At 34.0% G+C, this 72,089-nt stretch overlaps 1 protein-coding gene across 3 annotated transcripts; it reads right to left on the bottom strand.

The window, feature by feature from the left end:
• Window positions 1–1,933: 1,933 nt before the first annotated feature.
• On the bottom strand, window positions 1,934–57,567 carry LOC128994587 (band 7 protein AGAP004871-like). Of its 3 annotated transcripts, none has more exons than XM_054419243.1 (9): window positions 45,297–45,387; window positions 23,912–24,021; window positions 20,724–20,796; window positions 17,213–17,295; window positions 15,405–15,608; window positions 12,863–12,918; window positions 12,075–12,153; window positions 5,721–5,822; window positions 1,934–4,881 (listed from the first exon to the last, which is right to left on the bottom strand). In XM_054419243.1, the coding sequence occupies exons 1-9, from the start codon at window positions 45,322–45,324 to the stop codon at window positions 4,765–4,767; spliced, it is 852 nt and encodes a 283-aa protein (XP_054275218.1). In that variant the 5' UTR covers window positions 45,325–45,387; the 3' UTR covers window positions 1,934–4,764. The 3 variants fall into 3 exon arrangements, with proteins under 3 accessions (XP_054275218.1, XP_054275217.1, XP_054275216.1); XM_054419242.1 differs by lacking the exons at window positions 1,934–4,881; window positions 45,297–45,387 and adding exons at window positions 4,893–5,054; window positions 57,522–57,567; XM_054419241.1 differs by lacking the exon at window positions 1,934–4,881 and adding an exon at window positions 4,893–5,054.
• Between the last annotated feature and the right edge of the window lie 14,522 nt (window positions 57,568–72,089).

Consider the following 72,089-nt stretch of genomic DNA (forward strand, 5'->3'; position numbering starts at 1 on the left):
TATGACAAATTACAACACCTTTTCGCATCAAAAGTGTTCAACTCTCTAGATATGTAATAAATATAATTATATTTTCGATGCTATAAAACATTCTTAAAGTAACTAGTAGTAAATGGTACGTATTTTAAAATAATGTGTGGTACACAAATACAAACTCCACAATTACACGCATTTTAGTCCTATGTAATCCGTAATATACGCATAGAGGATAAAAGAATCATTAAAAGTGTTCTGTATGGATCTAATAACGTCGACACTAAAACAAATGTAAAAATCGATGTAATTAACAATTATTTCGTGGTATAACTGTACGGTTTTGGTGTCATAATCATTTTGTGTAAACTTACCCAAATAAAACGAAACAGACGATGTCCGGAAACTTCTATACTATGACACAGAGTCCGTAATACATTGAAATTATCACTAAACATAACAGTTAACACAGTAAATGATCGACACAGCAGAACAGCTAAGATATAATATAATGAATAAAGCTATTCAACCGCAGCCTTCTACAGACATGATAAGTTTAAACTTATTTTAAAGAAAGGTGAAAGAATTGGGGGACGATAACAACATACAGTTTGGTACACATGTAAAGTTCTCATTGGCTTTTGAACTCGTCGTTCTCAAATCAATTTTATTATTCAGAAAAGTTAAAAGTTATTAGGTACAGTTTACTTTCAGTTATATTAAGAAATTGCGTGTTTAACTATAGTCATTTATTAATTTAATAGTACAGAAATGATTTAAAACACATCTCCGAATATGCGATATATTTTCAAGTACCGGTATACTGTAAACTTCTATAAAACAGTAATAATGTATGTAAAATATGATGGAATGACAATCAATTTTAACCATTGTCTTGAGTGTGAAATGAAAATTAAATGAAAAATTATCCATTTAGACAGGCAAAAGCTAGGGCCACATGGTCCTTTCTTACACCATTGACTATGTATAGTCAATGCTTACACTTAACCAAGTCGGTGTATTTTTGTCTGTGTGTTACCAAAGAACGACTATTTCGTCATATTTCATTTGTTCCCTATTTAACAAAGTAGGACTCTCTGGCTGAGAGTGTCAGATATTTTCCGGTGTTACTTGTCAACATTGATCGCTCTAGGGATATATTTTATATAAATCAACCGCAACTTTACTTACTCGTATAGTATCGAATCTCTATAATATCATCAAGATGGAAAATGCTAATTATTAAAATAATAAATCGTAAAAATAAGATCAAAATTCAATTTTGCTTCAATTGTCGGATCACAAAATCACAATAAAAATTGTTAGTCGGATGATTATAGTTTTGAACCATTGCAAAATGATCATAAAATTTGGATTTTTGTATATGTTGTTTTAAATCATAACAAGACCTATGTTAATTTGTATATACCTTATATTATACAGGGTGAGTTTTAAATGAGTTCCCCCCTACTTTTTTTTACATTTCTTAAGATATCAACTCCGGACTACGTCAGATCATTGTGGAATAGTAAGTACTTCATTTTGACTGGGTATACATTTTTGGCCGCCATCTTGGATCCGCCATATTGGATACAAAATTTTTTTTTCAAATGTAAAGGTAGGTAAAGATTTATGTATATTATGTGGTGTATACATATCTTTATCTAGCACTATTTTGCGATTATGTTCTTAGTTTCTAAATGCACAATGTTAAAATGGGCTAAAAATAATGTTATAAAAAGTTCTCATAACTTTAGAATGGGTCAAGATTTGTTTTAAACGAATTGCAGCATCGCATTCAGCATAAAGAAATAGTTTAAAACGATGGGTCACAACCCTACCTTTACATTTGAAAAAAAAAAAATTATCCAATATGGCGGATCCAAGATGGCGGCCAAAAATTTAAACCCAGTCAAAATGAAGTACTTACTACTCTACAATGATCTGACGTAGTCCGGAGTTGATATCTTAAGAAATGTAGAAAAAAGTAGGGGGGGGAACTCATTTAAAACTCACCCTGTATAGTAATTTGAAAATATATTTGCATCCTTTGTAAAATTAAGATATTTTACATTCCTGTAAAACTTAGATAATTTGGATCCATGTGTATAGCCAACCTAAATGCAAACGTGACAAAGAAACAATTATTGCATAAACATATTTTTTTTTCTTTAGATTGAGTTTAACTTTTACATTTGGTAGCTTTACGTCCCAGCCAGTCCTCCATAAGTATTTTAGTAATACTCCTAGTGCACTTAGACTAAATAATTGAGTCAAATATTCATAAATATGCGTTTCAAACAATTTCGAATGGCCTATATAATTAAAAATGACAGTGCAGTAAATATAAAATAAATGTCATTAGTTTATTTTTCCACTTTTTGATAAAAGTTATTCAAATTTTGGGCCACGAAATAACACAGAAATTTGTGGAATTTTTTAAACAATAAATCAGCCATACACACCTTTTGACATTCTATAGCAAAAGATTAAAAAACTATGAGGACCAAAAGTTATTTTTTTTATTTTTATTTATTTTACATCTTATTTACTATTTTGTCAAATGGTTATTACTATATCGTAGTTAATTCCCTTTACTTGTAGCCACGTGTCCGATTACACATAGAGAACTACAAACTACAGCGCATAGCACAATTTGTATTGTTATGTGTTATGATTGTGATTGGTAATTTTTTTAAAAACAACGATTAACATAGAATAGATCTGTATATTACAGCCATATGCTAACACTACACTAAAGTTATGTTTATATCACAGGCAAGCCCCGCTAGTACATTGTACAAATAATTCAAACTATCTTAGATCAGAACACCATAGAGTATAACCGTAAAATATATTCAGTAGAGTAATAAACCAACAGTACTTTATCTTAGTATTTTTGTACAGAGACTTAAAAAACCATTATTTTCGTCATACTGCAGCAAAAACAGCTGTTTTTAGTGCATGACTTGAAGGACTAAAGTATGATTTTTGCTCTCTAGGGAGTAAAAAGAGTTTTTAAACCCTCGGGAGTACAAATCAGCTGTTGTCAACTGAGTTGTAAATTTCGATTGTAAACAATTGCATGTATCGAAAAAGAGAGCAAATTTATTGATTGTTTAATCGATTGTAGTTAATTGTTGCCCTATCATAAATAGTTCGACATATCAATAGTATAACAGTAAAACACTGACACAATCGAAATAGACGAAATGGTTGAATCACTTACCAAACAGCTGCTTATTTTCATTAGCAAAGTAAATTTAAAACAAGCTAGAATTAGTTTTAAGAGGTTATCAAACGAAAACTGTTTTAGTTTTGTAACATAGTTTGTTTAAATTCTGGTGCAATATGACGAAAAATATAGTTTATCACAAGGGCATAAAGTGTCTTTCCAACTCTCGCTCATTCTGAGACCCCGGCTTCGCCCCAATCGTAAAACTTGAGCTCGGGGCGAAAAAAGTCACTGTAGGCCCTAGTGATGAAATATACTATTACCCACGCATATTCATAGAACTTAGAAAAGGTAACACTTTATCATGTCATGTCGTTTACAATTGTAAACTAAATATTTTTCCTTGCCTAGGTTAGTTATTCAATCTTTGAGCGTAATTTGTTAATTAATTTTCACAATTAATTTGTTTTCATGCAAATATACTTAACGGCTTGATTTTTAAGGTAGATGCAGATTTGAAATTGATAGTTTTAAATTGAATATAGTTATATATACATACAGCTAGCTTTGTAAATTACCAAAGTAATCAACAGCATACACGTATATCCGAATGTGCTCTATAAAAATTACCAACACAGTAAAAGTTGACAAAACAACTGTGAGTGCTTGAGATAAAAACAGTTACTATGGCACACATAGAAATTGTCTGTAATATGTACAAACCCTAATTTATCAATTTGAGATTACACAAAACCATTTTAATTTATCGATGTACTTCCCACTAATACGTCTTTCTGTTGTACAAATGTGTGTAATGTTGTTTAACTTACATTAAAAGATTTAAAACAGTGGAATTAATCATCATAGCAAGTTCAGCTGGTTCGTATTGATGGGATAATCATCCGAGTTATACAAAAATATCTGCGAACTTTAAATTTTTAATTGAAAAACATACGTTTTTATAGTAACAGTGTTACTTACGGGCTGGGCTATTGATTATATAACCCATGATAATTAAAAATATCATACAATATTAATCTATTACTCAGTAAATAAATACTTGTTATTAAATTATTTACCACACTATTTATTTAAGGTGTCTTAGTTTCAACGTTTGCCAAATTATTAGAAACTCATCGAATAACAGAAAACGGAATTCACAACTTGTTTAGTAAAAAAAAAAGCAATTTTATCTTTAATGAGTACTGAAATACTGCATATTTATTTATATCTGCCTTTTTCATAAAAAAAAACATGTATCACACAATAAATTTGAAATTGTGATTAATTGAGTAAATTGGACCCTACATAAATTAGTGGTTACGGCCTGAAAACTATTTGAGTGTTCATATTTCACACACTATATAAATATTGAAATTTGTTAAACAAATATTTCTCTATTTATTCCTCATGTGAACGTCTTTTTACAATATGTAATAAACACGACACAAAGTCCCGCTATTTAATCAATCACTCAATACCGTCGTGAATTACGCTTATTTTAAGATTGAAACTAAGACACTCCTCTTACAGCTAACCTCGCTCACTTGATTGTATTAAAGATGGCTTTGCAATATAATTGATTGTAAAGTAGACAAGAGTTTTAGTAGATGGCCTTAGGCCTGAGAGGCTTTCTCTCTATGTTCCTTGGCCCTCATGAAGTATGTAAGCAAGTCTATGGGCAAAGGGAACACAATAGTCGAGTTCTTCTCGGCGGAGATGGTATTGAGTGTCTGTAACAGAATAGTCTTGTTTAGGAAGAGTGAAGGCGAATTGTGGAAGTGGAAGTGGAGGTTGTGGGGTGATTTGACTCCATTGCCTCCACGGCCTTGCCGAAGTAGGAAACGATATCTAACGGTAGAGGGAAGATAATGGTGGAGTTGTAGGCAGAAATTGACTTCAAGGTCTGCAACAAAAACCACTTCGCTTTACTAGAGTGCGAAAAGGGGTCTACAGGGTCTACTTGGGTCTTCTGAGCTAGATCTAAGAGGTTATGATTACGTTTGTCCTCCTATCATTTTTGACGATCTTTAGTTTTAAATTTGGATACTTTTAATTTGTTTAGAGATAAATTATGGGGCTAAAGTATTTTTGGTTTTATAAACAAGTTTAAGCATACTTTGGCACCGGATGCAATGGAGTTTTTGATGGTTTATAGATTGGATTACCTATTCTTAAATATTAAAAGGTCTCATCTGCGAGTTTTAAGTATGAGTGAGAATTTGAACAGCCTACTAAATACGTGTGAACAGCCTGCGTGAAACACGTGCGTAAATATTTCTCTTTAAAACAAGTTGTTGTACAAGTGCAGCAAAATTTTCTTACGTTAGTGATTACGGTGAAAATATTTAGGTTTTACTGAAAATGTTTACTGTGAAACACATTTATTTAGTTCGCAAGACTTTAAACTTGTGAATCAGAAACAACCGGCAAGCTAGTTGAAATTAAAAACCTAAAATTGTGACATTTTATTTTTATAGTGCAAGAAACGTTAGTGATAGGTTGTCTAATTAAATAGTGCGGTGCAGAAGAGAGTATGTGAGATTTCATGCAAAGACAACGCTCCATGTACCTGGAGATATCTCAGCTGAAGAGCTGCAGGCGAATCTCCTATTACTTCAGACGCTTCTCGGAGCGCTCTGGATGCCTTCTGCTCTCCTTCTGCAGCTATCACCTGCAACGTAAGTGAAATAAAGGATTTTCATTCCTTGCATCCTGTTCATTACCGTAGAACTAGGAGAGTGCCGCTACTGTATTGATCACATGGACAGACTGGGAGTGTAAGTGGCCGGAACCTGAGACGATGGGGATCAATTTATCATCCTAAGATAGCACTTAGCTACAGACTTCAGTGGTATTAGGATTTTGACATTCAAAACCACATTATACCTCATTAATGAAACGGGGTTTCTATTGTAAAACAGTGTTATATGTTAATTAAATTGTAATTCAATAAACGTTAAGATTCTTTATTAAATATTCATTGTAAGCTAACAATAAATTTGTTTATTCTTCTCGTGTGTAATCTCTTTCAAGGTGCAGTTGAGGCAAACAATAACCATGCTGGTTTCATAAAAGCAGCATTTCCTTAATGTAGGCCCTTTTTTAATTCCTTAATTTTTATCTTAAAAATCAATCTAAAAATAATTTAAATATATATTATATATTGAAATTAAAATGTATAACAAATATTAGGAATTTTAAATGAACTGACACTATGGTCACTTAAATAATAACCCTGCCCCAGTAAACCTGCAGACGAAACAAAATTTGAATTCGTCTAATTATACTTTAACCCAAATATTCCCATGAACAAGTCTCACCTAATTCCTATTTAAATAAAATTAGATTTGAGTACTTAAATTTGCTGCTGCGGGGATAGGAAAATGTGTGCTTTGGTCAATTGTTAATAGCATTTGATGAAATCAATAAATTTTGCAAAATTTGATCAAGATATACTGATAAATAGGCAAACTAAAACCGTTTTCTTTTCTTTCATAAGAATAACATTTTAAATGTATACATTTTACAATTTACAATTTAACATTTTACAATTTTAACATTTTAAATAGGAATTTTAAATGTACAATTTTCTTTGAAATTTTCTCCATAATATTTAATAAAATTATTTTTTAGGATCTACATGATGGCTTTAATGGGAATAAGTAAGTTCCATGTTTTAAGGAAAACAATATGAAAAAAAAACTAATTGAGAAAACAAATGAAAAACTTCAATACCCCACAACACCACATTCACATAAACCGATCTTACTGGTTCGCGAACTTATTCAAGTTTATCCAGATCCTTACATCAAATCAATCTCCTCAAATTCATAAAACTGTGACCAATATGACTCTAGTTATCATGTTAACGGACGCATATTATGCACATATATGTAAACATTTAAAAAAAGATTGTGTTTCTGACCTTTGGGAACGCCAACGGTTATAACTTATTCCCTATATGAAATCCGCTTAAGAGTCAGCAGGAGTCAATAATTTTGCATTGTTGTTGACCGTCAGATGCCAGCCTAAACAATGGTTGTCCTAGCGCTGATCAGCAAAAGCATGCGTTCACGTTCAAGCATATTAATCATGCACCGTAAGCTTGATTATCGAGCAGAAAGTCTTATGTGATTCTATATTTTCCGTGTGAATTGTTTTTCGGATTGATAAAACTTTTGTTTTAGAGGTTGAACAAATCATATTTTAAGTCAATATATTTATATAGTTTGACAAAATAATAACAATTAAAATTAAAGTAGATAACAAATCGCATCTGCAGGTTCAATGCTGTATCTTTAAAATTATATATTTTTCTACTATTTATCTTAATAAACAATGCCGTTATATGCTTCAACCATTGCCATTATGGGTAGAAAATCTGTAGCGTCAGCTGATGACGTTGTCATAGCAACGCATTAAGTTAGTCTGATCTTTGTTTTTCTACAGGAATGTACACACAATTTAACTCTTATTAAAATACTTTTCTATTACTTATTTGGTCATAATTTTATTCTATGTACACGAACAACCACGACCAAAATGGTGACCCCGACTACAACCGTTATCTAAAGACTTATTTTCTTTGAAGAGTTTAAATCTTTTGTGTTTCCTCCTTCGAACGATGTCATTAGAAGACCTGCAGACTCAACTCGCCGAACTTAGAACTGCGAATGAAGAACTGCGTCAACGGATTGGACAACCCAGCACTTCTCAAAACATGTCGGTGAACAGAGTAGCCGTCAAACTTCCGCCCTTTTGGCCTGAAAGACCAAGTCTGTGGTTCTGTCAAGTTGACTCGCAATTTCTTATATCTGGAATTACCAACGACGACACCAAGTTTCACTACGTGGTCTCGCAATTGGACACAGGAATTGCTGCTGAAGTCGAAGACATCATAACAAACCCTCCTCAAGGCGACAAATACGGACATCTAAAAAAGAAACTGATTGAACGCCTCTCTGCATCCGAAGAGCAACGTGTGCGGCGGCTGCTGAGTGAAGAGGACCTTGGAGACCGCAAGCCTTCTCAGTTTTTGAGGCATCTTAGGTCTCTTGCGGGCTCGACTCCCCTTCAAGACAACATGCTTCGTCAACTGTGGCTCAGACGACTCCCTCCTCATTCACAAGCCATATTGACTACGCAACTTGAGCTCTCCTTGGACAAACTGGCAGAACTGGCTGATAAGATCATGGAGGTAGCTGACATTCCTTCAACAACTGGTATTTGTGAAGTCTCTTCAGGTAACACTTCTTTATTAAATGCAATAGAATCCCTCTCTAAACAAGTTCAAGCATTATCAGAAACCAGAGTACGAGATACACAGGTGAGACCTAGGGGTCGTTCCCAGTCTCGTGGTGGATCAGGAAACGAACCTAATCCCTCTAAGAACTGGTGCTGGTACCATAGAAAATTCAAAAACAATGCTACCAAATGTCTTTCTCCGTGCTCTTTTCAGGGAAACCTCAGCAACAATCCGTAGAGGCCGCAACGGATTGTTCAAATGCTGGCGGCCGTCTCTTTGTGATGGACAGAAATTCACGAACTAGGTTCCTTATCGACACCGGGTCTGATGTGTCGTGTTTTCCTAAACGCCTTATCAAATATAAACGTTTTCCTACTAGCTATTCACTAAGTGCTGCCAATAACAGTGAAATAAAGACTTATGGTACCATGCCTCTCACCCTTAATTTAGGCCTTAGACGTAATTTCCCTGGAGTCTAGTGGTAGCGGATGTTTCAATACCTATATTAGGTTCAGACTTCCTTTCACACTATCACTTATTACCCGATTGCAAAATGAAATTTTTGGTTGACAAGAAAACGGGATTGAATGCCGAGGGAATAGTTTCTAACAACAATCAAACTAGTATTAAAGTTATATCTTTCTCTTCGCCATTGGCAGAAGTTTTTTCTGAATTCCCTGATATTATTCGTCCTCCAGGCTTACCTCGTGCTGTGAAACATAAAACAGTTCATCATATAAATGTTACACCTGGTCCTCCTGTTCACTGTCGACCACGTCGCTTACATCCTCAAAAATTGAAAGCTGCCCGGAAAGAATTTGAGGAGATGGTTAAGCTTGGTATTGCTCGACCCTCTGAAAGCCCCTGGTCCTCACCTTTGCACATGGTGCCTAAAGGTGAAAATGGATGGCGTCCTTGCGGTGATTACCGCGCTTTAAATGCTCGTACTGTTCCTGACAGATACCCTGTACCACATATTCAGGATTTCTCGTTCAATTTAGCAGGCTGTACGCATTTCTCTGCCATTGATTTGACCAAGGCTTACCACCAAATTCCCGTCCACGAAGATGACATCCAAAAAACAGCAATCACCACTCCATTTGGTTTGTTTGAATTTCCATTCATGACTTTTGGCTTACGCAACGCGGGTCAAACATTTCAAAGATTCATAGATGAAGTTATTCACGGCCTTGATTTTTGTTATGCATATATTGACGACATTTTAGTATTTTCCCAGTCTGAAGAAATACATAAAGAACACCTAAGAATGTTGTTTGAACGACTTTCTGACTATGGAGTAGTTGTAAATCCATCTAAATGTGTAATTGGTGTACCAGAAGTTAAATTTTTAGGTTACTTAGTCTCATCTGCTGGGACACGTCCACCTCAGGAGAGAGTCACTGCTCTACAAGACTACCAGTTACCTCAGACAATGCGTGGTCTTCGCAGATTCTTGGGAATTATGAACTTTTATCGTAGGTTTCTGCCAAAGGCCGCTGAATTTCAAGCACCTCTGCACTCCCTACTTAGTGACGCTGATTCAAAAGGTTCCCTCCCTGTGCCCTGGACTCCAGAGACAGAAGAAGCTTTCCAAGCATGCAAGGCTAGCTTATCATCAGCAACACTATTGTTTCATCCTAAACCTGATGCTCCTCTTGGTCTCTTTACAGACGCCTCTGGAGTAAGTGTAGGTGCTTGCCTCCAACAGTTTGTCGATGACTCTTGGCAACCACTAGGTTTTTTCTCCAAGAAACTATCATCCAAACAGTGCATCTGGCCTGCATACTACAGAGAACTCCTCACTATTTATGAAGCTGTGCAGCATTTCCGTCATCTCTTGGAAACAACTTCTTTCACTATATTCACAGATCATAAACCACTTATTTATGCCTTTCAACAGCGCCGTGACAAGTTGCCTCCAGCTCAGTTACGCCAACTTTCATTTATCTCTGAGTTTTCGACAGACATAAAGCACATCAGTGGTTCACAAAATATAGTTGCTGATGCTTTGTCACGTGTTGAAGCCATTTCAACTGTTTTAGATCATGAATCCTTAGCCAAGTCACAAGAGTCAGACGAAGAACTTCAAAATCTCATTTCAGAAAGTACTACATCTCTTAGATTGGAGAAAGTTCCGATTCCTGGAACCCATTTGAGCCTTATCTGTGACACCTCAACAGGAACTCCTAGACCCTTTGTGCCATCAGAACTGCGACGTAGAGTTTTCGACCAGTTCCACAAGCTGAGTCATCCTGGAATACGTGCCACAACAAAACTTATCTGCGATCGTTTTGTCTGGCCTTCCATTCGTAAGGATTGCCACAAATGGACTCAATCTTGCCTCTCATGCCAAAGATCTAAGATAACTAGACATGTTTCTACTCCCCTTGGTGATTTTCATACACCTACAGAACGTTTTTCTCATGTCCACATTGACCTAATTGGCCCACTTCCCTTATCAAAATCTTCTAGGTACTGTCTAACTATCATAGATAGATTTACTCGTTGGCCTGAAATTTGTCCTATTGATCAAATAACTGCCGAATCTGTTACTGGAGCGTTTGTCTCTACTTGGATAGCTCGATTTGGATGCCCACAAAAGTTGACATGTGATCGCGGATCCCAGTTCACATCGACTTTGTTTAAAGACCTAGCACGACAGTTGGGCATAAAGCTCCAGTTCACTACCAGCTGGCATCCACAAGCCAACGGTATGATTGAAAGACTCCACCGCCAGTTGAAAGCTGCTATAATGGCTCACAGCAAATCAGACTGGACCGAAGTACTGCCGTTTGTCCTTCTCGGAATAAGATCTGCCTTCAAGGAGGACATCACTGCTTCATCAGCTGAACTGGTGTACGGAGAACCACTGCGTCTTCCGGGAGAGTTTTTCGTAATACCTTCCCACGAGAGCAACGAGCCACAAGAATTGGTATCAGGGCTGCGTAAGCATATGAATCGACTAAGACCTACACCCGCATCACGCCACATTAAACCAGGGTCGTTTGTGTTCAAGAAAGTCAATACTTGTGACTTTGTATTCCTCCGACAAGACAGCTTAAGAAAATCTTTACAGGCTCCATATTCTGGTCCTTACAAGGTCATATGCCGTGACGAAAAGACAATTACCATCATTGTAAGAGGCCAAGAAACTAAGGTATCTTTGGACAGGGTCAAGCCAGCCTATATTATTGCAGATGAAAGTCCTATTCCTGAGCTCACGAAACGTTTGGTGCCGACTGGACAAGCAGAGGAATCCTCAAAACTACCACCATCTTGTCAAACTCCATCTACGAATTCTTATACAACTCGTTCTGGAAGACAAATCCGACCACGGGTTACTTTTCAAAATGATGTATAGATTCCTTTTCTCCGTGGGGGGCTGGTGTAGCGTCAGCTGATGACGTTGTCATAGCAACGCATTAAGTTAGTCTGATCTTTGTTTTTCTACAGGAATGTACACACAATTTAACTCTTATTAAAATACTTTTCTATTACTTATTTGGTCATAATTTTATTCTATGTACACGAACAACCACGACCAAAAATCCAAGATGACCGGCGGTCAATTGAATTAAGTTACTTTAATTAAATTAGTACTAAGAGATTTTATAATTCTGAATCTTTATTAGCTAAAATTGACTGGTTTATGTTTTCAGGGGCCAAGATTTACCCTACCTTTGCTCTAGCCTCCCTAGCAGCCTCAGCTTCCGCCGCCATCGCCCTCTGGAGCTGAACTGGTAGCCTCACGTCCTTTCTGAAACATTCAAACAATTTCAGTCCTTGGAGGCTAGCGGCCATTTCGGATGAATTCAAACAGCTACTGAAGTTACTTACCATCTCAAAATATTTGTCCAAACATCAGAGTGATTGTAATTTAAATATCTAGTAGCCTAAACTGTGAAATTAGAAATTTTCTTTGTAGTTTTTTTTAATTATTTTACAAGTAAGAACGTCAAGGCTCCAAGGACTCTTAACTTGACTAATGCTAAAAAATATTATTAATATGGGGAAAATTTTTTCATGTTCATCTACTGGAAAAAAATCTGTTTGATTCATAACTGTTAAATTATGCTTGTTTATTAGAGGAAAAATCAGCAACAGGATTGAAAAAGTGTTGAACTGTATCCAAACAAATCACTGTAACGAATAATTATTGACAGAATTGAGATTATTACATTAGCTTATCGAAATAACTTTCAATATTGAAGTGATCCAAAAAAGTATCAACTTTTCTGTTGCTTACTTTTTACAAATATTTACCAATTCGAATGGCCTAACTTGATTTTATACATTAGAAACTCACTTGCGTTAATACGAGAACTTTGAAAACTACAAAGATACCAACGGGATAGATTTGCTGAATAAAAAAATTGCATAAGGTGAACTAACTTTTAATAAAGAGCTTTTAGTTTCTATAAAAAGTTTCCAATGCATCTTTGACATCATAATTATAACAGACTTACATTTCTACCCGCTCGACTTTGATGCCCCAGGCTTCTGTAGCATCATCCAAAGATGTCTGAAATTAGAATATCAATTTAAAGCGCTATACTAAATCTCATTAATAAATAAATTGTTCCATTATGAATTGCTTGGATTATGCGATATTGTTATTTCCGTTTGTTCTACTAGATAACAAAATCTTAAACAAATAAGAACACAACATTATGTATATTTTAAATCATTGAAATCAAAATTTGTATGATTTGCTTCCCTGGATACTGCACCAGCATCCAAAAATAAATCACTTTTTTAGATTTATTTATTAATCATAGAGTAAGATTTTTTCCGTCATTGTGACTATAATTAAAGTATATATTTTTTATTTCAATATAGCAAAAACATTGATTATTTCCTTGTATACAAAAATATTTGATTTAATGATTTTGGTTTCTGTTGGACATTGTGAATGTATAGTTCACAGTATAACATGAGTTATTTCACAAATAATACTATCACTTTTTAAAGACATAATTTAGTTTTTCATGTATACAAGTTTTGTTTTATAAATCAAGGTTTCTAGATCGAAGTGTTTTTAAAATAATGTTATAAAACAATTCCATTTACCATACACCTATTGTAATAAAGCAGAGTTTTTCAAAGCCAGTAAATCTTCGACTTTCATGAAGTCAAGCTCCAGTTAGCGGCTTGAATCACCTCAGTATTTATTGTTTCGGATGGTTGAAAACTTAAAGGTCTGTGTGCCTCATTTTTCAAGGGATAGTTTTCAAGTTAAGGAATTTTTATTAAAATTTAGTGTTTACCTTTTCAAACCACTCTATCTTGCTTAATTGGCTTAATATAAAACTATATCTATCAATGCTATCATTATTGTAAGAAGGTTTCTGAACTAGAGTTTATTTTAGTCAGAATAGTTATAAAATAAATTATTAAATTGTTATTGTATGTTATGTGTAGTACAGTATGACAAAACCAACTTTAAGCCCCCCTCTACATACAGGCGTGTCAAAGTTTCAAATTAATATAAATCCTTTCATTACGGAATAACATGCATTTTGTTTTACCAACTATCATATAAAATAAAGGAGGACGAAGTTTTCTTTCACAAACGTAGTCGCGTAACTTAATCATTACACCTTTACAACTGCAAACAGAGTTGTCTTTTCACGCAGGAAATAAACAGCTTTGAAAACGTCCCATTTGCAGATGAAGTACATTGTAGAAAGCTTCCTCGCAGTGAAATAGTCACTTTGATCGGTAAACATGGACCACTTGTTTTCAGCATTATATGCTTCGTATCTCACTTTTCATTGGTTGTATGCGTTTTATTATTTGTTTTGCTTTTATAAGCATGAAATGTGTTATAAGTAAAAATGTTTGAAATATCTATCTACAAAAAGTGGTTCAATATTAAAAAGAAATTAATTTTAAAATTTGCATTTAAGGCTCAATTTGAAATGTATATACGAAGCCTTGATTTTGAAACAATGAGAAGCAGTTGAAGTGAACTAGAGCTCAAAATCACTTAGATATATCCAGAGACATTGATTGTGTTATTCCCAGATGATAAATAAAAGTATCAGAACAAAACAGTTAAGATAGAAATAAAAGAAAACTTTACTTAGTAGTTTGAGTTTAATGGTTTTTTTTTCAAGATGCATCCTTTGAATATAAAAATTGTTCAGCGAAAAAAGCGTAGGCTCTTTCAAATAAGCGCACAGGATCAAGATTTGACAGATGACGAGGGTAAGCTATGACGTCAAGAAATTTAGACAGGCGAAAAATGCGTACAACCTTTTTCCACCATGATCTTTAGGGTAAATTCTACATCTTTTTAAAACCATTGAACAACATGAGTGTAACTCTAAACTAAATATAAATTTCACTTAGTTTTTCGTTGTTGGAGATTCTTTAACAGTTTATACATTTAACCTGATTTCCATCACACTTTTCCCAGGGTGTGGACTGTGGCAAAATGATAGAGGTATGCTGCACTATTGTTTAGGCGTGTTTCGCAGCGTGAAGCTTTGGAATTTTTTTGTTTATTTTTAACTTTTAGAATTTTTTTTATATTACCATATATTGCCAAAATGACCATATTTGATTATTAGGTCTAATCTAGGCTAATACATTTTTTGGATGTAGGCAAGAGCCTACAAATGTTATTGTTATGTTAGGGGTGGATGGCTGGGGTGGTGCTCATTTGTACGCATTTTTCGTTTATAATGTTTACCACTTACCCTTTGTTAAATACCACTGTTTCACCTTGACCGCATATTTCGCTGCACGTTTTATTCGTGCGGAATATGGTTAAAATGCGTTAAAACGTGATTATATCACACCACTACTAATGTGTTTACATTTGACATGACATCGGTTCCATCAATTTAGTCACGGGACATTTTAAGACTATCGATGATCAACATCTCTAATCAACAGTCTATTGTAATGAGGACCTTTACATACTGTCATCGCTACCTCAACTTCTTACGTATCAAGGTACGAGTGCTTTGTCCACGAATAGTTGGCAAAGTTTCCACTAACCTGCATGGTGTTGGAAATGGCCTCCCGGTCACTCAGTATCTCATGGAGTGGCCTGGTACCCAGCACATTCCTCAGCGTGGTCTGTGCTAGCAGTCTCGTGGAGTGATGGGCATTGGCCACGTTGGCCACTGAGATAGTAGCATTTGACACTCTGTAGTAGACCACAGCGTCCACTGAGACGGTCACACTGTCTTTGGTCAGCACCTGGGTAACAACAGTGAAAAAATAAGCTACCCTGTTTAGTGGCTGATAACAAGTTCCACCCCTCCTCTTCAGTACCTTACTTGTTTACTGTTTTCAAAATTATTTCACCGTTTTCGGTACCCCTTATGAATGTCAAGGGCCTTTTTTCAAAACAAGAGTTTGCCCGTCCACATGCCTCCAGATCGCTTGAAATGTTTCAAGCAAAGCAATTGTTAACACTGGTATGTAAACCAAGTATATTCCCTGCTTTAGGTGAATTGTTTGTTACTTAACTACTGATTCATCGACTCACCATTATACATTTGGTTCTGACGCTATTGGCAATTGTAGAATTTGGAAACGTACACACCTAAAACCCTGATATCTTCATCATTGAACGGATCTAATGCATGTATTTTGTTAGCATCTCTAGCAATAGTTCGATGAAAAATGAATTGTTGGAATCAAGCAAGCAACCCTTAAATATGGATCCTAGCACCACAAATGAAACTGTGGTCTATCAATTATGGGAGTTCTGATAGCATAATAAACAGAGAAAAGGGTTCAGGTCCTGATTCTTGGTTTTTAAATCACACATCCCATTGATGGTGTTCAACATCTGAAAATAGTGTAATACATTGGTTAAGTAATCTTCCTCAATATTAAAATAAAATTATAGAGCATCTGAAAACTATATCGGAAGGTTAGTAAATAGCCTAAACTGTTTCAAAACAAATTAATATAAAAGTCACAATAAGGAAGCATGGCAGCGTTCTTAGTTACAGCCTAACCAAGCTGGTATAAGGCTATGCATTTTCTGGGGATTAAAGTGCAGCTGAAACTGCATGTTACAACGAAGATTGTAAAATAGAATAAGGCAATTCATGCATTTTAAGCCAAAGAACAGAATTGAAGTATTGAATATTGAAGGTTAAAATCCAAATGGTCATATGTATTTACCATTTGTTAAGATGTATTAATGAAAAAATACAACTAACGATGTTCAACAAAACTAAAATTATTATAGAAGGGTTCATGTGTGAATGCTTTCAATCTGGCTAAAAGAACGATTCGACAATATAACTGTAGTTTGTTCATGAATTTTTCAAGGTTTTCCGAGAAAAAATATTAGCCTATCTTTTACTGAATTCTCTTTACCTGCATAACTTCTTTTTATCAATATCAGAAACAATAGTCCACTACTGACATAACAAAAATTTATAAAATATGAGAAAGGAAAAATTGAAATTAAAAGAAAAGCCATATCACTTTGCAAGAGAGTTAGGCAAGACGACGTCTAGTTATGTGCAAAAGAACGTCTAGTTAGAGAATTAACTCAATGAGTGGTAAGTCAATAGTATTGCTAAATGAGTTAATTGGCACTTCCCAAAGGTTGTCCCTCAAACATGCTGCATGCTCATCACAAAATCATGCACAGGATCGAATATGCATGGGTAATAACTGAATACAAACATAAAAATCTTCATTTCATTCATAATTTGTTTTATTATATTTATATGCATTCATTTTTATCCTTTCTATCTAAATAATTTTGGTTGGCAAATCGAAATTTCAACCGAATGGAGTACTAATGTCTTAACACGTAAATAGTGCAAAATCCTTACCTCCTGCGGTGGCACGTCATAGGTGCGCGTGCGTAAATCGACTCTGGCGTAGTTGTCGATGCACGGCAAGATAAAGAATATCCCTGCACACACAAACAGTGCCTACTTAATCATTTTTATTTAATAGATGGATTATTAAATAAAATATGTGTTACTATGCAGGGTTTCCCCCGGACCCCTTTGGATTTGTCGATTGTCTCCACGAAAACATATTTTACAATATAGCGGTCGAAAACGCGTTGTCGTCTACCTGAGTTTTTAAAGTGGTGTATTCCTAACTGTAAAAAATAATAAGAAGAAACTCACTACGACTGCTAATTATGTTATAGGACCTGACGTATCGAATGACACGTTTTTAGCTTCCACCGTTTCAAAATTCTTGATCTTTTATACTTTCAAACTTAAATATCCAAAAATCGGTCATACAAAATGAAAATAAGTAAAATAACTTACAGGGGTTTCATATTAAATATTAATATAATGGGACATTATTTTCTGTTAATATTTTATTTTGGAATTTTAAAAGATCTCCTATGTTAACACGTGAATGTTTATTAAATCGTGGTTTTCAGCTTTCTTAGTATTCGTCCTAAGTTTTTAGCTCAAAAGGGCCTTAGATTATTAATAATTTTAATTATTAATATTGTGTTGTACCAACACACAGATAGACAACTACAAAATTTCCTAATACCTACCTTACTTAGATTTCACAGTATGTTTATCTCGATATAAGTAACAAACCCACCAAAGGGACTACGTAAGTAGTTCCGGAAAACCCTATACGACATTTAATACATTTTTGTTGGATTTTGATATGTATTAGGGTTTAGTATATTTAAAATATTGTGTTTTATCAGTTTGTATGATTTACTTATATAATTTTATCTTTAACAGTGACGAAATTGATACTCTTTTGTTGTTTTTGTTACATTTCTATGTCTGTATTCAATTATCTAGGTCTACTCCAGGCAGGACTGAGTAAATAGGACGCCCTACTGGCTAGGGGTCTACTACTTGCCTCTTGGGGAGGAATGTCAAACACAGCTGTTCGAATGTCGATCTTGGCGTATTGGTCTACACATGGTAGCACGAACATTATACCTGTAGAAATTGTACGTTCACTCGCTTGAACTTGAGTGAAAACCATGATACCTTTCTGAATTTATTGGACAGTTAATGGTTAAACTTTGCAGACTTTCATTGCCACTCTGCTGAGGTGAATACTCGTTGTCTTAAGAATTAGACCATAAGTTGTAAATCTGTATTTGAATGTCGACGCTTCGGAGTGTCCTTGATGATGGAGGACTGGTTCTTCTCCGAAAGGTCGCCATTCTATTGAATGTTAAACAAAAATGTCCAACCCAGATGACAATGAGTATACATCTAGCATGTGAATTGTTTATAAGGTATCTGGTGGTTGTATATGTGTAATATAATTAGAGTGCAATGTAGTATTTACGACTCTAATTTTAAAAGGTCCACTTCTCATAGTAACTTGTGTATACAAATTATCAGGCATCACTCATTTAATTAATGAAAACGGAAATACAGAGGTCTACAAAAAAATTCTGTGGTCTACAAAATACAATTTTTTGTCCAACACTTTGGTCAACTAAGATGCCTTTCATTTTAGGATGCCAAAAACAAAGACAAACAAAATCTACTTTGTTTAAGATTTAACGACTTATCTTTGAAACTGCGCCAAATGGATCGAAAACTACAAAAGTCTTTTATCAAATTAGGTTTCTTGGAAGCAATTACTGACTGTCTGCCAAAGAGAGACCCATTATTGGATCTTGCACTAGTTTAACTTGTGTTGATTGCTTTTCTAACGCTTGTAAACATGTGTTTGAGACGGCTCCAAAGTTGACAAGATTCCTAATTTGATTTTATCTCTTAACTGCCTAAAGGTAAATTAGTAATCTAACATAACTTAAAGCGACTATGTGCGATTTATGTGGCCACAGTGTGTATCTTACTGTATGTGTATGCACAGTGCTTTTATTCCTACCCTGAAATAAATGCATTCCTCAAACTAAAAACTCGTTTTAACCTATATTATATATCATCGCACCACTTTCTTTCAATTTACTAATTTACTTGGTACTTTCCGATTTCAGCTTTAAAACCCAGTTATTTGATCAATTTCAAAACAAGCAATTTGAAGTATTAATTTAGTCCTTTAACATGACATGTTTCACTTGTTCAATGGAAACTTCTATACATAAAATTATTACTTGGTTATTCAAATATAAACGTAGTAAGAGTGAAATAACTTGTTTGTTTTAATGTAATGAAATATTATTCTTTTGAAACCTGAGTTTCTAGAGCTTAACTACAGGTGGCACACAAAACCAAGTAAACTCTTTGGTGAGGTGGTGACATACACTACACTATGGTGGTCTACACTAATTCATTGTGGTTTGCTCCATTGATGTTCATGATTCCATATTAAAACTATCTACCTTCTCATCTTGTGTCATCAAATGTCTATACTGCACTGCAAAACTAACTCTTAGATAAGTATAAAGACATGCTTGATACCGTAAACATATATATTTGACACAATAATTTTACTTAAACCTTGAGAAGAATGAAGAGTTTGCAAGTTTGAAGAAGATATGACAAACATTTTATGGATAAATATTTACATTATTGTTTTACTGAACTGGCATCATATTAATTAATTTGAATGGTCAATTTCTACATAAATTTTAACTAATAAATTAGGGGAAGAACTGAGTAGAACACGAAATGTCCTGAAACTGTACGTATTATGTGGATAAAACGATAAAAGAGCATTTTGTTTTCGTGTGGAGAACTCGACTAACCAATTGCGAACCACAGATGTTCAATAGACCCATCGGCTTATGCAAAGATTTATGTAATTAGCAAGACAAATAATTAATGGCTTCTTTGCTTGAGATAATTTATGATACGCAACTAGTGTTTTATAGACAAACAAAAAGTATAGTTTTATTTACTTATCAAGACCGTGACGTACCTTGTGCACTTATTTTAAACTCAATTAAAATACACCGTGATTTTCCAACTAAGAAATACTAATGCCAGCCATTTCTTTGGTGGCTAGGGCCAATTATTTTAAGTCCAATTATTAAAGACAACTGGGTTAACTTTTAAACCATTAAAAATCTACTGTATCCCTTTGGGGGTACGAAAAAAGTAAAAAAAATATATGACCTACTGACAGTTACACAAAACCCATAACCAATCAGCCACCAATATACGTATATTTATTGTTGTGACAAAATAATTCTGGTTAAATCTATATTACTCTCTTTAATAAGCGTTACACCAACCATACTAACACGCTTTCGAAGAGTAAAGAAAACGTTAAAATCTTAGCATGACCTAAATCGTTAACTTGTTTCATGATGCCAAGCCCCAATAAAATTTAAAGCAATATTCTTCATTTTTTCCGTACTTTACTATTATATGTATTACAATAAGTATTAAGTATTTAAAGGAAATAAAAATAAAAATGTAATACCTGGGCCTTTGGCACCTCCGGAGACTAGTCTGCCGAGTCTGAATATCACCGCCCTCTCGTACTCTTGCACCACCTAGAAAAGATCCAATACCACTTCATTAATTTTTATAGCTTGAATCGTTGGCAATAAGATTAAATAAGGCTTAAGCTGTAGAGCAGTCTGTAAAAACTAACATTATTAAATTCATCAGAAAATAATTTGAGTTTGATGTTTAGTCTCTACTGAATGGCTTCTTAAAAAATAATCAGCTGGTCCAAACAGATGGAGTGTATCAAAGCTCACTGTACAAGTCCATTAACTAACCATGCCTTTTTTAAGCTATTAATTTGGATCTCTAGTTAACGTACAAAAATATACCTCATTTCTTTTACGTGTAAATCAACTCCATTTTCAATTTTGTCACGTTTAATTAAGTTGAAAAGCCATTTTTTCATCGGTAAACGTTTCCTCTTAATTCTCAATTTAATCAACAATCCTTTCCATGAAGACGAACAATCAATATTGAAAATATCTACAGTAAAGTTCACTAACAAACTCGTGATAATATTTAATATCTCAGCTGTTGACCAGCATTGTTGCGATTTGCGAATATTGTGTGTTCTCTGGTTGCGACTTAGTCATTGGATCGCGGAACGTCACAACAATGAAATCGTCCACGGATATTAGAACAGAAACGATACGCATAAAACCGAATGACGTCACTGGATGGAATCTAATACTAATAATCTGTATAATTTTTGATATTTTTTGACAGTTGCATTGAAATAATAATAAAACATGTTTATTTTTGGGTCTTTTGTTTGTTTATGGTCCATAATCTTCTCTATTTTATAATAAACTGTTACATTGATATAAATTAGTGTTAACGTTTATTAACAACCTAATACCAAATACTGTAACAAAACCCCCGACACGTAACACGATCCAACCAACCCTAAATGCGTTCTCCTGATAATCGATCGAGATTATAAACTTATAAAAGGGATAAATCCCCCTCCTAGTATGTTGAACTCCAGATTACGTTTGTCTCTTTTGCGCAAATCGTTAAATTTGACAAAAGGACAGATGAATTAGTAATGACTTCGCGCATTTGACAAAGCCGTTGCCGTGTCAGTAGCAGTTTATTGACATCAATAGATTGACACGCAAAAGCTTTAGTATTGATATGAGTTTCATCCTGCACAAATATACATTATACTGTTGAATTACCCGTGCTATTATAACAGTCTTTTTTCCTTTGCTGGAAATAAAATGAGACCGGATTAGTGTGATTTTTCCTTACCATCGAAATCTTTTTGCGATTAAATCTATATAATGTAAAGAGTACTCAGCATTAGGATAGTTATTGAACCCAGAGACATTTGAGAAACAATCAAATATAACTGGAATATTGAGATTGACAAAATATGAAATTCATACGACTCGAAGAAATTTTGAGGAACAATCTAATACAACTGGAATTTTGAGCTTGACAAAATACGAAATTCATACTTCTATTCCAGAACGATAGCGGATCTCTTCTGCATTGATAAGTTTGTAGGCGAATTCCTCATACATATAAAGTTGTAATGTTATAAAGAAATTGAGTTGTGCCTAAATTACTATTACTGTATATCTAAATGGTTGATTTACTTCCTGGCCTAATCTCTCTACAAATCAAACATTTACAATTTAGTATTATTATATCACCATGAATGAATGTTAAAACTAATGTAAGTGTGTCGATCGGCACTATCTTAGAGCGAACCGGACTGTATTGTTTTTACGAGTATATTCTTGGTTCTGAAGACGACAGACAGTGTATCCCACGGAAGTTTAGGTTGGTAATAATGTTTAGAAACAACAAATATATAAAACAAGGAATCGAAACGAAAAAAAGTCGCACCACACCCTATTCTTAATCTAGGTAACAACTAAAAAATCCCAGCTTTTGAACGGATAAAAAATTCCAAAATTTTATTTTCCTTATTTAAAGCAGCTCTATATTTAGAACCTTAATCACAAGCATTTCACATTATACAGGGTGTTTTTTTAAAAACTTGCATCTTTATTTATGTAAAAACCGCAATAGATAGAAATATGCAGTTTGCGGGAATCATCTATTGACGTAGGGGGACCAATTGTTTTGAATTCAACGTTACATTCACATTCCCCCCCTTTCCCCCCTGCCCCCAACTTAATTTTTTTAAATAGCAAGGTACCCCTTGTGACATATCAAATAAAAGAGCATGAAAAAAGAAAATTTTTGATGAAAAAAAATTGAAAATCGGTTCATAAATTTGTGAGATATTTCCCCCCTCACCCCCCCGGAACTTTTTTTTTTTATAGCAAAGTACCCCTTGTGACATATCAAATGAAAGAGCATGAAAAAAGAAAAATTTTGGCGAAATTTATTTTTCATTTGATATGTCACAAGGGTGGGTACCTTGCTATTAAAAAACAAGTTATGGGTAGGGGAAAAGGGGGGTGATTATCTCACAAATTCATGAGCCGATTTTAAATTTTTTTTCACCAAAAATTTTCTTTTTTTATGCTCTTTTATTTGATATGTCACAAGGGGTACCTTGCTATTTAAAAAAAATAAGTTGGTGGCAGGGGGGGGGGAAAGGGGGGGAATGTGAATGTAACGTTGAATTCAAAACAATTGGTCCCCCTACGTCAATAGATGATTCCCGCAAACTGCATATTTCTATCTATTGCGATTTTTACATAAATAAAGATGCAAGTTTTTAAAAAAACACCCTGTATGTTCAACTATATGTTGGTGTCTTGAGATTATGCAGTTGGAAACCAATATATATTTATATTTTTTGGGGGGGAAAGAGCTTTAGCGATCAAATTTAGGTAACTTGAGCCAACAATCCGAAATCTTCAGATAGCCATTTTCAGATCAGCAACTAAGTAGGCTTCTACTACTAACTGGTGTACCACTAATAAGTAGTGATCCAGTACTTAATATGTGCAAGGCCAAAACTACAGCCCAAGTTGCCTGTATCATGTTACGGGTTTTTTACCTACGAGACCAAGTTATTGAACAAAGACATTGTTTAATTTAGTTTAGTTTTGATTATGCATTATTAAAAAGAAAATTAAAATTTTTGCAATAACTGCGCTTTAGGTGGAGGACGATGTTTGAGCCAAATTTAATAACTTTACTTTTAAGAAATTGATGGTTTTTGTACATTACCTTAAAGCAGACGAAGAGGGAGAAGGGTAGCGTGCAGACGACGACTACCCACGACAAGGCGGTCAAAATGGCGCCACATATCCCTGAATCTCCCGGCTCAGCGTCCTCCGCTGGAACAACCCCAACATAAATGTCAACAAGAATGGTGTTTATGATAATAAGCACATATAAAACATATCGCCTAGCTACTTGTTATGATATCAGATCTGAATGGGGAAGAGTCCGATTTGACAAAAGACACACTTAAAGACTTTACAATATGCATAAAAATTAGAAGGTCCTAAACTTAACAGTGGCATTAGGGCATATATAATGGGTATATATGAGAATGGGGACAAATGGAGACATACATTCCCAAATCAAACATTTACGGGTGAAATTACTGTTAATGATGAAATGTTCTAAGCTATAATATTAAAACGAAACAGTGTTTTTTTATTTCACGATTCTGAATCAACCACTCGACGGATTTTCATGATTTTTTTGTTGAAGGAAAGATAATTTTGAGAACTAGGGAATGTCGAAGCCATAATTTTAGTTTTGGGTCCCAGTTTTTTAGAAATTGAGTTTTAATTTTTTTTAAGTCTAGCAGCCGATGCTAAGATTCTAAACTAGCTTTTGGCATAAAATAATTTGCTTAACATAACAGCTGTAAACATTCAGCTTTTGTGTCACAAATTCAGCATTTGGATAAACATGTAAAGACATACTTAGGGTTGACTTATTTATACTATGTGTAATGCTAATCATTGATACGTTCAATTCTTCTGTAAGAGGATGACAGATTAATTAAATATACATAGTAAAATACTAGGGTGTTCAAATTATTTTTTAAAGCAATGTTTGTAATCTTCGATTTGTTTTAGAGCAATATAATTTGTTTTAACTAACAGCTGGTTAGTTATAAAAATGCCCTATAGAACTATGAGGTTATTATTTACTCTGATTTTGTCATTGATTATAGGAAATAAGTAAGATTAGTAGACCACCGAGATAAGTAACACCATCGATGTGTACAAGTCGAGGCTCTGTACACGAGTTAAATAAAAAAGATATGCAAATTATTTTACTGCACAACTTTTTTGGAAAGGGTAGGAAAATCACAATTTTTACATGTTTTAATTCATCTTGGCAGCTTTTTGTTTACAATCAATTTTTTTGAATGCTTGAACTTTGTTTGGATTAGGCCCGGAAATATTGATGTCATAAAGATGGAGATCAAGAATCCTCAGGAATACGATTTTAATTTACTACCACAACCTCAGACGGGTGTTATCCAAAGATATACAGATGAATGACACAGATTGATCACAACGTCATCATTGACCTAGGATACTGCAATTAGACTAACCATCCTTTTATGAAATCTAAAAAATTTGTTTGGCGTGTGTTTAGTTGTGGTTACGTTTGGAGGCGCTGAATATTTTATAGTTTAAATAAATGAATATGGGGAATTACGATGTACATTGATTCAATGAGGGTGGTTTAATTATCAAGGATATTGGAACTGATAACGGAATAGATAATAAACATAGACAATTAATTAATTACGTCACTAGCTCTACTAGCGTTTTTACTTTTTAAATTCCTTCAACATGTGACCAGTTCTTTTGTTCAAATGAATATTATTTTTGACTCAGCTGTTACAAAACAAACTAATATGTTGTTGTGTTTACTTTTCTTTGTTTACACTTATTTATTTAGCAATTGATGCAGTGAAATTGACATAAAGGATGTGTGTGGACTATTTGTTAATGATGTCAGGACACCAACGTTATAATTATGTGTACTGTGAATTTTATTGGATGTTTTTGTTTTATTTTAGGGAGTTTCAATTCAGACCTACTGGAAATTGTGTATAGTATGAGTAATTGTATTGTGGTGATATTGGTTAATATGCATTTTATGGAAGGTAATATCATTGACTTCTCAATTGATAATTACTCTTTCTACTGTAGGCTGCAATAAAATTTATCTTTATACGTGTAAACTAGCTGTCCTGAATTATAGGCCTACACCGTTTTAACTCACTACTCCCGTACGTAGGACGGGCTAACACCTCGTATATATTTATTATGGAAAGGTGCTGTGTATATAGTTCCAGAGTGGATATTTCTTCATTAAAGTAAATCTGCTATACAAACCTGATTTTATTAATATGGGACCTTGTACTCTATAATAAATCCTTAATCATACGAATTTATTAATTATTTTTTTAAATATTACTTCCTAAGGTGGAACACTTGTATATTCAACGGACGAATTTAGAATATTGTAAAACACCATGTGGAACGATATTTTCCAGATTCAACTTGTGTAGATGATAGATTTTTGTTGCATAAAGTATTTTTTGTTGTGTTTATATCGGTGGAATCTGATATGAATCCATCTATAATCACTTTTAAGGAAAATGGTCCAAATGTCTAATATACTTGTATATTTTTCGGGAATCGGACTCGTTCTTCTCTCGACGAAGGGTGGGACAATGGCCACTATTCTAATGAAAAATCCTACATTAACAATGTTGCCACTTTATCTAAATGGTAATTTTTAAAGTACTAAAATTGTTCTCAAAACTTTTAATTTCGAACTTGAGTATAACAATTCATGATACCAGTATACATGTTTCTAGATTTTATTACCTTTAATTATTAATTGACTATTACTAGATTAAACAAGAATGTAAAAAAACAACTTTCATCAAGAACTCATGTATTAAACAAATAATAAGTCTAGGGAGATTATTTATAAATAGCTCCACTGCTCAAGTTCTATTTCTGAACAAATTATATTCCTTGACCTTTTATTTTCCACTAGGATGCGCCAGTGAATGGAAAATTCTCTCACTTATAACTTTCCAACATCGTAAGAATATAAATAACTGTTTTTATACATATTTCTGTCATTTTATTTTAATTTGTTATTTATCGCTCTTTCCCCCTTATAAATTCATCCAAAGAAGGTTTTGTGATGAAAAGTTACAATAATGGAGTGTAAACTTAAGCTCACAGTATACACATTTTAAATTTAAATGCCAAGTAAAACAACAAACTTAAATCAAATTAACGTAGTATTTGTCGTTGCGGTGTAATTTCAATGCATTAAACTGTAACCGAGCCATTTCAACAATTAGGCCTACAACATTGTGTATAATAAGTAACGTTTAACACAAACCACCTGTGTGTGTATGCTCCCTGGTAGATTTTATACTACATGGATTATGAAGAAGGCGTGTTGTTACCATTTTTGTTTTGTTTCAAACTTCTTTCAAACTCATTTAACTATATAATAAACTATTGGAAGGCCATTGCTTGATTGTCACTATATAACAACAAAAAGGCTAGGCACAAATTATAAATTATAAAAAAGGACTTTAAAAATCTGCAATAAGAATAAAAAATTTATTTTAAATTACCACTCAAGCATTGCAAACATGAAACACGAAGTCACACACGCTTCAAATTTTCTGTGGGACGATAGGTCTAATTTCACTGTTTAAAGTCAATGCAATGTGGATGGGATATCCACACCAAAATACATGTATTACATATATAATTCTCCAATGCTTGAATTATTCCTGTGTACTACTCTCAACGCAATTTTTTCTAACTGAGACTCTAACGTTTGCCTAGTTCTGAAGGGAAGACTGTGTAATCATTTTATTTTATTAATGAACCCCGCAACAATGGTATGCGAGCCGTCAGACAACAAACAAAGACTACATTGCCACAGGTGGTTGCGTCAATACGGTAACTATAGCAACCGAGGACTCCGATCCGCTTGTAAGTGTAATAAGAGAGTCAAATGTTCTCTTTACTTTTGCGGGATGAAAACCTCAAAGCGTTGCGTGGAGCTTTCATAACGAGCACTTTAAAAATAACATTATATTTCTCCAACGTTTCACATTGGATACATTCGAAGTAATTGAATTACCACCTTGGTACTATATTTTGAATAGAACATAGAAGCAGTAGTAGTAATTGAATAGCTTTGATTATTGATGGGACTAGACATTCCATCCCCGTGTTAAAGTTGTCGTAAATCTTGTAATCAAAATTGACTCAGTCGAAGTGACCCACTGACAAATATTTCTGATATAAATTACTAATATAATAAACGTTTTTGTAACATGCGCATTTTTACAAAATAAAATTAATAGGACAATTTATTTCAAGCCATGGTATCCTTTTTGCTCTTTTAGCTATCTCAATAACAAAAGAAGGTAGAACGTATAATTTTAGACAAAAGCCGACTCTGAGTCATGCTCACTCAACTATGTTATTTTTTAATAAATTATTTGAGACAGCTGGTCCTTATACTGTAGATGTGATGTCTTCTTAGGATACCATAAAATTTATCAATTAATTTCAATCTTTACAGCAACACAACCTGTATCTATCATTGACTTTTAGATTGAATAATTAATAGTAGTTCATAGTTTAGGTTTCGTTGATATAAAAACTCTATACAGGGTGGTAAAAAAGTTCCAGGACAGTTAAATATTTAAAAAGATAATGCAGATAGAGCTAGAATACTTGGTACAAAGTTATAGGGCATAAAACTCTATTTTAACACATATTCAGTGATCCAATAACTCTTCAGGGGGACGGCCCAAAAGGAGTCGAAAGAAAGTCGTAAATGGAAGCACAGGTCAATATACACATCAAATTAAAGGTCATTTTTAGTAGAATACAATGCCACAATCCGCACTTCAAAAAGTTGATCCTGTACAAAATGACAGTTGTTCAAAGATTCATTTAATTTGAATTGCTATTTTACGCTTACTCATTCAGGGGGCACAGCCCTAGGAATCGGAAGAAAATTGTTAACGTAAGCATAGGTCGATATGCACATCAAATTAAAGGTCTTCACTAGTAGATTACGATGCCGTAAATTCGGGGTGGCGGAATTGTACCCCCCTGGAATTGTACCCCCTGCTGGTTTGTAACGTCACGATGACGTCTCATTTTCTCGACCAAAACGGCGTGTACGGGCTGGAATTGTACCCCCCTCATAAAACTTTGATATTGTTATGCACGAGTGGTTTGATTAAATCCACTGGCATCTAAAAAACTGTACGGACCGGAATTGTACCCCCCTGGAATTGTACCCCCTCAGTTAGAACTCACTTTTATTTGACCAGTGTACGGGGTGGAATTGTACCCCCCTGGAATTGTACCCCCCGTCAGTCAAGCCCTTCTTAAAGGACCGGAATTGTACCACCCTGGAATTGTACCCCCTGGTCACTGCAGAAGAAGATGTACGGCCCGGAATTGTACCCCCCTGGAATTGTACCCCCCCCATTTAACCGAGGAGCTTGTCTATTATGATTACCAACTAAAATTAAAACAATAGTTATGTTGGATATTAGAGGGGAATCACACGAATGTGAAATGAAGCAAGTTACCCGACACCTAATGAATTGCTTGTTGTAAAAGGATATTCTAAGAAACAACAAATTAAGGCCATTCAGAGTAACGTGCGAGAGGCCTAACAGACTTATTTGTACGTTATTCATTAACATTTTCTTAACCTTCCCAAGTACTAACTGTTCATAGACTAGCTTAAATTCACAAAGGTTAAAACTTTGACAAACTGTGAACTACTTTGTACCAGAATATTCGGGACCACGTAAGTTTGCAGTTGAGGGAGGAGCCTATTTACCATATGGTTTTGAATGGACCAATGAGAGCCGTGCGGTGTTGCCAAATCTAATAATACCAGCTGATTTGATAATATTGCTTAGTATATTTTAATTAGTATTTTTTAGTAATTTAATCTTACATTGTACCATTATCCAAAACTATCTTCACTGCTTCTAATTGTTATTGTTAACTTATCGTCTTTCCTTGTCTATTTTGTTATTTTTGTTATTGTTGTTATTGTTATTGTTATTCAAGATTGTTATTATATAGTATCTATTTACTTGTTACTTGTAATTGTTGTTAATTAATTATGTTCTTGCTGTTACCACTCACTGTTGCATGTATTTTGCCATCTTTCAATATTGTATACATTCTTGTAAACTGGTGTAAACCGTTGGGAAATAAATAAATAAATAAATAAATTAGTGTTGTCAACGGGCGATGTGTCAAAGTCGCTCTAGCCTTGTCTTGTGATTGGCTGGCACCATCTGCAAACTTACGTGGTCCCGAATTAAATTTTACAACAGGTATTTTGTCTACTTTTGCCAGTAATAACTGTTCATAATTTGTTACCGAATGAACAATAATGCACATTATGTTTGAATTAACAAAAATGAAACACACCAACTTCTTTTCACGGTCATATTAAATTACGTTGAAAAAGAACGAAGAAAAATGACGTGAACAAATAAACATTCCATTCTTATAGCGTAGTTATTGTATACAAACTAGTTTAGCTTAGTTATTAGGCCTATGTGCAGTAATCAAAAGGTAAGTATTTCAAATCTATATAACCAAGCCGAAATTCGCTGCTTGCGACTCCTCTTAAAAACAAAGTTTCTTAGGATTTGCACTGCTTGTATCGTTTTAAAAAATCAATCAGCTTGGGTTATAAAATTATTTAGAAGCTTTGTCCATGAGGGAATCAAGCTCAGCGTTAATTCGTAAACGTTTATTCCTTATTGCTTGGACTTTTATTAAGTCACTAAGGAAGGCAACAGGTATATCCTGCGATCACAAGAACATCGCAGTTATCCCAAACGATCACGGCAAATTTGTCGTCATTTCCCACGATTACGGCAACGCTGTTTGTTATCATCTCTTGCGATCTCTGATACATTGTGGTAATTTACCGAAAACGCGATTTAAGAGACACAAAAACAAGACGTGATAAGGTAACTAACGGCTACTCGTTACAGATTGCTTTGGTGGATATTATAAAATGTAAATTTCTATTTTCGCACAAAGTATTCATTATGTTTGGGCACAAAAGTCCCAGGTATTTCTCTAGTCATTAAAATTCAATTTTAGTACTTAGTTTTTTTCGATCACCCTGGTCGCAAAAAAACATGCTCATTTTATTTGGAAAATTAATTATTGTTTGATTTTCATTTGAATATACCTAGTTCTTCCGTTAAATGTAATCCGTTTAGAGTTAGTGTTGAGCAGAATTTATATTGTAAAAATGTTGTCCATAACTGCTTTAAGGTAATACTATACTGCATTGAATCTATATATATAATACGCTAAGCCGATTTTTGTAAACAGAACTCCTCCCTCATTTTTGGACCGATTTTGATGATTAAAGTGTCAAATGAATGGACCTGATCTGTAGTTTTGCAAAGTCTTTTTCGTTTTTTGAAATCTTTATTAGTTTGGGCAGGATCTTCCATCAAAGATGGATTTTCTCCCATAAGATTAACATGGGGGAATCTAAATATTTAATTGGAAACTTTGTCTGCATTTATTTGAGAGAACGACTGGGCGTAGAAACTTGGTAGAGGTGTCCAAAGAAAGGTCTTGGTCTCTAGATGAGTTACCAAAAGAAAATCTAAGTGAATCCCGTTAGGGCTCTGCCCCAGAAGCCCTTAAAGATCCCTCCACAGATTTGTTTACATTTTGTCCATGTGGATAATACTTTTTAATGAAACAGCTGTTTATTTTTGAATTGTATTTTAAACAACACACATTTATTGGGAGTTACTGAACTGTCCAAAAGAAGTATTTGCAATGTTATTTTCTGATTTTAAAATTGATTTTCTTCTGTATCATGTCATATTTTGCAATATAACGTTCCATTACGAAATCAGTGGAAAATCCTTTTATCACACTAACTCTTATTTAACAGTAATTATTTCTTATTGAAGTATCTTATATCTATTGTACGGGTTGGTGTCTGCCTTTTTCACCACTTTTGGCTACATTTTATCATATTATTCTAGACAGATCATCATAGGTTCGTGAGATTATTGTCATACATGTTTTCAATCATTGGAAAAATCTTCGATTGTGTAATACAATACAAAATAATACAAGTGCAGAAGAGTCTTTTATCTTTAACATTAACCCCACAACCGATTTCTCAAAACTATACTAGAGGGTAATTCATTGGCACAGAAGTACGATATGAACTGATGCGACGTGACGAAGGAAAAATCAAACTTACACTGTGACGGATGGACCTCCCTTTGAAGTTAGAACGTGTCTCCTCAACAAGCAGATATTTTCTCTCAAATAAACTCATAGATTAATCTTTATTACACTGATGAAATCGGGGAAGTTTTTAACTAATAAAAAGATCCACCAATACGGTTTTAATACTATTTAAAGATTCTTCTAAAGTAGCCTATGGGAAATATGTTATTCGTTGAATGATCAACTATATTTGGTAACTAACGCAATTAATATGATTATTGTTTTTACACTTATTACTCTTTAAACAATGCTAAATGCTCAAAATATGTATAATTTCACTCAATTTATCGCAGTTAGATGAATTAGCGTAAGCCTTGAAAGTAACCGTCGATTTCAACGGGTTTCACCTAGTATTACAATAATTAAGGTTTATCATAAAAAAGTACCTACTGATGACCTAACGTTCATCAGTAAACAGCAGGCTTTAACCTTTCTGTGTATATTTAAGAATTCGATCTTGAAACGTCAACTCTTATCTTTTTTTATATCATTATATGTTGAACTCTATTATCATTGATGACAAACCTATTCAGGGCCCAAGGTTGGTTGTAGTTCACTTGAGCTCCTACATTATCAAATCTGACCGAGGAATACTGTAGTAGTTTGAAGCCGAGGCACCCGTATTGCGGCACCTACCTCTTCTATGGTAGTATGTAAAGGTCATTTCATAGTAGTGTACTGAAAAAGTAAGGTTTTTGTTTAGGCCTATAAATGGGTGCAAAATTGATAGCAACACACTTCAAGAAAAAGTAGGTCCAAGTCACAGGCCCAAGACACTGGCTCTTAATTGATTAATTTTTGTTTCGACAAACTGTTGTCGAAGAAGCGTGGCTTTCATTCTTGTACTTTTTTAGCGAATTTCCCATATAGGGAATAAGCTATTACCGTAGTACTCATGGTAAGACCTGGACCCGGGACCGATTTTTTTTTTCGTTTTGAGGTCCCTAGAGGCCAAAAACACCATCCGTTCAAATTCATATATATATATATATATATATATATATATATATATATATATATATAAATATATATATATATATATATATTTATATATATATATATATATATATATATATATATATATATATGTGTCCGTTAGCGCGATAACTCGAGCAAAAATGATCCGATTTTGATGAAATTTGGTACAAACGTGTAAACCTACGTTTATTCGAACGAGTTCGCGAACCAGCATGATCGGACCATGGGAACGGGGGTTTATGGGGGCTTTTATGGGGTAAAAATGGGTTTTTCCAATTTTTGACCCAAAAAACATAAAAGTTTGTAATTTCTTTCCAAACTATTTTGTAGAGCTTAAAAAACAAATAATTTAGTATATTGAAGCGTTATAATGCGCCTAATGGTTACGGAGAAATTGATAATTTAAAATTCCCATGTTATTCTTATGGAGAATAAGTAAACTGTTGTAGTTTGCTTGTTTATTAACATATTTTGTCAAATTTGGAAAATGTTTTAATTTCTTACTAACTATTAACATTTTACATAAAAAAACACTTTTACCCTCCCTGTTGCAGCAAACCTAAGTATGTGTTAAACTGATTCTATTTAAATAGGGAATAAATGTGATATTTTTAAGGAGACATTTTAGTGTAAATACAATCAGGCAAATGGAAATTCGCTTAGTCTGCAGGTTTGCTGCGGCGGGGGTATTTTCATTTATCAAAGAACCATTGATTGCTAAATATGTATCTAATTGTGATTCCAATGGCACTGATATCTGAAATAATATTCGGATGCGGTGAAGAGCAAGATCTGTTTAATTTAAAAATAATAATAAAATAAAATAGCCCCGCAGCAGCAAACCTGCAGATAAGCGAATTTCCATTTGCATAATTGGATTTAGACTCGAATGTATCCTTAAAAGTATCACATTTATTCCCTATTAAAATAGCTTTTGTTAACGTGTATGGGGTTTGCTGCAAAAGGGATTGTAAATTTTTTTGTTTAAAATGTTAAACAGTTTAATCCTACTAATATTATAAATGAGAAAGTTTGGATGTATGGATGTATGGATGTATGGATGTATGTTTGTGACAAGTGAACGCGAAAAATACTGGTCGGATTGGGCTGAAATTTGGCATGATGATAGCTCACATTCCCGATTAACATATAGGCATATTCTTATTTCAAAAATCCTTTCGGGCTCCGCCCCAGTGGGTCTGGAGTTTCCCATGTTAACCTTATGAGAAATGGAATTATTGAATCTTAACAGCTGTTTCAATTAAACAAGTTGGTTCTGTTCTATGATGTTCAATATCATTAAAGTTACAAGGATTACCAACAGGGTGCAGCACTATTATTTCTTTTACATTTATGACAACAGCTAATTTGCAACCAAAAGGTGAGTGAGCGTAGCGAACGAACTCCAACCTGGAGGCGAGTTAGCGTAGCGAACGAGGTAACCTGAAGGCAAGTGAGCGCAGCGAACGAGCTCCAACCTAAAGGTGAGTGAGCGTAGCGAACAAACTTCAACCAGGACGTGATTGAGGCATGCGAACGAGATAATCTTGAAAATTAAGAAGTTAAACGGGGCAAAGCCCGCGGGTTACAGCTAGTATGAAATAAATGTTTTTTTTTTCCAAATGTAATCAAAATATGCTCATAAACAAGCAAACAACAACAGTTCACTTATTCTCGACAAAATAAAATGTACATAAGACATAAGATCAATTTATTTCCTTTAGAACTTTAAGTACAAAGTCATTGGAAAACGTCAGTAATTCTAGTACATTATGAAATATACATTAAATATTACAAATAAAAAAATTCATTCAACATCACATAGGCTAATTGAAAAAGAAGACAAGGAAATACAACTCCTCACGTTGACAACTAACGGATTATTCAGGAGGGGGTTTCAAATACGTCAATGTAAAAATATGTGACCGATAATAAGTTGGAAAAACAAAGTAGAAAACTCCAATGAATTCCAAATAACGAAAGCTGTGATGTTTGTTTACATTTGGAATACCAATGGTGTATAAGGGTGTGTGGTTTGTTTACATTCCAAATTCCAATGGGTAGGTTAACCAGAAGAAGCACCCTCGCCTATCTGGACTAGTGTCGGCGCAGTAGTACGGGCGTTTGCCAGAGAGACTCTTCCATTGATTGTAATAAGGCGATCGTGCACCAAGACACAATACATACGCAACGTTGCCAGTTCTCGCTCAACGTGGTCTTATATACTATATAATACTATATACTAGAAGGCTATGATTGCACGTGCACGGCCTCCTAGGCCGCGGCCTTCGAAGTGGCAACGCCGCAAGTGGTTTTGTAACAGCTGTTTAGTTTGGAAGCAGCTAATGTTATTTTTGTATTTACGAAATATTGATTACTGGACTATGACATTATTGACTCTGCTTAAAATGTACGGATATAGATTTTCAATCTATATAATTAACGCTACATGAAACTTTGTCGGTTGAACTCCTCCGCCATTTCTCCATTGACGTCTCATTGGAAAGAGCGTGTCGCGTAGATTTGCAAACTAACTTTCCATTTTTTTACAGTACCTTGGGCTCTGCCCCAGTGGCTTTGTAAGCTCCAATGTTATCCTTATGAAGAACATAATTGTTTACATTTTGATCAGCTGTATAATTTAATTACTGTTATTTATTTTTCAATTCAATGAAACACATTTACCGATTTTGTTGAAATTCAATATTTACTATTTTCATTTACATTCGTTAATATTACAATGTAAAACAATATAGAAAGCCTGGACAATTTGATGTTTTTTACCAAATAAGAAAAATGAATTGATATAGTAGGCCTACTTCTGTATTTCTTTAGCAATCATTGAAAGAACCGGGTGTTAAAAATGGAAACATAGGAAAGTCATAGAATGACACCAAGTGGAAGAAATAGAGATTTCTTTTTTTAAATTACAGTACTATCGTTATCAACCTATATAATGAAGAACACCTATTAAATGAAGATTCCCACAAACAATGAACAAGTATGTTAGCCAAAGTACTACTATTTTGTAGGAAACATAGACTTAACTTTACGATGATTGGCAAAGGAAAACTCTCTAAGGCTGAATTAATCTGGTACGGCAAGGCCATTAATAGGTGTTCATAAAAGTCAAGTCATTTTAAAAGAATATGTCTCTTTTCTTTAAAACAAAATGATTTCTTTTTACACAAGTTGTTTGTGGCTTTGCTGGGTGAAATTTTTCAGTGAAAACTATGTCTGTATAATAGCAAAGCCATTAAAACAACGTATATGACCACATTGTTTATAACACAGTCTTCAAAGAAGCTCTGTAAACATGTAAAAACGTAGATTAACATTATATTTTGAATAAGTTAATTATCCAAAATGTAAACTCACCCTGTCACTCACTTACTTGTGAGCGATTTGTTGCTTTACGAAGAATCATTACCGAAGGTCATTGCTCTTACAATAATCCCTATATCTTCGGGCCTGCATTGCTGTTTGCTTAATAGCCTCTTAGAAAAAGCGTTGACCTATGATGTGATTGTGGCTTCGTCTTGTGTATTTTCAAAGTTTGAAGGAGATTAAAAGTTAAATTTTATTATGGTTTTATGTTATTAGATAATAGTGTATAACAAGTATTACAGTAAAAACAAACTAAGCAATAATGCATTCAAGTTGTTCATGGTTTAAGGAAAATAAAACAATATATAGCCCGAGGTGAAGTAAAGTGGCGAAGCCAGATTTTTGGATAATCTCTTCACAATTATAGTTCCTTGGTACAATCACTATATTCTGTACAGGTTTGAAAATCCAACATATGTCGTAGAAGGCATTCTCTACTACTTCATTTTCATAATACCAATTACAGTAGGTTTATCGAGTGGGTGGGGGGTACAATTCCAGCCCGTACACAAGCCAAGCTAGCTGTCCAAGAGGGGGGTACAATTCCGGGGGGTACAATTACACCCCGTACATATTTGGCTTTCTGATGGGGGGGTACAATTCCAGGGGGGTACAAATCCACCCCGTACATATATATTTTGATGTTGGCAGGGGGTACAATTCCGGGGGGTACAATTCCAGGGGGGTACAATTCCGGGCCGTACATCTCCTGCTCTTTTTTATATCTAATATAATTATCCGGTTCACTGATCACTTGCCCACATTAAATAGATTAGATTTCGTTAAAATCAAAGTGTACGGGGTGGAATTGTACCCCCTCTAGGCGTGACGTCAATATGACGTCAACGATCGCCGGGGGGTACAATTCCAGGGGGGTACAATTCCGGCGACCCGTAAATTCAAGCTCAAAAGAATGCCTGCGTAAAAAATGGCAGTCGTTCAAAGATTCAAAATGGCGGATTGAAAAAATCTTTGAACATCTGCCATTTTGCGCAGGATCAACCTTTTGAAGTGCAGTTTGCGGCATTGTATTTTACTAAAAAAGACCTTAAATTTGATGTGCATATTGACCTATGCTTCCGTTTAAGATTTTCTTCCGACTCCTTGTGGGCCGTCCCCCTGAAGAGTTATTGGATCACTGAATACGTGTTAAAATAGAATTTTATGCACTATAACTTTATACCAAGTATTGTAGCTCTATCTACATTATTTTTTTACATATTTAACTGTCCTGGGACTTTTTTACCACCCTGTATTCTGCAATGGTTTATGTGACATAAGAGATTCTATAGTTTTAATAAGCTATCCTTTTAATTTTGCTTTGCTAAATAGTTGGAATAGTCAACACTAAAAATTTATGTTCCTATCAATTGAAAGGGGTTTCATTTCAATTATTAAGACGTCTCAGACTGACTTTAAAGTCCTTAATATCATTGAATAATTAAGTATTGTCAAATCGTTATATCCTATACTCTAATACGAGCAAAGTTTGCTTGTATGTATGTATGTATGTATGTATGTATGTATGTATGTATGCTTGCACCAAGATCTCGAAAACGGCTCCGACGATTTTCTTCAAATGTTGTATAAAGTTTATTTCTGGCCTAAAAACGAGTTTACTGCAATTAGAACTGCCAACAAAAATCTAATTACTTAGAAAAATGAAACTGAAAATCAATTTTTTTTAACATTAGTCTTATAGGTTGCTAGGTAACCATGTTGGCTGAATTAAATAACAAGGAAAAAGTAAACAAAAGACTTTTAATTTGTCTATCCACAGTATACTAGCAAAACAAAATACAGTACAAAAGGAAAAAGATCAGTTGTTACTATTGAGCAAAGATTATTCTGAAGATTACTCTATTCTATAGTCAAGGGTAGCAGTGTGGAGTGTGGGATCTGTTTATGACGATTAGATTACGGTATATGCAATCCTTAAATGCTATGGAAAGGGAGGAAAACAGGTCCACGACATAGGAAGTGGTGAAGGAAGTAGTAAAGGCGAGCAGTCTGGAGTGTGGGAACTGTTTATGACGATTAAATTAAGGTATCTGCAATCCTAAAATGTAATGGGAAGGGAGGAAAACAGGTCCATGACTTAGGAAATGGGGAAGGAAGTTGTAAGGCTAGCAGTGCAGAGTGTGAGTACCGTCTGTGGCATTTATGTATCTGCAATTCTAAAATAGTATAAGGAAGGAGGGCAAACAGGTCTAAAACATAGGGAATGGTGAAGGAAGTAGTAATAACTGTTTGATCTAATCTTAATAACGATTAGATCAAGTTATCTACAATCCTAAAATGCTATGAGAAGGGAGGGAATCAGGTCCGCGACGTAGGAAGTGGTGAAGGAAGTAGTAAAGGCGAGCAGTCTGGAGTGTGGAAACTGTTTATGACAATTAGATTAAGGAATCTACAATCCTAAAATGCTATGGGAATGGAGGGAAACAAGTCTGCGACGTAGGAAGAGGTGAAGGAAGTAGTAAAGGCAAGCAGCCCGGAGTGTTGAAACTGTTAATGACGATTAGAATTAGGGTATCTGCAATCCTAAAATGCCGTTGGAAGGGAGAGAAATAGGTCCGCGACGTAGGAAGTGGTGAAGGAAGTATTAAAGGTGAGCAGTCTGGAGTCTGGGAACTGTTTATGGGAATTACATTAAGGTATCTACAATCCTAAAATGCTACGAGAAGGGGGGAAAACAGGTCCATGACGTAGGAAATGGTGTAGGAAGTAGTAATGCTAGCAGTGCAGAGTGTGGGAACTGTCTGTGGCATTTATGTATCTTTAATTCTAAAATGGTATAGGGAAAGAGGGCAAACAGGTCCACGACGTAGGGAGTGGTGAAGTAAGTAGTGAAGGTGAGCAGTGTGGAGATTGGGAGTGGATTAATGTATCTGCAATACTTTTCAGAGTAAACTAATAATTTTCCCCGAGCAAAGCTCGGTCCCCAGGTACTCCTATACTCTAATACGAGCAATGTTTGCTTGTATGTATGTATGTATGCTTGCTTGCTTGCACCAAAATCTCGAAAACGGCTCCGACGATTTTCTTCAAATGTTGTAAATAGATTATTTTTGGCCTAAAAACGAGTTTACTACAGTTACAACTGCCAACAAAAATCTAATTACGTAGAAAAATGAAATTGAAAATCACATTTTTTTAACATTAGTCTTATGGGTTGCTAGGTAACCATGTTGGCTGAATTAAATAACAAGGAAAAAGTAAACAAAAGACTTGCAGCTTGTAATTTGTCTATCCACAGTATACTAGCAAAACAAAATACAGTACAAAAGGAAAAACATCAGTTGTTACTATTGAGCAAAGATTATACTGAAGATTACTAGATTCTATAGTCAAGGGTAGCAGTGTGGAGTGTAGGATCTGTTTATGACGATTAGATTACGGTATCTGCAATCCTTAAATGCTATGGAAAGGGAGGAAAACAGGTCCACGACATAGGAAGTGGTGAAGGAAGTAGTAAAGGCGAGCAGTCTGGAGTGTTGGAACTGTTTATGACGATTAAATTAAGGTATCTGCAATCCTAAAATGTAATGGGAGGGAGGAAAACAGGTCCATGACGTAGGAAATGGGGATGGAAGTTGTAAGGCTAGCAGTGCAGAGTGTGGAAACCGTCTGTGGCATTTATGTATCTGCAATTTTAAAATAGTATAAAGAAGGAGGGCAAACAGGTCTACGACATAGGGAGTGGTGAAGGAAGTAGCAAGGGTGAGCAGTCCGGAGTGTGGGAATTGTTAATAACGATTAAAACAAGTTATCTACAATCCTAAAATGCTATGGGAAGGGAGGGAATCAGGTCCGCGACGTAGGAAGTGGTGAAGGAAGTAGTAAAGGCGAGCAGTCTGGAGTGTGGAAACTTTTTAAGACGATTAGATTAAGGAATCTGCAATCCTAAAATCTTATGGGAAGGGATGGAAAGAGGTCCGCGACGTAGGAAGTGGTGAAGGAAGTAGTAAAGGCGAGCAGTCTGGAGTCTGGGAACTGTTTATGGGAATTACATTAAGGTATCTACAATCCTAAAATGCTACGAGAAGGGAGGAAAACAGGTCCATGACGTAGGAAATGGTGTAGGAAGTAGTAATGGTAGCAGTGCAGAGTGTGGGAACTGTTAATAACGATTAAAACAAGTTATCTACTATCCTAAAATGCTATGGGAAGGGAGGGAATCAGGTCCGCGACGTAGGAAGTGGTGAAGGAAGTAGTAAAGGCGAGCAGTCTGGAGTGTGGAAACTGTTTAAGACGATTAGAATAAGGAATCTGCAATCCTAAAATCCTATGGGAAGGGATGGAAATAGGTCCGCGACGTAGGAAGTGGTGAAGGAAGTAGTAAAGGCGAGCAGTCTGGAGTGTGAAAACTGTTTATGACGATTAGATTAAGGAATCTACAATCCTAAAATGCAATGGGAATGGAGGGAAACAGGTCCGCGACGTAGGAAGTGGTGAAGGAAGTAGTAAAGGCGAGCAGTCTGGAGTCTGGGAACTGTTTATGGGAATTACATTAAGGTATCTACAATCCTAAAATGCTATGGGAAGGGAGGGAATCAGGTCCATGACGTAGGAAATGGTGTAGGAAGTAGTAATGGTAGCAGTGCAGAGTGTGGGAACTGTTAATAACGATTAAAACAAGTTATCTACTATCCTAAAATGCTATGGGAAGGGAGGGAATCAGGTCCGCGACGTAGGAAGTGGTGAAGGAAGTAGTAAAGGCGAGCAGTCTGGAGTGTGAAAACTGTTTATGACGATAAGATTAAGGAATCTGCAATCCTAAAATGCTATGGGAAGGGAGGGAATCATGTCCGCGACGTAGGAAGTGGTGAAGGAAGTAGTAAAGGCGAGCAGTCTGGAGTGTGGAAACTGTTTATGACGATTAGATTAAAGAATCAACAATCCTAAAATCCTATGGGAAGGGATGGAAAGAGGTCTGCGACATAGGAAGTGGTGAAGGAAGTAGTAAAGGTGAGCAGTCCGGAGTGTGGGAAATGTTTATGACGATTAGATTAAGGTATCTGCAATCCTAAAATGCTATGGGAATGGAGGGAAACAGGTCTGCGACGTAGGAAGAGGTGAAGGAAGTAGTAAAGGCAAACAGCCCGAAGTGTTGAAACTGTTAATGACGATTAATTAGGGTATCTGCAATCCTAAAATGCCATTGGAAGGGGGAGAAACAGGTCCGCGACGTAGGAAGTCGTGAAGGAAGTAGTAAAGGCGAGCAGTCTGGAGCCTGGGAACTGTTTATGGGAACTACATTAAGGTATCTACAATCCTAAAATGCTACGAGAAGGGAGGAGAGGAAAACAGGTCCATGACGTAGGAAATGGTGTAGGAAGTAGTAATGCTAGCAGTGCAGAGTGTGGGAACTGTCTGTGGCATTTATGTATCTGCAATTCTAAAATGGTATAGGGAAGGAGGGCAAACAGGTCCACGACGTAGGGAGTGGTGAAGTAAGTAGTGAAGGTTAGCAGGGTGGAGATTGGGAGTGGATTAATGTATCTGCAATACTTTTCAGAGTAAAGTAATAATTTTCCCCGAGCAAAGCTCGGTCCCCAGGTACTTACCTAATTATTTGCCCAAAGCCAGTAAACAACTAAAAGCCGAGCTCCAATTAAGAGCTTTCTAATGCCAAAACCTGTAATTAACAAAAAATATGTTTATGGTTCCTAGTTAGGTAAAAAATATAAACCTATCAATGAGTTCTATCATGAAGGGCAAATTTATGAGTTTTAGCATAACCTAAAAGTTTGATTATTTTTGCAAGATCTTAGTTGTTTCGTTTGGCACGTTCGTGTACTCCTTTACTACTCGATTTTTAGTCAGCCGATTCTAAAATGTTTGTAATAAATATGCTTGTCAATAACTTAGGAAAAATTCATTCTGGAATTTTCAGTTTGTCCCCATTATTTGTTCGTCAATATACAGTTTCTATTACAGCATTTTTAGTCTCTGTTTACAGACGTTGCCGAAAGTAAACCACTCCACGGCTGGTCTAATATTGAATTTTGAGAGAGACAAAATATTGACATAATTTTCAAGAAAAACTTTTCGCTTTTGCACGTGTCAATGTTTGTTTTGCTAGAAAATAAGACAAAAAGAACTACGTAAGCTACGCATATTTCATGATATTTGTAATAAAATTTTCATAAAATAAAATGGATCGGTAGTAGATTATTCATACAATAATTAAAAGAATGTTTTTATACTTGAAGATTTTATTTTATACATTTATAGTTGATGATACGTTTAAGATTTTATTTTATACATTGTGATAGGTCTACTATGAAAATATATATTGATAGAATGTCTGGTCATAAAATTTACTGAAAACTAAAAGATCTGTTCATTATTTGTCATTGTATTTAATGTATCGGATATCGGAAGAAATAGAGGGAGCCCCACAATACACATTTAAAAAAGCAGACAGTGTTTCTTCACTTGTCGATGTAGGAAAATGAGCGAGGGTCGATGAGATCCTTTTGACCTATTTGATCAAATATATTCTTCGACGTACCCCACCATTCTATATGCTAAGCTGAATTTGTTGTATAGTTTTAATATTTTGGTGTTGAATGTTTTGACTGTTAATTGTATATGCAAGGACACAAAGTTGCGTTAAGATCGGTTTGCTGGATAAAAAAACTGCTGTTGAACTATTTGCCAGGTTTTGGAAATTTTAAAAATAAATGCATCCGAAGTTATTAACAAATAAAGGATTAAATTAACTGATCTTCTGTCAAAACAACTCGTTGCAGTGCAAATCGACCGCCCTGAGATAACCTGAGTACATCGTCAGGTCGGGTTTAATTTAAAACCTCTGACGACCTCAAGTACCATGGTTGTAATTAGCTGACATTCCGCTGATATGATTTGCTCCAATTATCGCAGAACGAATCAGCTGTAGTTGATTTGAACTAAAACGGATAAATTTTACAGAAACTCGGGTAATTTTGAAGAAACCAGAGAATAGGTCTACACCACCATGGATTGTAGATTTTTTGTAGTAAATGCATGTGACTCAATGATTTACACAAATGCCAATAATAATAAAATATATATATACCTATATTTAATTAACTATGATTTTTGCAATCAGGGGATGGAGTTGACATATCGTAGGGACACAGATAATACAAATTCACTAGCTGAACTTATTTTGCCCTAATCATAACAATAATAACTTGAGCCCTGCTACGTGTGTACTGTATTTGAATAGTATATTTCGTACCTAGGGCCGAAAATGAGGTTTTGCCGGCTCGAGATAGTTTTTAAGTTCGAGGACAAAGTCGAGAACTTAAATCGATCGAGAGCTGCAACACCATTTCGGTCCGTGGTACGAACGCTATTTTTCACCACACTATAACCTATTACCACTATTCCCCACTATAATAATGCACACTGATAGTCAACACAACTACAACTTTAAGGTTATGTGAAGAAATAATTTGAGGAATCAGCAAAAATAAAAATAAATAGTTGCTAGGCAACGGTGACAATAACACAATTCTATTGCAATGCTATGGATTTTGATTGTGTATTTAAAATAAGCGGACAGCTAATTTTGCGGCCCCGGGCTGTAAAAACCTGCTCGGTCCCCAAATGACGATGACAGCTGGCATGGCCAGCAAAACACTTTCAGCCACCAATAAACGTATGTAATACAGCCAAAAACATCATAGTGTGGTGAAAAAGTCTTTTTGCAGCAGTACGACGATACAGATGTTGAACACTACATATGGACTGAAAGAGAAGAGAATACGGGTGTTTTACACCATCGATCCTCAGCACGGAAGGGTTTAGCCCCTCCTAAACTGCTGATTGCGGCTAAACATCTCTAGACCTTCAGATGGCTGATTAGACCTCCCACCCACAGCTGCACTTTCTTGTAAATTACTTTTCTACCTTCTCCTGCCATCATTTCCACCTCGATTGTGGTAAAGTTGCGTTTTCCCAACGTTTGTAAATATTAAAAATTAAACTGTACGGATAAAATACGATCTTCCAACATTATACGACTAAGTGACACGAATACTGTTAAGTGTTAATATTTGGTGTGTAGTATGCCTCATTATTTTTACCAGTCCCATTGGTAATCATCAGTCCTGATTAGAGACTGGATAATTTACCTTTGCTTGGATACAAATACTATTGTCCCTGGAAGTGTTAGCAGTCCCACAGTAAACCAATAAATATATTGTTTGGATTGCCAAGATTTATTCATATCTTGACCACCATGGAGTTTTTCATAAGTCAACATTTAAATAATAGATATCCCACTGAAAACCGTGTACGTTTTGTAACAACTTATCGTAAATTTTACATAGTGCACGAGTGAAGTATTTGGTTTACTGTTAATATTAGAAAGTCTAGTTGTTTCAGTTTCTCATAAGTATCTACACTGGTCGAAACAGTTAACATCAGCCGGAAAAATATTTACAAAGTTTCTTATTCATTAGTAACAACAACAACAACAAATTAATAATAAATATCTTGAATAATATTTATGTTTATTTAGAGTACATGTTCACGGTTCTAAACCTGAAATGTTATCTTGATTGAAACTGTTGGTTTGTGTGTATATCTTAGTTTTATAATTAATTTGTTTAAACGTCGGTTCTTCAGGTAAAGTACGTTATCTTTTGAAAAATAATGTAATTTTCGTACTTAAAAACCCGGATTGATTAAGTTCTGTTTACAGTTGCATCCTAAATAACTATAAAGAGCATTTCAACATATAATTTGTACAATTATTTACGTGACAACATGCAGTATGACAGTACATGTATCATGCTAAAATTTATACAAAGATATTAGGATATGAAAACATTTATTAGTTTAAGCGCAATACAGAATACACAAAAGAGTTGTTTCTCATTCTACATGCGGTATCTTACATCTTCGATGGGCTTGGTTTTGGACCATCTTGCATTTAGCGAGGACCGTCTTCTACCCTCCTCTGACACGTAATTCCTTTATCCTCGCCTGCAAGTCATAAAATGTGTACTATCTAGGAAACTGGACCATAAGTATTTATAAAGTTATTAACACTAATGTTACTTTAATCTTTTATCAAATTAATTATTTTTCGTTTTTGTATATGGTTTAGTTAATTTAATTTGTAAAGATTGTTTTGACTTTTGATCCATTTAAGTTTGTATTCACTCGATTCCTTAATTTGTGAATATAAGTAAATGTTTTTAATATTTATGTTCAAGTACGTTTTTTAGTTGAAATACATTACAAAAATGTTAAAATAATATTGTTATTATTTAAAACATCTCAGTATCTTGTACACATAGAACTACCCATAGGATAAAATATAAAAGGTAAGTCAAAATAGACACTAATATAAAGTGAGTGTGTTTCTCGCAGTTTTGTTATGAGTTTATTATTAAACGTGCTTATTATTGGAGATGTTTGGAACAATAAAACGTCAACTAATGTTTATGAAAGTCACTTATATTGCACAAGGATGTACAGACAACTTTGTAAAAATAGTTTCTTATCTGCTGTTTTATCAATTTAGAAACAATGTTTTATATATTCAAATGAGATATTTTTAGTATGCTGATTAGGATGGAAATCGGACATATTATAGGGCGGCTGTCAAACTTTTAATGAAGGAAACAAATCATGCTAAGCGGACTTCTAAAGTCTGTATTTATAGAGATCCCCTCCATCTAAACAAAAATCTAATTACGTGTTTCGTAATCGGGAATTTACTGTACAACACTGTAAAAGGCATTCAAATTAAACGGCCTGAACAAGTATGTAAATTCATAGTCTAATTTCTCTCTCAGAAATATATTTATTCTAAATGTAAATCAAACTACTAACTCATCACTTAAGGCTATGAACAATTTTTATTTCACATCCTTTCATGAATGTAATATTAGGGTTTAAAATCTAACTTTATATAAAAACTGACTTTTTTACATATTTAAATGAATATAACACCTATTTAATGCTTATTTAACAATGTGTATTAAAATAACATCGTTTATTAACCTAGTGTGTTAATATGATTCTAAGCATTAATCCTCTTTCGTTTCCCTGACATTAAAGTTAAATTTAATTCGGACTCTATGGATTATTTAGTAATTGTCAATCGGTACCAATTTCTGCTACTTTTTAAGAAAAGCTTCTCCCACAAAGCCTATAGAGGCCAATAAAACCAAAATCCCAAGCGTATTCATTCTGAAGTGGTCTCCCAGGTTATCAGTTACATTTATTTATTATTGTATAAACAGTTGTTACTGGATGTTACTCGAATGATACGAAAGTTACTCTTGCGTCCGGGATATCAATCTTTTTTTTTCCTAGGACGCTAGGCACGAGCCTGGGATGTTTTTCTCATTTCTTCAGGCTAGACCGAGGGGTTGTGGCATTATCACTTAGATAAAATTCATTGGTGACTTGGTAGGGATCGAACCCGGGACCTCAGAGACTGAAGTCCCGTGCTCTAACCACTACGCCAGCTCACTCCCCGATATATCAGTCTTAGAAGGTAAAGAGTTAAACATTGAAAACAGAAATATCCTGAATACCAAACTTCTGATCTATTTGACCGAAAGATAATTTATTTGGTTAAATAAATTGTGTAACTTATTTATTTAAATGATTTTTTCCATACACCCCATCGACAACTAGAAGTTAGATGACTGACGACCAGTTGAAGTAGTTGACTTGCAACTCACGTTTCAGGCAGAGGTTCGTTCCTCTACTCATCACTGGTGCTATGTTCTGGGATTACAGATGGATTGACAGCAGGAAATCCCGTTACAACATGAAACCGCACTCAACTGGGTTTATAAAACTGTTATTATACTTATCAAAACGGAGTCAACAGTGAAGTCGAGTTTTGTTTTAAATTGTTAGCGGTTTTTTTATTCAGTCAAAGCTCAATGATTTTTATATCAATATTTTTTTATGCTTATCATAAATATTTCCCATCAAATTAATTTAAAAAGTATCAAAGTAATAATAAAATTCACTTTTCATTATGGTTGTCATGTTGCTCATAAAAATTTTTAATGTAACAATTGTGTATTGCCAATGACTTAAACAGGGCTTTTATTGGTTTAGTCTAAACACTAGTTCTCCCATATCGTGATAAAGTACCAATTTAAGTTGGTCAAACGTTATAAATGTAATGGAATTAACTGAATTTCCTATGTATTTAATACCATTTTAAAATCATAACCAAAATACATGAATGGATCAAAGGTTTTCGAGGTCCTTTGACATTACATAGTATGAAAATGTTGTTGCAGGCTACCTCAGAAGTTATGAATGTTAAAGTGATTCATGGACCACAATCCAACTTTGTTCATCATTCACTGTCAAACTACCACAACTGGTTTTATTTAACTTATAATGATCATAAATAATGGAAACACCTGGTAAAACTATAGATCTTACAGAATCCATGTAAACCTTGTCTTTAACATTAGCGTAAAATCTGAACTTGCAGTTTTATTTCTATTTTCATGTATTATATGAGTGAAGGATAAGTGTAGAATGGAGTGAGATGTCAGCTGTTTCCTTTGACAGGAAAATCCATATATAAAGCCCAAAGTACCCATGAACTTTTGAGAAAACTACAAGTCACACCCCCATAAACCAAATACTTAAAATGTTCGTCATGACGAGAAACCTTGCGCAGAACTATCTATTATTCATATTAATTACCCTCTAAGGTCGTAATTCCTTTTTTAAGGGACCTTTCCATATTTTTAATGTTCAAAAATACCTTTGTCTGTTATTCTTTCAATTTATTACCTTATTAAAATCAGGTGTGATTATTTTACTGTATTCTGTTTTGTTTATTTTAACTAACCAATCAAAAGTCTTATTAATACTTATGAAGTCAAACGGGGTGAAGCCCGTGGGTAAGAGCTAGTTAATTTAAAGCTTAATTATCAGGGACAGCTGGAGCTGGGCCCAGTCGAACTATCAAAAAATTTCTGACTTTTATCAGAATCTATACTGCAACATTTTGACTGTTATGTGAGCGTTATAAGCGCTCAGCTACCCAGCCATGTATTTATGCTCAATCACACCTCCAGTCAGAAATAAAAAAAGACATGTAGGGTAAAAAATATTGGTCCGCAAAAATACTATCCCTTATACATGTTTCTCGAGACCCTTCTAATTGTAGATATAATAACACATACATCGTCCCAACTAGAGATGACGATCTAGCAAATTAGTAAAATAAAAAATCACATATTTAATTTCATTAAATCTGTTGTGGTCATATTTTTACTAAATCTCTCTTTATTTAACGACTTACTTTTTGCAAATTCGCGGATTGTCCGCGCGATCATAAGCCGCGTTGGAGGGGATGACACACGTAGTCTTATGAGAGTGGCCACACGATACGGATTGTCCGCGCGGTTGGAGCTCATTTTCAAGCATTTGTAGTGTTTTTTTTTAGTTTGTGCTTATGCATTACGGTTTATAGGTGTAAAATGTTCGATAGAGACAAATCAATAGAACTTGTTAAAGATAATGTGGGATTTCTCATGTTGTACATTTCTCATGAGTATATCTTCCTTAGTTATATGCGGTCAAAGCAATTGAAGTAGCTCGTCAAACGATGCTATCTACATGCGATGGTAACAAAAAAAGACTCCGAACTATGGTTTCGCATGTGCTCGTAAAAGGTTTGGAACACAAATGGTTTATCGGTTATGAAAGGATGGACCCAACGATTTCGGTTTGCCTTAGGCTCTAGCTCACCACACGCTTCTAATGCACAAAGTAACATACGTGTTTCTTCCATGACTACAACGAGTGAATTAAACCATGTTAGAATCTCAGTACGTAGGCTGGGAAAACTCAACCGGAAGCGGTTCATCTGCTCCGTGTGGCCGGGACATCGTCGCGCGGCTTATGATCGTACGATCATAAGCCGCGCGGACGATCCGCCACGTGTGGCCCCGGCCTAAAACCGTGTTTATAGTTAGAATAACATCCTTCTTTATTCTAAAACTACAAGTACGTAAAACGAGATAACGACTCAGCCTTACAATAAAAGAGTAGTTTTATGTTTTCTGTTTATTTTTACGACTGCACCGAGGTCGTATGGCTTGGAATAACCCTTTCGGCGACGACAGAAACAGCTGAGCTTTGAAAACAGCAAACGGGTTGTATACCAGCTACTAGATATGCAATGATTTATAGTTTTTTTTTTATAACTTTTGACCCACGATTTTACAAAAAATATATTAGGGCCTACATTGAAACCAATGTTTAAATGAAATCTCCAAATTTCTTTAGTGGCAAACAGACTGTAGTGAGATTATTGATTTTCCTTGGATTTATATGTTTCATTTATACGTAACAATTAACAACAATTGCCTTGTGCTCCGTAAGAATGACAAAGAGAACAATGTACATTTTTCACTTTCAAAGTCTCAAAAGGAAATATGAGTAAAATTACGCACACATGTTTCTGTTTCAACCTATTTCATATTGTTAATCTTTTATTTTGAGGTGGATTAAAAGTAACATAAATACAGATTTTTTGTTTAAATACTATTCTCCCCAAACCCCCCTTCTTAGACCCGGCCTGGTTTAAATAGACTATTGATCATTTGATGCAAGTTAAACGACAATTGCATGCTTTTGGTCATAAAACAGTAGATTTTAGCGAAATGTAATTCGGTATTTGTCATCAGAAAATACTTACCATAGTTTAAACAATAATAACTCCGACTATATAAATCCGTGGAATATACCGTTAATACATTATTGTAATATAATAAACATTTACTTAACATTTTTAGGAGTTGATATATAAATTAATTGATATGTAGGGTAAAGCAGACGACATAAATATTCATTACCATTATGTTTCCCAGTTTTGCATTCCAATTGCGTTAAAAGCATAATATCAAAATTGAAATGTCTCTTTGATAACCAATTTCACCGGATGATTTTCCAATATTAATTGTATAACTATGTATTATACTCTGCTCAATACGCAATAAAATGCTATTACTTCACGAAACTAATGCCAATTGAAATGATAAAGTTCAATATTATATATAATTTATTTTTTTATACAAGCAATTTATGTATCCTGGTCCCGTTGTTTGTTCGTAGTCAGGAAGCAAAAATCAACGATGTTCTTGAAATATTCTTTACAAACCAGTTAACTTATAAATAAAATTTTGGAAAAAACTTAACCAACCGAAATAGTTTTGTAAAATTGTCTTTAGTAGAATTTAATTAACAAGAAGGCAAAACGAATAATTTTACTTTCGATATGTAAGTAACGAATATATAAATTTAACAATAGGTAATACAAAAATATAAAAGAAGAATTATATTGAATTAATTATAAGATTATACCTTTAGCCATTCACAGCAAATTCGTTGATGACCTCTACGAGAAAAGGAAATAGAGTAGTCCCATTTACAGCTAGTATAAACCGTATTTACTACTCTACCCCACTGTAAAAGCAGAACTTTTACGTTTTAGAGCATTATTTTGATAGCCTCTCATACCAGTCTGCAGATAACGATGGCTTTACTTGAGGTGTTACAAATGTGAATACACTTTTTCCTATAAAGTTTAATAAAGTAGCCAAATTTAACTTTATTTGTCAGTTACAGATGGGTGACCTTCTCTCGAGCTGCACGCAAGATCTGACCGAGACAAGATTATAGTCTGTATGATGTAACATTGAAAGTTCGTTAAAATCCTCTATCTGCTGAGCTTTGTCCAGGTCAGGGATAATACCACATGTTTAATTTATTATACCTAACAAACTATATTTCATTAAATCTATTGTTAATGAGCCTAGGAATTTAGTATTATAATTTGGCTCTTACACAAACCGTACACCTTACAATAATTCTGGCTCATGTGTACATGAAATGTTACATATACAAGTGCATTAAGAAGAATTAATCGTAAATATTTATTGATCATTGTGAATATATTTACAAAACCTATACAGAGAACAGTTTTCAAATACTGAAAATTACCACCTACAATAAAGAATTAAGCTTCAAAATCGTAATAAAAGGACGAGAGGGATTAAGCGAACAGTTTTAAAAGCCACTGGTTGAAATATCGAGGCGAATAGAATAGCTTTTACGTTACAAAGGTTTTGTTTAATTTGGATAGGAATATTTTTAGCATACGAATTTAACTCTATATAGACCGACTCATTCATAAACCAGTTGATAGAAACCGTTACAGGCGTGTTTAGACTATTCGTGTACCGTGTAAGTTGATGAACTATTGAACGAGAGATTACGTAGAACAAGTGGTTGATGAAAGATTGATGACTTGTAAACCGGGAGCCGACATCGATCTATCGTAATAGGGAGGTTCTAACTGGAATATTTATCATCACTTTTGTAGCAGTTGTAACTGATATATTATTCAACTCAAAATTGTTTTTCCTTGTAAACTGTATATTATTTAAGCAGGGTAAAATATCAGATACCCTTAAGACATTAGGTGATGTCAAAACGTTTAAAATCTGACAGTTTTTTATGATGATAAAAAGTTTTAAAAGGGTTCGCATGTTAAGATGCTTGAAGATCCAGTTTTTTCCAATAATTATGTTGTATATTACTTCGTTAATACTCTATTATTCTATTAATCATCGGTTAAGTTTTTAGTTTTGAAAAATCAATGTACATAGTAATTACTTTTAGCTAAATAATGTCCATAAAATACAAATGTACGTTAAATATATAAATGAAATTCATACGCAGTAAATCTTCATAAATTGTTATTATTTAGTGATGGAAATTAAATTACATTTTTAGGACGCTCGAAACTTAAATTGTAATTTCAGATCAACAACATTTAAAATGTATATTAATAAGTGTATACTCAATTACTCATAAGTTATACATACTTTAGTTTAGCGCTTAGCTTTTTTGCGGTGTAATATAAGCCAATGGATGTGATTGAATGATCAAATGCCACAAAACGATTGGTATAACTAAGCCTAATATTAATGTTAGATTTTGACTAATCGGTACGAAAACAATACACTTCCACGTTTAGTATCAACATATTTCATACAGTCTCAGAAATAGCGAACAAATTTTACAATATTATTTATTATATTATAATATGCAATGTTTAACTAACAATTGATTTTTTATAAAGGGTTAGGGTTAGTGATTTTTTACGAGTATCATAGAACGATATAATAACTAAATAAATCGCACAGGTTTTCTAGACATGAAAAATACCCACCTTATTATGTGAGTCGTATGAAGAGCAAACATTAAACTTAGAACTTCTATGAATGAGAACACATGTTTGTTTTACGTCCCAATCGCGTTAAAAGCATAACATCGAACGTGCAATATCTCTTTGATGGCCGATCTCATAAATCAATCTTTCCCAATACTGTTAATGCAGCGCTTAAACAATTTATTTATTTTGGTGTGTATCTTTCTATGTGCATTTTTACGTCTATTTTGCAAGGGAATGGTTCATAAACTGTCTTTTTTATCGTCCAACTACATTTCTTTCAGATGATTTTGTCAATTAACAATAGAACGTCTCTATTTGGTATCGTACTAGCAACTATGGAGAAGGGAACGCATTTATGATGTTTTTAACCCAAACATGTAAAGATGATCGTGTTATGAATAAAATACCTTGTGTTTTTTAACTGACTCAGATCAGCTGTTTCTTAAGCCATGTCTAGTCATTAAAAACCACATGTACGAGGACAGCTGGTTTTATGTTTTGAGCCATTAAAAAGGTATTAACCTTTTCAGGTCAAACCAACACTTAAGCTGCCCATTTTATTCATATTTTTCTGAAGGGAATAACATCTTACTAATATTATAAATCTGAAAGTTTGTGAGTTTGTGTGTGTGTTTGTGTGTGTGTGTGTGTGTTGCTCAATCACGCATAAACTACTGGACGGATTGGGCTGAAATTTGGCATGATGATAGCTCACATTCCCGATTAACATTAAAGCATATTCTTATCTCAAAAATCCTTTCGGGCTCCACCCCAGTGGCTCTGTAGTTCCCCATGTTAACCTTATGATTTTTCATATTTTAAAGGAATTAATGAATCTTAACAGCTGTTTCAATTAAACAAGTTGGTTCTGTTCTATGATGTTCAATAGCATAAAAGTTACAAGGATTACCAACAGGGTGCAGCACTATTATTTTTTTTTTATTTATGACAACAGCTAATTTCCAACCAAAAGGTGAGTGAGCGTAGCGAACGAACTTCAACCTGGAGGCGAGTTAGAGTAGCGAACGAGCTAACCTGAAGGCAAGTGAGCGCAGCGAACGAGCTCCAACCTAAAGGTGAGTGAGCGTAGCGAACGAACTTCAACCAGGACGTGAATGAGCCATGCGAATACTTATGAAGTTAAACGGGGCAAAGCCCGCGGGTACAGCTAGTTTATAATATTTACGCGTGATATGGAAACTAATACTAGCAAACTCGACAAATGTGCTACATACACACACAGTCTCTGTGATACAACAAACACTGCAAATGTGTCAAATAATATGCTATATTATTACTGTTTTTGCATTAAGTAAAATGTTATGTTTGAAGGGACGTTTAGCTTGAGAGATGCAGGAGTTATTAAATAAACTGTCAAAAACATTTCAAAATATTACTTCTTTCTTTGCATTATGATGCATTCAATGCTTGTTTCATTTCCTCGAGGCGCTTCTCGTTATCGCGTTGCGTGTGAAACACCGAATGTAAGGAGCAGGAAACTATGAATGGTGTTTTATACTTCAAAAAATAATGGAAACCACAACGTAATGTAAAAAACGAAGTCACAAAAAATCTCTCAAAGCTAATATATTGTTTACAAAAATACCATGCTGTTGTTATGTCACTTGCTGGTGGTCCTGATTTCAATACCACACATATCAGTAGTATTATTCCACTATTTCCGCGACCAGATAATTTAAAGCTCACAATAATCTATAAGAGCTATCAAGGAAGAACTATAAGGTTCGCATAGCTAAGAGGACCATTGTTGTACTGGCGAAATCCATCCATAATAACTATAAGATATTTCCATTACATTTTTTGAAAGAAATACATTATATATGTTTTTCTTAATAACGAAAAAGTTTTGTCATCAGTAGGGATAGAATTTCTGTCCATGTTTTTATCTTTTCGACGGTAATTTTCTAAATCTACAAACCTATTCGAGTTTTTAATTTTGGTAGTATATACGCATGAATAAGAATCCAATTATTTTATTCGACTTGATTACTACAATGCAGATGATAAACTATGAGATGGGTAGGTTGCATGAGCAACGAAGTAATCTTACTTTATATTACTAATATAATACATAACACAAATCAAACTGATATGTCCCCTTTTGTTTTAAACTGATAAAAACTTGTTTCACAAAGTTCTAATAAATGTCTAAAGACTATACCCACCAAATAAATTTCGTTGTATTTCTATAAATTAATTGTTTTCATAATTTTAATTTAAAATCAATTGAAATAGCTTTAGGTTTAAAAAGAAGTAGGGCCTAAAGTATGAAAATTCACGTTCGATAATTTGAAAAACTATAGAATGAACTATAGTCTATAAGTATTGATCATGACAAATAAAATTGATTGTTATAAGCAAGTGTAAAACAATTGTTTTTTTTTTAATTACAACTACAGTAACTTGATTAATTCCCGATGACAGCGACATAATTTCTGTCAGTATTTTAAGCTGTGAATGAACTTAGGGTGAGCATTGATGAGATGATGAGTATGAGGATGAGATGATCTGCGAAGATTTATCAATTACTAAGATCTGTTTTTTTGCCAGGACTATATTTAAGGTCCAATTTCAAGGTCAGCCAGAGCTGGAATCAATTTTGATCAGTTTTCTCCAGTTTTTCACATGGATATTGACTTTTTACTATTACTTCAGGATTGAATCGCCATCCTTCTAGTTACTAGATGAGCAGAATGGACACTTAGCTCCTCAAAAATGTAAGTACAAAAACTAAAACTAACAATAAACACCCCTGGTCTCTCAAAGACCTTTTCACCTTCTCAAGATATATTTTGGAGTGATATAGGGGATTCATGAAGCATAGTCACAAACAAGGGGATAGTGATAGAGTATAAGTGAATCAGACCAGGCAAAATGGCAATGTTTTATGAGATTTGACAGTGAGTAGCTGAGACAACGTTGACCTTATATACTTGCTCTGTCTCTCTCACTCATCACAAGAGCTTTCTCAGTTTATGGCTTTAAGTCTTTGAGGACAGTCCATACACTACGAGTGCCTTCTAATGGACTGGATATTCTATATGGTCTTATTGATTTCTCAGGATGTCTAGTTTGGCTATATTTTTACAATAAAACTAGACCTTATTGTATAATAATTTTGTCTTGTAGTTTTCTGTGAAATGTATACAACGAGCTTAACAGTATATAAAGTGGCTTTAATATAATTGAAGAGTAAATAGTTAATAAAACATAATTATGTTATGAAACATCACAATCAAGTTGGGTTTGATTTATTGCTACACTATTGTATATTGTTCGATTCTTTTGGATCGGCTGGCCTTAAATATAAGTCGGGGTTTAAAATTAAGCAGGTATACACTTTTAGATAAGCTTATTATTTTATATTAAATCATATATAGCAGTAGCAGTATTTTTAAACACTCAAGGCCTACACCGTACTAGACCGAAATCTAAACTCCTGGCCTGAATTTAAGAAAATCAATTTTACTGCATGAAGTGGTTTACTAGTTTTTTTTTTCATGGATGTGTAGCTATTTCATAATACTGTACTACGTCTAAAGAACCACATTATCTACTCTATTTTGCGGCCCCTTTCCGTTGGTAAGCACGGGATAGCAGCCCGTGTTTATTTCAATTACTAACGTATTCTTGTTCTTTGTAATGCTAAAAGTGTTTCTGTTTTTATGTCAATAACGGTTGGTTAAGGTTGGTTTGATTTACTAATCTGAATATTAAACTTAACATTACGATAGTTCATCAGTTAAGATTGGAATTATCCAGTATAATTATTAACATGATATATTGGCCATAGGTCAATCAATGTGGTTAGAAAATAAACAAATTTGTTTAGCTGCTTACTCGTATGGATATTTTTTAGTAATGTATTTTTAGTATTATAAGGTTTTTTCGTAAGTTTTGTTAGTAATACCTTTGTGTAACTAATTCCAAACGAAAATATATAATCATTCTTCATTTTTCATTTTAATTGGACCATTCATTAACCAATGAAATGTTACGTGTTTCCTGAATTGTTTTTATTTTTTAAGTAATCATTCAATTTAGCAATAAAGTTATTTACAATTAGCAAGATACTACTAACCCAACTGGAAAATTAAATTAAAATAAAATTCAAAGTAGTTAACCACCTATTAGAATAACATAAATTACTTCTATTTTAAATTGCAATCTACAAAATTCCCTTTTTGAAATAAAAGCTTCAATCAATTAGACTTTTACCCGACTTATTATGCTCATTGCGGTGTAGCCAACAAAATGAATCTGTAAAAATTCTACTTATCAATTAAAAGCCAGCCCAGACAAAAATTACAAAAGTTAAAGTGCTCCCCGTTTAAAAGACTGCTTCAATCAATACAAACCTTTTACCTGACGCATTACTCTCAATTACGCACTCGCTGATCCTCCTTCTCTCTTTATAAAACGTTCGAATCTATTAAAGATTTAAATTGACAATAACATGTGAACTGATATTTACTAAATAATGGTAAATTGTTCCTGTTTTCAGCTTCTATCAGTAAAAACATTTTACATAACTCATTACTCTCCAATACGCAACGAAAAAATGATCCTATATTCTCGAGCGAAATTCCTGAAACGCCCACAAAATAATTCTGTTACTGTAAATTGACCAGCATATACGGAACGAACGTAATTAAAAGTGATCCCTGTTTTAAAGACAGCTTCAATCAATAAAACCTTTAACCTCAATTATTACTCCAAAATAAGCACACACTGAACCTTTGAAAACTATTTTAACCCCCGTGAAAATTAACTTTTAAAATTTAAGCTGACAATTAAAAATTAAATTATATAAAATGGTCTGAGGTAAAAGTGTATTCTATATATGTGACGGGTAAGTTACCTGGGTGTTCTGCCATGTAGGGTTACGACAGTTAAAGGATCCGCGCTACACTACACCCTGCCAAACCTCCCTTACGCTCACCACCCACACACGCACGCGCACACACCGGTGACGTCATCACTCAAAATAAACAGTGCTGACGTATAAGTTGCGTTCTCCGGCTATTTCTGAAAAATCAAATTACTGTTTTCCAGCTCCACTTTCATTGCAATCAATGTTATTATTGTTACCCAGTCAGGTTTTGCAGATGAGTTTTTAATGTTGTATAGAGATTTTTTTACTGGCAAAATATTATTTACTATTGTGTTTACATATTTGACTCTACATAAAAGTAGACATTATATTTCATTGTTAATGTTATATCAGACATTCAAATTAAAAAAAAAATATCTTAGTTACGCTTAGTATTAGCAAAACTAAAAACAAGAATTATTATATTAAGTTACTATATTTTTTTATCTTCGTGACGCAAAAGAACCCATGGTGTAGTTGGTGAGCCACAATCAAGAAGCCTAGGAACCACTGACACTAATGAGGAGCTTAAAGATCAGAAATTTAACACCAACAGAATACAGGTTGGGAAAAATAAATATATACAATGTTTTTGTTATTGTGGAAACTGTATTTAAATCGAATTAAAATTTATAATTATAATATCAAAACGTTTATTCATTTATTGTTTAGGATAGAGATAAAATATTTGGACGAGCGCTTTCAATTTGCATGAACGTAATTGAACTGTTTATTGCGCTACAATACTTTTCAATTCACACTGTAGAGACATTATAATATCTAGGTTACGGGGTTTAGAGCTCTTTGTTACTTAGCTTTGAGAATCCAACGATTCTCCAGATTAAGGGATTTTTCTAAATATCCTCAAGCCAATACAAATGTGAACTTTTATTCGAAGTAGGTCAAACAAAATGTAACTATTAGTCTCAACAACCTTATTGGCCCACTTATTTTTTTTTATATATTTATAAAAATTTTAAAAATATACAATACAGTTTCTTTAATATGCATTACTTATCCTATTTGCGATTGTTAGAGGAAGTAGCTATTTTATGGTAATATCTATACCCAGTTCTAAATTTTAAAATATTTTTCATTAATATCTAGGGATGTCATGATATTGCGAACCAGCAAGATGTCATCGGGGTCTTAACATTTTTGTAAAATTTCATACAATTTTCACCCTTAAAAATAAAAAAAAACATTACAAAACACAATACATTTAATACTTAGTATTAAAATATTTTTCTTGTGGGAATTAAAAATTATTGTATTTGACTCGCTGATTGATATATTTTGATCTGATATGTAGATTAATTAATTAATTTGACTTTTGCTAAGCTAACTAAAGAATACGCTTTTTTTACTTTTACTGTAGTAGCATACCTATGTACTTGAGAAACCCAATGTCGTATGGATACTGATCCAAACGCAAAACGTACATCTAAAACGTATTTTAAAATGGTTGAGGAAGTATTTCAGTAATAAATGAATCTGGCACAAACAAATTCGCTTATAATGTAGGTTTGCTGCGTTGGGGGTGTTTTGCATATTTTAATGGTATTGAAGTGTTAGTCAATAATTGTAACATTTTTCCAATTTGTTATTTTTTCTCACAAACATTTATTATACATGTTTCACCTTGCAGACGTTTGCAGTATTAGTGGTAATATTAGTAATACTGGAGGGCTGGAAGACGTCTAGCATCATAAACGGTTTGCAATGAATGTATTTATTTAACCAACGATGCAAGGATATAAAGTTACAAAAGAGAGTCATCTCGCTCGCTACATCTTGCCAAGGAACTGACGTCACTCTCTCAACTGGGGCGAACTCGTTAACATCCAACTCCTACTGTATTCTCTCGTTGGTATATTATACTCTAATGTATATCATACTCTTATGAGTGAGCTATACTCTCATGGGTATGTATGTATAATCTTGACTCAGTATTCTATTCCACGTTATAGGATGATATTCAATTATGTTTCTAAATAATGTAAAAATTCTTCTTAGAAGATAGACGTCAACACCTCTCTGTTACATACAAAACTTTACACTTTAACATTACATGACATTATTCAAAGTAGGTTACATTCACTTTTTACTTTACGATTGATAGTAGTAAGAATCAGAATGAATTCAATGGCTATCAGCATGTATACTATCCGCAGTACTATCCTGATAATTAGACCAATTCGTATATACCAAGGAAAAATGTGGTTCGGATTCCACTATAAACTGCAGGTCACTTAGTTGCCATTAGTTGTATGGGCTATTAATTAACAGCTGTGTCTAAGGAATGTCGGCCTTAGTCACTAACAAGACTACAAGATCACGCCACTCATCCTACACTCATCTTCATTCATACTTGGCTTAAAATACCTACTATGTATGGTCGCCATTTCATTGAACAGTATTTACAGTATGGCTATCATTAAGATGACAATGGTTTGGGTGGGAATCAGGTTAATGGCAAACAGTGTAATTTTATAATACTCATTTTTTAGACCTTTCACGATTCACAATATAACTATCAGTTGTATACTATACGTGTAATCTAATAGTTTGATCGAAAACAGGGATATTTTAAATACACAGTTACTTGTCTCTAGTTTACGTGGTTTTGATGGTTAACAAATTAATGTAAATATTAATATTATTTTAAAACTTGTCTCAGGTCGATAATTGTATTTTTCGCCGTTGCAAGTATTGTTTAAAATTAGAGCTACTTTGCACTTAAGGATAGTCAACTGGTTTTCAGTGGGATGAAAAGGATTGATTGACCAGCAATAAACTAAAAATAATCTAAAAAACTATCACATTATATATATTATGTCATAAATATGCAAAATAATGTTGATGTATATTCCTGAGTGGAAAAATAAATAACGAACACATTCCAATTTGCAAGAGAATAATATTTTGGTTGGCTATTCAAAGGTTACGGTTGAGGTTTGGTTGTCCCCTCGAGATATTTTCAAAACTTCATGCCACTTATTTTATTGCGTTCCTCTTCGCATTCAATTATAATTTTTTTCGATTCAGATGTATTCGCACAAATGAGACTTTCCGCTTTAAATTTACAACAATTTAAGCTATTAATTCGTATAAATATGCTAAATATTGATGGAGCACGGCTAGGCTAGTGATTTAAGGGTGGGATGCCAATACTGGAGTGCAGGGTTAAAATCCTCACAGTCAATAATGACTTATAAGTGATAACCCTTTGGTCCAATGGCTCAGAGCCTACCATAAGTTGTAAGCCAACTATCTAATAAACGAAAGAAATAGGCATAGAAGTATTTTCTGTTTGGAACTAACCTCCACTAAGACATTTTACCATATTTTTATGTGAGACTAAAAACACCGAAGGTAAACCAGATTGGTTTCCAATAGCATACAAACTAAAGTTACGAGTATAATTGTCTAAACATGTGCGAGTAAAGCAAGTTAGATCAACCCCATCAAACAGATCGTGCTTACCACATCGTTTGTATCTGACCTGTTGTAATCCAGGATATCTACCTCTAGAATAGAAACTCACGAGGTTAAGTGTTTGAAGCTTCCAATTTTAAGTTTTTTAATAAGAAAATTATGGATCCTAACATGAAATATTCGCTGGCGAGTATTATTATGCGTGATATTATCTGTGAAAGATAATTACACAAATGTGAAACTTTGCACGCTTGTATTTAGATTAAAACTGTATTATTAATAGGTTTTTCTCATCCCCTTGTCTTTAAACCTCAATTAGAATCTGCCAACCATTTTGTCATCTCTAATTTAGGCTATTTACTTTTATGAACTATTTTATCTTAATACACCTCAGTACAAAACCATCTCTGATTGTTTATTTCTATCCTTTTCCCACTAAACATGTTCAGCAGATCATGTCAGATAGCCATGTGGATCTTTTCTTAAATTTTGTATTGTTAAATTTAATTTTAATTTCCTTTATTGTTCCATTTACATTAAATTTGATAATATATATATTGGAGTAAGCAAGATAAGTTTACGTTTACTGAAAGAGATGATAAAAAATAATGCCAATGTACTAGATTAATTATTTTTAAGAAATAAAAATGCATTTTATGTCACTTTATATTATTAGCATTATCATAAAAATACTTCTACGAAAGCAGACTAATTTTGAGTCAAAACCACGAATTTAGATCCAACTCGAGTTGTATTGTTATCCTAAATAGCCGACTTTGATGCAGAAACGCGGTGAGCATGCCTAATTGAGTGTTTATTATGCAGAGCGTGGATGAAACTGATTGGCGTAGCTCCATGACATTTAATTATCTGCTACCAAGAATTTCTGTGCTATTATTATTCATTTTTATCAACTCCCCACCTCGCCATTGGTCCACGCTTTCACCAATAGTTTCTTGTACTGATCACCTAGTTCATTAATAAGGACACTGGAAAGTTACTGATAGGTTTCTTTGTACACTTGTAATTTCCATGCCAGTTTTGTATTCATTGTGTATTATTGTAGTAAATAAATTCATTTTTCACTATTTCATTAACACCCGGGCCGGCGCGGCGGGAAGCGGCGACTAGACTCAGGAGTTTCTATACCTGCGTCCCGAATATCACCCATAAATATTATTGTAGGCCATATGGGAATAAAAATGTTTTAGATACCTTCCCTTGCATATCTATATGGGTATAATAAAATACGTCTTCAAGCAATACTCGATATATTTGCACATATACTTAATGCAACATGAAGGTAGTTTATGTTGCAATCGTGAATTTTAACCAGGGTAATTTAGCAGTGTGATCAACATTCTGTACACACTATATATGTATGTGTCTTAAAAGTTAAGATTCAAAACGTCAACAGAATCTAGTCCAAAACAAAGTTCCACACAAAAGTTACCTTATGAAACTTTACTAATGTATTGATGAAACATAAACTAGTTATTATCTTGTAAGAACTATAGTAAACTTATTTCCAGCTTCAGATCACACAATTAACTAATTTTTATTAACATTGTTTTCTTTTTCAAATTTCACCAGATTGCACTAGAAGAAAATCTTAGTGTTCATTTACTAGAGACATTTTAAAAGAGTTCATCGATCAGAACTCAATGTGTCACAACGCAATAACTGAGATTGATACTACAGCACTGCTTGTAATAATTGAACGATGATGTTTTTAATGCGTCATTCAAAATTGTATTATAAAACATGCTAAATATTTATCAATGTCTAACGCAGCGTATGAAACTTAGATTAGTCTTAATGGGTTTTTGTTCAACTTGAAATCCATTATTCTCTTAAACTTATCAAAGCTCCTGTGCTAATATCTTAATCCATTAAAAGCCGTTGTTCTGTTTTACCTAAAGATTTTCTACTATACTCTTGTTCCTGTAAATATAAAAATATATAAACTGGTGATACATGAACTATATGCGAATTTTCGTTAAAATATGTGCACGCATAAAAAAGAATATTTATAAATGAACAAACATGAATGTGAAGAGAGGTTTGAAATTAAACTCACAAATCTTCTTTTTTGTGCATAGATCCATGTCTCGTCAATTCACGATGTTAAATAAATGTTTTCTTTACATTTACTTTTTTGTGTTCAAATTATTATTTTGTTTACTTGTTGAATTGTTTATTTTTGCTTACATATTGTGATTCAATAAAAACCTCCTTTCAATTGTCTTATACAAACTGTGAACTTTTATTAGTAAAATTAGTGGAAACAAATATTTGTAAGAAGCGTACGAACAAACTTCGCAATAATTGTTCCAACATTAGCACCGAACAAATATCAGAAAAGGGACTCCATGCGGTATAAAAAGAAATTTCAAATTTGGAGATAAAGTTCAAGCGCGGGAATGTATTCCAAGTGGTACTCGGGCTGTTTAACAAAAAGCAAGGACATGGACCTATTGTAATGTACGTGGTTCAGCTGGAAGATGAGAGAATAATTAGAAGACATATTGATCAGCTGATTCTTCGTAAAGTGCCTCAGAAAAGTAAATAGAGGAGTAAATAGAGGTGGTGTTAACATATGTTTTATTTACATTTTATTTCCAACATGTGTTCAATTTATTGTTTCGTTTACTTGTTTAATTGTGTATGTTTACTTACAGATTGTGATTTAATAAAAACCTACTTTCTATTTTATACACAGTGTGAACGTTTGTTAGTAAAATTATTAGAATCAACACATGATATTCCTTATTTACAAAACTTATATAAAAAGTCACTTAGCTTTTTCAATACTAAAGCTAATTAGTAGGCAACTGAACGCAAAAAGTTGTGTTTGAGCTGTAGAAAATAAACTAACTATATCCTTCAAAAAATAGTAAAATATATTAGTTGAGCGTTGACCCTAATGGCAGGGCGGCTGACATCCATTTATCAAACACAAGTTGCAGTTGATTTGTTTTGCGCGTCATTTATCATGTCATGAACACCTCCCCGGTGACATTACTTTGGCGACCAAAACATGGAATTCACCACCATCAAGTTTAAACAGGACTTATAATAGTAGTATTTGATAACAAATTTAGTTATGTGAATTAAAAGTTTACTAAATTTGTACCTTTACCATTTTTGGTATCTAAAAGTTTTTAAAAATAAAACAGCTGTAATTTACGCAAAGGATATTAGATTTTATCATCCCTCTACTATGTTCAACAATCGAGAATTAACATAGGATTAGCCTTGTAACCCATTAACATAATAATGCAATTAACTCTTTGCCTTGGGTATTTAAGTAATCACCCGATAAATTAATAAACTTGCAGATCATCTTAAACCCGACATTTAAATATACATTTTTTTTTTATATTACATCTGATTTTTTTTATATAAGCATTATAGTCAAAGATATTAGTTAACTGTTGATGTTGTTAGCAGATGTCAGCTCTGACGCTTGTAGTTCTGACTATCATGGCTAGTTGAATTACATGGTTAAGTAAGATGCACATAATTGATGACGTCATGGGAGCATAACAGAGAAAATGTATTATATTTTCTGTGATTTGTACCATTATACTTTTATGTACAGTAATTCTTTTACTTCATCTGAAATCGTGGTTAGTAAGTATATGAATTGATTCTGACCATGAATCAAACCACCATGATACAAAATCTCAACAGGTCATTGAAAGGAAACTTATTGATACTTTATTATATTAGCTACAACTATTTTAAAAGTGAGGTCTCTGTGGTGAAATACATTCCGACTAGTGTATGTTTTAAATAAAAAAATCCTAAACATGTTGTGAACTCGTGTACAATTTGATTCATCAAGGTATTTCTTTTGTGAAAGCTATTTAAACGCAGTTGCAGATTTCCTTTAGGTGGACCAGAACGGGGAAGCAAATCTAAATGAAACAATTTTAGAGCAATTGCTGCTCTTTTCACTGGAGTTGGCAAGTGAGGAAGGTTTAATGTAAACTTTTCAATGCTTGTTTTGTAGTCCCATTTAAATTGTTATGCAAATTCGGCTATGCTATTAAATGTTATGTTAAATGTTATGTTAAATTCGGCAAAATGCTATAATTATTGAGCTGAATGTTTGTAATCAGTCTACTTATACTTTCCAATCATATGTAAACTACCACATGTGTGTTTGACATCATGGAATACACTCATCCTATACTCATCTCCATTCATACTTGGCTTAAAATACCTACTTTGTATGGTCGCCATTTCATTGAAAATTATTACCTTTCCTTACAAAGCAAAATCGTAAGTAAATAAATTTCATTTACTTCATAAAATATGTCATACAACGTATTTTGTTTAGGAAGAATTCTTACCCAGAAAAGCGAGGAGTAAACCGGTACAGTACAAGTTTGAACTGTTCTAAATAAATTTAATAATATAGTCCTACAACACAAACACTGCCAAAGTATTTTGAGCTGTAACCTTTTTACATTTTTCATTTGTTGTCATTTATATTAAGTTTAGTAACAACCCCCCAGGTTTTAACCACCAAAAGTTTTGAATTGAAAAATATTTTTTGAACTTCTTTAAAGGCTACTTAAACTATCAACACTTATAACACTTCTGCTTTTTTTTACATCTGCATTACAAAACTAAATATTTGTCTTATATATTGTATTACAAAATTACTTTGTTCAACTTGTGTTGCGATGGTAGTGTCAGAGAGAGAGAGAGTGTGTGTACGTTTGGTGGGTGGGGGCGGGGGGGGGATAGAGGGACTGATAACATGATATATTATACATCCTGCTGTAACACTAATCATTGCTGTGTTGGTATCATGACTAACTCAGGTACATAGAATAATATTCTTTATTATAGCTTTCTCACTTATTGTTTAAATACTTTTATTTTATGATGGCAACGCAAATTAATTTCAATAATAATGTAGTGGTGTTAAAGCTGATAACTACATTGAAAATCACAACCCATTACTGTAAAGTACCTCACTGTATGTACTCACTGCTGTTGTGGTGACTTCAATATGTAGTAAGTAGGCTATGCGGCTGGTATGGTTCAGCTAGACGGATTACAGGTTCAACTACGGTCTACAGGTTCAACAACGGTCTACAGGTTCATACGGTCTGCAGGTTCAACAACGGTCTACGGTTCGGCTAGGGACTACAGGATCAGCTAGGGTTTACAGGTTCAGCTAGGGTCTACAGGTTAAACTATGGTCTACAGGTTCAACTACGTTCTACAGGTTCAACTACGGTCTTCAGGTTCGGCTAGGGACTTCAGGTTCAGCTAGGGTCTACAGTTTCAACTACGGTCTACAGGTTCGGCTAGGGTCTACAGGATCAGCTAGGGTTTACAGGTTCAGCTAGGGTCCACAGGTCCAGCTAGGGTCTACAGGTTCATCTAGGGTCTACAGGATCAGCTAGGGTCTATAGGATCAGCTAGGCTCTACAGGTTCAGCTAGGGTCTATAAGTTCAGCTAGGCTCTACAGGTTCAGCTAGGGTCTATAGGTTCGGCTAGGGTCTACAGGTTCGGCTAGGGTCTACAGGATCAGCTAGGGTTTACAGGTTCAGCTAGGGTCCACAGGTCCAGCTAGGGTCTACAGGTTCAGCTAGGCTCTACAGGTTCAGCTAGGGTCTACAGGTTCGGCTAGGCTCTACAGGTTCAGCTAGGGTCTACAGGTTCAGCTAGGCTCTACAGGTTCAGCTAGGGTCTACAGGTTCAGCTAGGGTCTACAGGTTCAGCTAGGCTCTACAGGTTCAGCTAGGGTCTACAGGTTCGGCTAGGGTCTACAGGATCAGCTAGGGTTTACAGGTTCAGCTAGGGTCCACAGGTCCAGCTAGGGTCTACAGGTTCATCTAGGGTCTACAGGATCAGCTAGGGTCTATAGGTTCAGCTAGGCTCTACAGGTTCAGCTAGGGTCTATAAGTTCAGCTAGGCTCTACAGGTTCAGCTAGGGTCTATAGGTTCATCTAGGGTCTACAGGATCAGCTAGGGTCTATAGGTTCAGCTAGGGTCTACAGGTTCATCGAGGGTCTACAGGCTCAGCTAGCCAGTGAAATAGGCAATCTCTCAGTAACACGGTTATTACTATCCTACAACAAACAACTAAGGGCATTAAGGAAAATAGATGCTATATCTCGATCCAAAATGTACAAACTTTTATTAGATTTAAATATTTTAATCGACTAATATTTAGATATTTTTACGAAAGTTTTGCGATGTTCTTTAACCGATCCAAAAGTGCAACCATATACTTTGAGATAATGACTAGTATTTTACGGCAAGCAGATGATACTGAGCTTATGAAAAAAATCACGAATAACACGCTCTTTGTAACCGTCCCATGAATTTTTGCTGTTGAAAAAACCGGGAAAATATGAAATCGGCTCAAGTAAAAACGTCTAGCTCTGCAAATTCCCGCCAGCTAATACAATTATTTCCCTTCCTAATCCAACCTAGACAATGTTTTGGCATACATTAATCAATAGAAGCAAGGCCTTACCCTCGGATCGACAATAAGAATTCAATAACAACAAGAATAGCACAATAAGAATGGTGGAATGCAGCTCCACCGATAGAAATAGGCTTTGTTAAAACGGTTTTGCAACCATATGGTTGAGTGTTTACGACTCCTGGTAAAAGGTTGAGAAGGGTTCCAAACAAGTCATGTGACTTAGGATGAAACTCAAACAATAGTTAATATTGTGTTACGATTGCCATTATTTATTAACCTAACCAGTCGCGCCCGCCAACATGGTACTAGAACCTATTTAGATAGAGCAACTAAAGAATCGAATTCATCGATTTGGCTTTGGTAATTTAGAAATAACTGGTAGTTAGAATTACACGAATTATTCATTAAAAAAGAGCATTCAACTGAAAATTAATTATTTTAGTTTGCTGTTGGTCAAAGTACTTACGTAACCATAGCCAGTGGGATTTCCTTCCGGTAATTAGATTTTGAAATGAGCGTCGGATTCCCAAAGTAAAAGTTAATTAACGAACTAAGAAGAAACCTTTCAAGGATCGCATTTCTATTCCAACACCGAAAGTTTGAAATCGGACATGCGTAACTTATTGGTCTGGTTGATTGAAAATTATCAAATTATCTAAACGCATAAACAATTAAAGATAGAGTATGACAAATAATAAATGTTTCTTTGACTCTTATCTCATATATACCACTACCAATTGTTTCAGATATGAGATATAACAAAACCGTTTTTAAACAAACATGTTTTTGTAATTATTTTCCTCACTTTCTTATAAAAATTAAAATTCTGGTATTAATAAACAACTGTGCCCATTTTTTATATCACCTTATTTTGTCAGAAACATAATTCTTAACTTAATTAGATATACTTTATACTCATTTTTCTGACATATAATTGAGTTAAGCTAAAAAAAATATAATTTTGTGGAATTTATGTATCAAAGCAAGTTTTTTCCACATTTATTACGTATGGAAACATGTTTATAATCGTAAATAATTATTGCAATCTAGCTTTTTATATCGTTGTTTAGTAAAAATGTTTATATCTTGAAGTTTCAAATCTACCAGTTCTTCGACTTCAAATTGGTTTACACTGCACAGGAAATATATTGCATTGCAGACAAAGAGGTAAGTATATACTTATTTATACAATATACACCGTGTCCCAAAAGAATGGGTCAAATCTACAGCTTAATTTACGCGTTACCAAAGGTCCTAGAAAAGTCAGCTATGACTAATTTTAAAGCTGATATCTTAGAGTTTCTTTCGGTTCCCTTCAACAGAAATCAGCTGTTCCATTGTTGTAGCCTATTTAAAATTTAAAAACATTAAGTTTTAATAAATAGAGTTGCAGTTGAAAGCACAGTGTATTGGATGATTTATAAAGATAACATCTGTGATGTGATTTTTTTAGGTCTTTGGTTTTGTGAAAGATCAAGTGTGTCTATTGCTCATTCATCTCAATTATAGATCAATTTAAAGCAAAGATAAGGGAAGCCTTTGAAAAAATTACCCCACAATGTGCAGTAAGATCTGGAACATGGACTTGTTTTCTTTGACTAAATAGCGGAGAACATGTATAGATTAGGCAGTGAAACAACGGTAGGAAAAACTTATGAAGCTAAGGAAAAAAGTGTATATAAAGTTACCTTTTTATCTTTAATAATAAAGTATTTATGCAAGTTTACTTTGGATCCATTCTTTTTGGGACACCCGGTATATGTATACTTATTACCTAATTTGTAATTACATTTAATTTGTGTTTCACTATGCTAATTATCCACTTAATACTCCTACTTAATACTACTTAAAACTTTTAAATAACAAATTTTATGCCAGCTCCATTCTTAATATAGGCCTTAACATTTTTTTAAATATATTACATTAAACATTTATTAATTTACAATAGCTTTTTGAGTATTGTATGAAAACTAAATATTAAATTCTTTAAATTTTAAGACCTGGAAACTATTTAGTTTTAGATAATCAACCTAAAGATCCAACCTAATTGTACCGAATGGTAAACTTACTGCCTACTTTAAACATCTTCAGCATAAACCTTAATAAGTCAAAACTCAATTTAACCACATCTTTAATAGTTATCAAGATTTAATGCATCTTTAGAAACTTAAATTACTCTTGGCGGATAAAAGCTATTCAGTTTAACTTGTAATCCATTATCCTCTCTTGTTCTTACAACTTGCAAAAGATCTTATACCAAGTAAAGATGATCCCTTATGTTTAAATCAACTTACTTCTTTAGACTCTCGGGTTATAAATATATTTTAAAGACGTCTTCCAACCCTCTTCTGTTTATTGCAATTATCCATTAAACACTTATTGGGTTGTAAATACATATACAAGATGTTAAATGAAGATGTATTTCCATCAGACACACTAGTTCAATAAATTCAAACCAATTGGGCTTTACGATGACCTATGTAAGTGCTAGAAATCCTTCATCAACTTAGAATTTTCATTCATTTTTCTAACTTGCAAAAGTTCCCAGGATAAGTGTATATAGATTTGTTTTTGGAGGACGTATTTTTAGTACAATGTTATAATAACACTAAAACGAATCAAGAAGCCACCACTGATACAGGTTAACAAATAAAGCTCAGTATAAATAAAAACCTAACAGATCAGATTAGTATGAAATTAAAACACGTGTCATAATTAAAGCGTATATGTAAATCCAAAACATGTTACACTTAATCTATAAATGTGGGCTATAGTGTTTATGTATTTTTTTTTGTTATCAAAAAAAGTTTCATTAAAAAAACAATTCAGGTATTTATTTTATATTAGATTTGGAAGACGCCGGCAATGGTTTGCGTATTTAAAGGCGCAGATATGTGTGTATAAAAGGAGATTTATGCTTTTTTAGAGACAAAAGTTTTATTTTTTTATTTTTTACTATTTATTTGTGTACAGTTTCGATCCATAAAAAAGCTACTAGTACTAGACTTCTCATTATCGAACCAGTAGGTGGGTATTATAACCTCACAAATGTCCGGATATGTGTGAAATATCTTCTCATAAACAGATATTTCTTATTAACAATGTAACTAAAGCTGCAGCATAAGTTAACTTGTGAACAGAAGACAGAAGACACAAAGTTTCCAATCAATGGTACACACCAGCCTAGCAGCCCTGAGGCACTCCACTTTCTGCTCATCAAATATGTAACAATACAGAACCAGGTGTTCTGCAGTTATGTTTCAGTTTGTAACTGAAGAACAATAGACTTCCCTTTAGGTAACGTTTCGCTTAAGATAGATGTTGACGAAATTTAAAGCCACAAACAGCACAGAACAATTGTGTTAGAAATGGAAGATATTGATGGTTACTTATAATCTTTTCATTCACAGTAAATTTAAAAATATTCTTGAATGGTTTTAAAGCAAGAATAGTATTTACAGAATTAAAGAACAAAGAAGAGCACAAAAAATATGCATAAAATATTAGGCTAAAAGGGAGGATTGTTTTTAACGTGTCCATCAGGTGCACAACAACGTAACAATCAACGAAATTATTTGGTTTTTTTCAGCTGTACAAAGTAGTTTAGGAAGCATTTTCTTAATATTTTGTTTTGCCGGCCAAAAATGGGAAACCCCAACCATCACCCCGTAATAACTCCATAAAACACGTCTCACGAATACTATAAAAATACCGGTGTAGATCATACAGAATTTACAAAAAAAATTATGGTTGTAACTCGAGTTATTATATATTTTAACACGACATCATATTTATGAATTTGAACGGATGGTGTGTTGGCCTCAAAATTAAAAGTAAATAGGTCCCAGGTCTAGGTCTTACCATGAGACCTACGGTAACAGCTTGTTCCCTATATGGGAAATTCATTTAAAAAATCATCCAATTCTATTTCGGTGGGGAGGAAATGGAATTAATTAATTAATTGCAAACAATATATCTACTTACTGTATTGCCACTGTAAATCTTACACAAAGCATTTGACGTTACAATGTACTGAGGGACAATGCAATATACAACAATAGACAATAATGGAATACGCATTGTATGTAGTACTTTACTCTAAATGCTAACTGAAACGCTTTAATATGATAAATAGGTTACATACCTTATAAATCCGACAAACAGCTAATTCTTTATTGAAGGTCGTCTACATGTTTCGGCTTGTATTGGCCATTGTCGGATTTATAAGGTATGTAACCTATTTATCATATTGAATACTACAGCTCAGGAGCTAGAATGGAAATGAATTTATGTAATTTATTTATTTTATTTATTTATTTATGAGTTTATGTTTATGTAAAACGCTTTACTTTAACTTGAAATTATTTATTCTTAAGATAAAACTTGGTGTGTTGAGCTACTTCCCTTACATTAAACGATTAAACATACTGAACAAATGCGTAAAATTGTGTTTTAAATATAAGTATGGTGAATAAAACATTAGTTAACAATACTCATATTCCCAGAATACTGCAATTTTTCATTCGTTCATATGTACTAGTGTACATGTTGCTCGAATTCGAGCAATTGCAAAGTATTACAGGAATTATTTCAAAACGAATAACGGTCATATTTACAATGAGTTTAAAAGAGCCAACTCAAAGATTACCGGTGTTAA

This window comes from Macrosteles quadrilineatus, unplaced genomic scaffold, assembly GCF_028750875.1.
Source record: "Macrosteles quadrilineatus isolate MER2022 unplaced genomic scaffold, UCM_ALF_1.0 Scaffold_5__1_contigs__length_97177068, whole genome shotgun sequence".
Lineage (NCBI taxonomy): Eukaryota > Metazoa > Arthropoda > Insecta > Hemiptera > Cicadellidae > Macrosteles > Macrosteles quadrilineatus.

Coding starts and splice junctions, on each gene's coding strand:
- LOC128994587 (XM_054419241.1), bottom strand. CDS start 45,324: ATGGTCCAAAACCAAGCCCATCGAAGAT. Junction 15,609..17,212: donor ATGACGTGCCACCGCAGGAG/GTAAGGATTTTG, acceptor GTTGTTACCCAG/GTGCTGACCAAAGACAGTGT. Junction 5,823..12,074: donor CTAGGGAGGCTAGAGCAAAG/GTAGGGTAAATC, acceptor CTTACGTTGCAG/GTGATAGCTGCAGAAGGAGA.